The sequence below is a fragment of the Beta vulgaris genome, chromosome 8 (assembly GCF_026745355.1).
Source record: "Beta vulgaris subsp. vulgaris cultivar EL10 chromosome 8, EL10.2, whole genome shotgun sequence".
Taxonomy (NCBI): domain Eukaryota; kingdom Viridiplantae; phylum Streptophyta; class Magnoliopsida; order Caryophyllales; family Amaranthaceae; genus Beta; species Beta vulgaris.
The window spans coordinates 41,833,640-41,905,728 of NC_079209.1; the positions used below are offsets into that span (position 1 = coordinate 41,833,640).

Below are 72,089 nucleotides of genomic sequence, written 5' to 3' on the forward strand. Positions count from 1 at the left end.
CCGCATGAAAATCATGAATTACAGACACCGCTAACTTGTAGACACCCATGCGATATGTAGGAAGGGCTTGGATAACAGCTTTGATCAACACTTCTTTCTCAACTCTTGAAAGAAGTTTTTCTTTCCAGCCTCTCAAGTTCTTCCACATTCTATCAATCAGACTTCTGAAAATCACTTTCTTGGATCTCCCACTTACAGTTGGAATGTCAAGGTACTTCTGATGTTTATCCACCTATCGCATATGTAGAACTTCAATCAACTCTTCCTTCCGCTCACAGCTCACCCCTCTACTAAAAGATACCTCCGACTTTTCACAGTTAATTTTTTGTCCGGATGCTTCTTCATATTTGTTGAGAATATCGACTATTATTAAGCATTCTTGTCGGATAACTCTAGTAAAGAGTAGTCTGTCATCTGCAAAAAGAAGGTGAGAGATCTCCGAACCATTTCGACTGGCTTTGGCTCCATGAAGAGCCCCTTACCAACTTTTCGCTGTCTCATTTGAGAGAACGCATCAGCCACCAGAATAAATAAAAAAGGGAGAAAGAGGGTCTCCTTGTCTCAAACCATGTGTAGGTGATACTGAACCACACTCTTCCATTAATAATGAAAGAATAATGGACCATCGTTACACATCTCATAACCAAGTTCACCCAGCGACCATCAAATCCCATTGTCAGAAGGAGTTTCCTAAGAAAACCCTATTCCAATCTATCGTAAACCTTGCTCATGTCTAGTTTCATAGCCATTAGACCCTTTCTACTTTTACTTCTCTGCTTCATTGGATTAAAAAAGTCCTGGCCTATCAGAGAATTGTCTGTAATCATACGACCCGGAATAAAAGTACTCTGATTCTCCCTAACAACAGAAGAGAGAACTGTTTTGAGCCTCATCAAAAGAGCTTTAGAAGCAATTTTATATAAACCATTATAGAGACTATATGCCTAAATTCAGACACTACAGTAGGAGATTTCACTTTAGGAATTAGTGCAATATTACTACAATTAATTTCGTCTGTAAAATAAATCCCATATAAAATATTATTAAGAAAATGAAAAGCCTCATCACCAATAATATGCCAAAATTTCTGATAGAAACTAGCGTGCATAACATCTGGACTCGGGCTTTGTAAGGTTAAAGAGATTTAGGTGTGGACATGTTGTAACATTGCTTCGAACTACTCACTGGTTGGATTGTTATAAGTGAAAATACTTTTGAAATAAGACTCCATTTCACTTTCAATAACATCATCTTCCTCCTGCCATACTCCATTCGAATCACAAATACCTTTGATATAATTGTGTTGTTTCCAGGACGAAGCTTTATGGTGAAAGTACTTGGTATTCTTGTCACCGTCTCTAACTTTCGGTACTCGCGTTCTTGAATACCAGTAAGCCTCTTGCTAGCATTTAACTCATCCAGTTGTTTTCTAGCGTAGCACACCTCACATAATTACTAGGGGAAATCAGCTCCATCTGAGTTTCGTGTAAATTTTCCTCCACTTTGCTGATTTTCTTTGACAAATTACCAAACCCATGCTTACTCCAAACAGTTGATTCGCGAGCCACCAACTCCAACTTAGTCTGAATAGGCTCATTAACTGCCTCCTCCCACACTTTTTTTATCACTCCCTCACACTGTTCGTCTAGTAGCCAACTGGTTTCGAAACGAAACCTCGTTTTTTTGCCTTCGATGGTGTCTACTGTCCAGCATACTTTTGAGAATAATCACATAATGGTCCGATTTATATCGAACCGAATGTTTAGTAAAAGCTTGCGGAAAAAGTTGGATCCATGATTGAGTTACTAAATTAAATAACAATCTAGTCTCTCTCTAGTCCTTATTTTCAGACTATTCCCGCGCTCCCAAGTATACCATTGACTCACCACTCCAAGCTCACCCAAGTCGCAATCATCGATCACCTCCCGAAAGCCCACCATAGCTCTTCTCTCCCTGTCACTTCCTCCCTCTTTCTCATCATAACTAAGTATTTCGTTGAAATCACCTCCAGTCACCAACGGGACATCCACCTCACTACAAAGAGATCGAAGAAGAGACCAAGTGTGGTGTTTATTTGCTTCTTCAGGCCACCCATAAATACCCACAAAGCACCAAACTACATTACCCCTACTCATACGTCACCACACACATGATTCTGAGAATGAATGCAGTGTAAAGGAAACCAATTCACTCTTCCAGTAAATGCACAAGCCACCAGAACGCCTAATGCTTGACACGCCTATTGCACTAGAGAAACCGATTCTATCCTTCACTTTACGAGCCACATTTTTCTTGCACATCGTCTCCGACAAAAAAATTATGTCGGGGGCATAAGAAGAGTTCCATCTTCTTAATTGATGAATTTTCCAAGGGTTGCCCAAGCCCCCAACAATTTCAATTGAGGATATTCATGGCTCCGGGCGGGATTGGGGACATCCAACCCCCACCTCGATAGTTGACATACCACTGTCAGGAATTATAGATAAGTCAACCTTTGCCTTTTTAGAATTCATGCCCTCACCATCAACTTCATCATTCAGAATCATAGGTAATTTCCTTTTATCTCCCAAAAATTGCTCATGTTTATGAGTTATACCTGAATCGATAGGAATATGCTTGGCTTGGTCCTTATTAGTGAATCGAGCCATATTCTTTGTCTTTCGAACCTTCTTGGCAGTACCTCCATCTCCAACTGAAAAAGCAAAAGGAAGTGCAGCACTCCCTACATCAGTGGTGACTACATTAACAACGTCTTGAGTGACATTATCCAGTGTCTTGACTGAAGGCGGAACAACAAGCTCTTTCTCTCGCATCGTAGGTAAGGGCATTTTCGGTTCGGTGTGTCACAGGTTACCATGGCAGAACTCTCCTTTTTTTTCCCTGCCTTGAACTATCAAAATCAAGCTTACGCGCACCACAAAGGAAGGCTTTCGTTTCTTCCTCAATCTTTTGTCGGCCCCTCCTTGGTGACGCCCTAAGCCAAGACCCCCACTATTTTTCAACCTCCCTTTCATCACCAAGATGCATCAAACAATCCCATTCTATATGTCCCATAATACCACAAGAATAACAGAACGTAGGCAACCGTAGTTCGTATTTATTTTCGATCAACACCATTTCACCGTTCTTCATAGAGATTTTTTGAATTCTACGAAGAGGCTGCGTAACATCTATGAGAATACGAACATGGGCGATCTATCCCACGCAAACCCATCAGATTTGATTTCCAAAAACCTTCCCCATACTACCTCCAATCAATCGGATATGCCTATCCGATTATCTACTCCCCATAGGCAGGTTATATAATCGAACCCAAAAAGGGTAAAGTTTTTAGGGTAATATTCGAAGGTTGGACGTCATCTTCAAACTCGTTTAAGCATTACAAAATTCTGTTCAAACGTCCATGGACGTCCAGCCAAGACCTTGGCTTTATCCCTCAGGCTCGCACACTGAACACCAAATGATCCGTTCTCTATTGATCGGAAGAGAGCATCATGAGATAAGGACCAAATCTCATTCAGGGTGCGCTTCATAGCCTCGAAGTTGTAAGATCTCATAGTAAGAACTTTCCCAATCAAAACAAAGTCGAGATATTGTTGCTTTCGTCATTACTAACGTCATCTAAAATAATTAGTTGGTCCTCCGCAACAGTTTTGAGATTCAAAACCTTAATTGCAATATCCTTAGCCATAGGGGTCGACTTCAATCCCAAGAAGGATTAAAGTCTCGAACAATCGAGTGAAAGAAGTGGAATCACCAGGACAAAATTAAACTCAAACACTAGCAGCAGCAAAGAGAGAGACCAAAATTGTTGAGTAATACTTAAAAGTTGGGATTGAAAATGACGGAACGTCCATGGTTGGGAATGATCCCGCTAATTTTTCGTAAAATATAGCCAAAATTGTCAACAACTACCTAATAAATATCACTTTTCATAAACAACTACCTAATATAAAACTTTTTTAATTCAACTACCTAATATAGCTATTCCGTCAACATAACACTACCAAAACCGTTAACTTTGAATTTTCCGTCAACTTTTCAAAATCCCCAATTACATGAACACTAATTTCAATCATTTCAAGAAACCCCATTTTGATGAACCTTAATTTCATCAATTTTTCCACAAATTCCAATTTATAAACCCAAATTTCATTAATTCCCCAAAACCCCAATTTTTAAACACTTTAAATCAAGGAATCATAAGGCCCACCTAAAAAAATGCCCAAAACCCCCAAAAATCTGGGATTACTTTGAAAGATTAGTTAAACTTTCACTGCATGGAGGAACTCAAATATGTATTTTCATCCATGAATTTTGGTGGAGCATTTCTACTTAAGGAAAATTAATGAAATCCCCAATTACTTAACAAATAATGGTTTAGAAATTGGGGTTTTTGGGAAATCAATGAAATATGGGTTTATAAATTGGGATTTGCGGGAAAATTGATGAAATTAAGATTTATTAAAATGGGATTTGAAATGGTTAAAGTTAGGGTTCATGTAATTGGGGATTTTCGAAAAGTTAACGGAAAATTCAAAAGTTAACGGTTTTGGTAGTGTTATGTTGACGGAATAGTTGTATTAGGTAGTTGAATTAAAAAAGTTTTATATTAGGTAGTTGTTTATGAAAAGTGATATATATTAGGTAGTTGTTGACAATTTTAGCTAAAATATAACTTATTTTGTTTTTTTGTTCACCTCACCCGAAATGAAACCAATTAAATACTAACACGTTATATTTGTTCTCCCGAACGAATTTCTTTCTCGATCTCCACTCCACCGATAATAATGCGAACGTGATAAGAATAGGCATAGCCAACTTTCTTCTCTCACTCTCGAGCTTCTGCTCACGTCCTCCCATGGCGGACTTGCTACACAGCAACATTCCATCTTCTTCCAACTTCTCCCGCTTCTCTACTTTCTCCTTCTCTCTCAACCTCTCTCCTCATCCGAATTTCTCCTTCATTCGCTTCGCTCCTCTCAGGCGCAGATTTTCACAATCCTCAGTGCTCGCTAAATTCTCCTCTGATTCCTCACAATTTGACATAGTTTCCAGAACTGGTAGGGTTAAGTTTCACTTTACGAATCACTTCGCCGAAGATTTCTAAATTTTGATGCTTTTTTTTTTTCTCTGTTTTTGCTGTGCAGAGCATTCTGATGGTACCGTCAGCTTCAAATTCGGAGATGCAGGTGAAATTTCTGGAAGTGTGGACAATTTAGTTGCTGAAAATGAAGCAGAATTGGAGAGAGAAAGTAGCAATTTAGATTCTGTTGATGATGAAGAAATTAGTGATTTAATTTCAACATTTGAAGTTGATAATTCGATTGATTTGGACGCGGCAAAGGATGAAAAGAAGATAGTAGATGACACGGTTGCAATCTGTGATTCAAGTGTTGATCTCATGATTGTGAAGAATGAAGAATTGTGTGAAGCTTCTGAGGTGATTAGTAATGATGATAAGCTTGCATATGGCATTGATGAGTCGTCGAATTTCAGTGTGACGAATTCGACAGTTGAAGGTTCGGTTATGGTAGTGTCTTCGGAGGATGAAATTGAGAAGGTTAGTGAAGTGAGTGAAGCTTCTGAGGAGATGAGTGACGGTGCTAAGCTTGAACATGGTGGTGATGCTTCGTCTAATATTGATGAGACGAGTGCGGATATCGAAGCTTTAGATGAGGTGGTGTCTTTGGAGGATGATATTGAGAAGGCTAATGAAGTGAGCGAAGCTCCTGAAGATATGAGTGATGGTGATGAGCTTGTACTTGGTGGTGATGTGTCGTCTGATGTTCGTGAGACAAGTTCGGATATCGAAGCTTTTGATATGGTAGTGTCTTCGGAGAACGAGGTTTTTGAGAAGGTTAATGAAGCGAGCAAAGCTTTTGAAGAGATGAGTATTGCTGATGAGCTTGAACATGGTGGTGATGCATCGTCTAATATCGGCGAGACAAGTTCGGATGTCGAAGCTTTAGGTAGGGTAGTGTCTTTGGAGGATGAGATGGAAAAGGTTAATGAAGTGAGCGAAGCTCCTGAACAGACGAGTGATGCTGATGAGCTTGAACATGATCTTGATGCATCGTCTAGTATTGATGAGACAAGCTCGGATATTGGAGCTTCAGATAGGGTAGTGTCTTTGGAGGATGAAATGGAGAAGGCTAATGAAGTAATGCAAGTATCTATAAAGATGATTGATGGTGATAAGCTTGAATGTGGTGGTGATGAGTCCCTGGATATCGGTGAGACGAGTTTGGATGTTGAAGCTTCAAATCTGGTAGTGTCTTTGGAGGATGAGAAGGAGGATGAGATAGTGGAGGATGAGATTGAGGAGGATATGGTAGTGGCTTTGGAGGATGAGACTGAGAAGGCTAGTGTCTTTGTGATGAGTCCTTCAGTATTGGTGGATGAAGATGACGATTCGGTAGAACTGATGTCTCAAGAATTAGAAAAAGAACCAATTCTGGATGAGGAAACGAGTTCTAGTTCGCTAGATGACGGGGTAGCCTTGGGATCATCTTTAGGCTTTAACGAGGTTAGTGTTAATTTACACTTTTCAATAAGTCATTTCATTACTTAACCTTCTCTTACATTTAATATTTTGTTAGCTTGTTATATTTCTAAGCTTGCTAAATACCAACGTGATAATGCTTGTGTTGCTTATTGCTTGATATATATTTACATAGTGTTGGTGAAGATAATTGCACATGCAATTCCAATTTAAATGTTAATTATTTTCAGATATTTGAGAGTTACCTAAAGGATCCTCCCAAAATTCTGTTTGTCCTCACCTAATAGGTGAAAACAAATTATCTCCTAAAACTATGTGCAATGATATGTTTTCAAACTAATTTGGGATGGAGGAATTATATATTAGCCTCTGATTGCACAGGTATGGAAATTAGTATTTAAGTAAAATTTTACTTTGTAAATGTATAACATACCTTATTAATTAATGTTTCGAACTATATAAAATTGTGACATTTTTTTTTTATTGATATGACGAATAAGAACTCTTATGCCAACCCTAACATAGTCCTTTTTGTTTTTGTTTGAAAAACACTTATTTAGGAATGGACGAAGTATATATTAAGTTAACAAAGCAGTTATAATACATTCTAGGGAAATTTGACACTGTGGGACCTAACTATGGGCTATTGTCTTTTATAGGTCCCAACTATTGATTATTCTCATAAGACCTAAGTATGAGCTGTTATAATTTTAATAGCACCTAATTTACTTATAATTCTTTGCATAGGAATGGACTGTTGTGATTTTAATTTGCTCAGTTTGGCCCTATCAGAATCAAAACAACCCATACTTAGGTTCTACAGAGAATAATCATTAGTTGATACCTATAAAAGACAATGGCTCATAGTTGGGACCCCTAATGTCAATTTTTCTATAAAGTTACATGGGATTGTTTTGAAATTTCAAGCATTTGAAGCATCGGGATGCATTTAGGTGCTCGAATTGGTGTTTTGGAAGGTTGTGGTTTTCCCTACCTTTCCATTATATTAGGAAAATTTTCCTGCACAGACATTATTTGCTTCTTAGCTATGCAACATTTAATAGTCCACCTCTGAATCATGATCAAGAGGAAAACTGCTATAAGGAATGTTTCCCTTTAAGATGTGGCACATGAAGGCACCCAAAGACTATTAAGTGAACCAACATGGTCAGCAGGTCAACTTGCCTTATTGGTGACTTGGGAGGCAAAATTTGCCTTTCCTTGCATCACCCAGAATGATGCAATAAGTAACTTATTCATAGAGCAAGCATGATTATACTCTTCTGTGACATTATTGGTGACTTAGGAGGCAAACTTGCCTTTCCTTTCATTTTGTTGGAACAAAGAAAGTAGCTTAAGCCATATCTTATTTTTTTCCTTAAACATTTGGTTGCCAGAAGGTATATGCATTAATTGAGATGCGAATATCCTTTTGCCTTTCCTTGCATCACCCACAATGATGCAATAAGTAACTTTTCATAGGACGAGCATGATTATACTCTTCTGTGACATTATTGGTGACTTAGGAGGCAAACTTGCCTTTCCTTTCATTTTGTTGGAACAAAGAAAGTAGCTTAAGCCATATCTTATTTTTTTCCTTAAACATTTGGTTGCCAGAAGGTATATGCATTAAATGAGATGCGAATATCCTTTTGCCTTTCCTTGCATCACCCACAATGATGCAATAAGTAACTTTTCATAGGACGAGCATGATTATACTCTTCTCTGACATTATTGGTTACTTGGGAGGAAAACTTGCCTTTCCTTCCATTTTGTTGGAACAAAGAAAAGAGCTTAAGCTATATCTTATTTTTTCTTAAACATTTGGTTGCCAGAAGGTATATGCATTAATTGAGATACAATTGCAGAGGGGGGGGGGGGGAGTTTCTTGTTCATACAGTTATCTTGTATGCCAATATATCCTCAGTCAGTGTGTTATAATTTTCCAGTTGTAAGAAAAAACTCACTTTAGAAGACAATAGAGATTAGAGACACTCTAACCTGTATATAAGAGACTTGAGAACCAGTCAGGAAGATATGAAGAAGTTGCATCCTCAGTTTATTAAAAAGATTAATGTTAGCAACATGCACCTCCCTAAAATGGAGTTACTAATTGGTGAAGGAGATAATACTTCAGATTGAAGGTTTGAGGAAAAGAGTGGCTTCCCTCTTAATGTTGGGAGCTTTCGTTTTTCTTTGATGATTGAAGATATTACCAAGAACTTGATGGAGTTGTTTGTAAGATGCTTGTGTTTGTACAAGATTTACAGAAGGAGATTTCCCTGATCCAGATGGGTACTTTGTGGAGAATGACATGATGGACTTTCTTTTGGAGAAGCTCTTAAGTTGAACTGTGTTTTATAGAGATAGCGTAACTCAATACTCGAGGATGTTATAGGGTTATAAAATAATCACATATTTGAAGCAGTTAAAAAAATTTCTTCTGGCCTTCCTTGAGATGTGTAAGTGAGAGTCTTGGAAACTGTATGAAAAGATTTGGTTTTGAACAAGGAAAGATTTCACCTTTCCAGTTTCTGTTTTGTGAATAACACTCAATGATTGTGAGAATCAATCTTGATTTTGGGGATCACACTACCTCATCTGTACAAAACCTACAGCAGCTGTACACAAAGCTAGAAGACAAAATAAAGAAAAACAAGCTGTCAATACAACAGCAAAAACAAAAGAAAAACTTATGTGCAGACATGTGTATAGTGTATACTAAGCTATAGTGTGCACTAGCTAAGTTTAGCAAATACAACTAGCAGCAATAACTTGTTAACTTGTATGCAAGGTTACTCATAATCTTCACACTGTATTTGTATATATTCTTATTTTGGTGGATTTATGTCATGGTAGCTCATCCTTGCTCTAATAATGGTTTATCATTGTGTCAACTGTCAAGCTTGTGTATTTTGAGAAGTGGCTCTAATGTTTTTTTTATGTTGCGGATTCTGCTTCTACTAATGAGACATATCCTTACCCTCCTTGCCCATAAAAAGGCCCTGTCAGTCAAAGGGGAAAAAAAAGAAATTCTATCATAGAATGGGATATTCTTTCTGTATCTGTCTGTTTCAAGGCTGAATATTGAGGAATATTGTCTTTGTGTTGATAGATTCTCTCCTTCAAGACCTGTTGTGTTCATTGTTGTATAATTAGAAGCTATTTTCCCTTTATTTTCACTATTTTTAGTGCTGCCTTTTCAAGACATAAAGAAGAGGAAAGAAGAAGCTGGTGGTGATTTAAAAAGACTTGTAAGGTGAAAGAATTATCTCTTTCTTGAGCTCCAATAGAGACTACATATGTAGCCTTTGTATCTGTTTCTGAGTGCTACTGCACCTTCAACAAGCTGCAAGAAGTTTGAGGACTTCTGGGAAAAAGTTAGTGTATCTACAGTCTTGCATTAGGTGCAGTGGAAACAAGACAACTGGTGCTTATTTGCACCCGTACATCCAATTGTCTTAGGAGTGATTGCAGCTGTAGTTGACTTGAAATGATCAGAAATGCTGTGCAGGACTTCATTCTATTTTAGGGGTTCGGAGTTGAAAAGTATCTTCTGCAGAAGCCTTCAAGGCTTTATATGCAACAATGTTCTATTATGAAGTCAAGCAACGGTGTCTCTTGAGTATATCACCTGCGTTCTTGGAGTCTTGAATCCAATTTGTCGAATTTCTCACATATTCTGGCTGCGTATTATGACTTCAACATGTCTTATTTTTTTGAGAGGCCTATGTCAAAATGAAGTAGTAGGGAGGGTTGGAATTTTGAATGATCCTCCTACAGTCCATTGATAGTGGTGTTTTGCTGTCTTGACTTAGTGTTTGTCAGAGCAGCCCATGTAGCCTAACTGGTAGTGTTCGTCAGAGTAGCCTGTTCAGCTAGGATATTCCTTCGTTTAATCTCCTTTTTGTACGTTAGTGTCCACTAATGTTGTTGGTTATTGCTTAATCAACTAGAAAATTTCTACACTACAAGATATTGGACATAAAACAAAGAGAAGAATCGTTTTTCTTTTCCTATTTAGTTATGCTGATTAAAGAGCATGCTTGAGGTTTTGTCAAATTCACTTAGGAACACAGAGTATGACACTTGGGATGGACAAATGGATAGAAGACCTCCATATGATTCAATTTTAAATATGGGTTTCATGAAACAGGGCAGAGGGGGGGGGGGCGAGAATGGTTCTGTATTATGTGATAGAATTCTCACATGATATTTTGACCTTATTGAGAGTGAAAAACTGATATGTAATCTCTGGTGAAGGACTTTTAAGGGTTAAAATCATCATAGCTTCGAAGCCATAAAATAGGTTTTTAATAATAAATTTGAACTTTTAGTTGAGTTGCTCTCACATGTTACAAGATTAATAAAGACCAAGTGTTCTCGAGTTTGAATGCTGGGAGTATTTAGTATTTTAGCACTACCTGCCCATCATATGTGGGAATGTATAGAGAATAAAAATCGTAATTGGGCCAAATCATCATCATAAGCTTTAAGTTGAATTGGTTATCACCCATATATTTATTGATTGCTTTAGCTATTCAGGTTACTCGTCTCTCTATGTTTTTACTACTTTGAAGGCAAAAGATTATCTTCTTTTTTATCTATACATTGTTCATCGCTACTTTGAAGGCATAGAGCTTTCAACTTCTTTTTTATGTTTCAATTTAATTTTACAGATTAAATGTTAGAATATTCATTATTTCCCGCACTCGAGTGCCTTAAGCCTTATCTTCTTCATATGAGTTTTCTGCAGCCAACCTTATACAAGACCAGATTTTCCTTACGTATATGGTATACCTTTAAAATGGATCAGAGATGGTTTCATAGAAGGGCCCCTTTATATTTTTTCCCTCTCTTCTTCCTGAAAAAAATCATCAAATGTTTTCTTCGAGAAGCTAAGACTGATGTATAGATGGGTTCTGAACCTAAGTACTATTAGATAGTTGGCTCTCAAAATATGTAAGCTAGTAGCTAAAGTTCATTTCCAATGTTTTATTTCAGGTTGTTGATGCTATTTTCCCTGCCACTAGGCAGTTTGATGATCCCCTTACTAGTGATATTTTAGAAGAAACTGTTCCAGAAGCTCTGGGGATACTTCTGGTAGAAACTAATCAGGCTAGGTCCGTTTCTTCATCCAGCTTCCTGTATATATCTAGTTTAGTGGCCTGACTATTTTTTATTTTTTTTTGTCTGACTTGCATAGTTGCATGTCAATTGCTTTTCTTGGGTAATTGTCCTAATGCTTGTAGCTTAAATCTTAATAGTAATTTTCTTGTAGTCTATTTAGCTCTGCACTCTGCTTAATACTCCTGAAACTCTCATTTCTTGTTTTCAAAATTAAACTTCCAGTTACCACCACAATGAACAAGTTTTGTATCTCTCTCTCTTCTCTTTTACCCCTTCCCACAAGCTTATTCTTGATTTGCAAAGAGTTGTCATAGATTTAGGAAGCAATTGTACTTGTTTTCCTTTCTCCCTTGACATGGAATGAGGGTTTCGGTAGTAGGAGGCTCTTTTATATGCTTTGAAAAAACTACATTTTAATATAAATTCTAGCTGGTTTAGGTGAGTAATACACTTAACATGAATGGAAACAACAGCACTATTCTGTCAAAGATGTTTCGTGTTTCCGTACATTTCTATGTGTATAAATCACTTCCATTTGCATCATTTTTTTAAATCTTAGTACATGATTATTCTTGTGCTCTAATTCCCTACCTCATTCCTCCTCCCCAAAACATTCAGTGTGGATGTGGACATGTCAACTCGTGAACTTTCTGTGTCATCAGCTGCTGCTGCTTCATTGCTGTCCTCAGAGGTATGGTCAGACCTACATAAGCTTTCTTATGGTGCTCATTGCTGTTGAGTATCAGGGAACTGTCTGAATAGGCATTCCTTTTCCCTCGGAATTGGAAACTATTTGGGAGTGTCTTCATGATTCTCCCTTGATATCTTTGTAATCTACACACTTTCCTTTTTTGACCGTTCCTTTTTGTTTGACACACTCTTTACTTACAATATTCAAACATGGCCTACACTTTTTGTCCAATCCAAGCCCCATGTGGTGTTCTTTAAGTTATTCTTAGTATTTCTTATCTCTCATACTTTTACTCTCTTTTTGTCATACTTTTCTTTTTTTTTAAAAATTTTTTTTAGTGAAAAAAGGTATATTTTTCTCTTCCTCTCTCATACTCTTTACTTTTTCCTTGGTTACGGTGCAAACCGCAGTATGTTGATTAATTGAAACGAAGCTAGTATTATTTTGTGGAAAGGATTTTATTACCTTTTATGACTTCTCCTTTTGGAAGATGATTTATACATGTATAATTATGTTGGATATCACACAATTAACATTTCTTTTTCTCCAAATTACACTTCCTATTTTCTGTTTTAGTTGCAACATGGGGGGTGGGCACAATAATTTAGGCGAGGAGAGAGAGGGAGAGAGAGAGAGATACAATGGAGACCCATGTGATGAGTAAACAGATAAAGAGAAAGAATATCCAAAAGTAGCAATGTTGCAACTAAATTGGAACACCCATAAATAAGAAGTATTGCAACTAAAAGAGAATGGAGGAAGTATATCTTTACTAAGGGTCTTCTGAATTCTGGAATGACCTTGCTTTCAGCATCCACCAGTTAGATTTGACACTGTATGTTCTGTATCCAGATAATAAACTAGTGTCCTGTTCTAATTGAATAAAAAATAATCGATATGTAAATCTACTTTAGGGAAATGATGTAGCCTCACGAATGCATTGTCCAGAAGGTTGATACTTACTAGGGGATCCAAGAATGATGCTTTTTGCTGTAAATTGCGGATGAGGCAGTATATAGGCTATGTGTGCCTGTCAAATCTTTAGTTAGCCATAGTTTAGGCCAATGTCCTTATTCTTGGCTGCTGTCTGCATGCTTTTTTAATTAGCTTCTCCACAGTGTTCATTCGATGATGGGAAAGGTTATGTATTGAGATGTTGTAGTAGTTAAATGATATAAGTTGGTCAGAATCTGCTCTCAGATTCATAATTTTGTGAGGAAAGTATGAATTTTGGAGGGGTAGTGATATTTAACATAGCAAATGTGAGGTAATTTCTCAAGGCGTGATGGGTGAAAACAGTCCTTTTCAATTACTTGCTTTCTTCAGAGGATATTAGCTGGCACTTGGCAGAATGACACTTTTTTTTTCTCAAAGGGACTCGAGTGTACCTTATGGAGAATTATTGCATGTTGGGGCCCTTCATGGGTGCAAATATAGCAATACTACCTTGAACTTGGAAATACATGCAAATTGCAATGTTTGGGTACTATTCAAGGTTTTCTTTAAAGAATTGATTCTTATTTTCTTGTTGAATGCTTTCTATCTGTGTCTTGTTGTCTTCTTGTGAAGCAATGGAAGTTCTTTTCTTGTTGTTGATAAGGAAGAGGGGGAGCCAATGGCAGAAATGGGCCTCTTTTTCTAGCTTAAGACATAATATTATGTTTGCTTTAGGTGACTGAGGCAGGCCATTCGAGCATTGCAAGATTAGATGATATGGCAGACACTTGTGATATTTTGGATGGAGCTCTGCCTGGTGCTGAAGTATCAGGAATAACTTCAGCAGAAACCAAATTTGATAGGTACTCTGCTGCTCTAATTTTCCTTGATTTAAATGCAGTGGCCTTATGAATGCTCATTATCTTTTCTATCTTTGTGGGTATTTGCTATCTCGCTATTGCGTGGTTTTTATACATGTTGTTCATGATTAATATCTTTCCTTAACATGTGGTTAATACCTCTTAATCCTGGTTATGTTTTCAGTTCCTTTTCATTTTCCCATTTGTTCAGACCATGGCACAAAGAAAGGGTTCATCTCTTTCTTTATCTTTGTTTGTTGCCCAATTTTGATAGAGCTTTAGTTTTTTAAAAAAACCTTTATACTCTATCAAAACTTTACATGTTGCTTATCTACTTAACGCAGCTCCTGTAGTCTACATAATCAATTTTGAGATTGAATACTGTTGAGTGTTGATAGTGTACTTTTCTGTTGGTGAGACAGTAAAAACTAAACAGAATCAGCAAAATATCCATGTTGAAAATAAAGAAGAGAAACCCCTATTACCCTATCAATGAGTTCTACAAGGTGTTCAACTGTCCAGACCCAATGTCCCTGTCCCCTGCCTGTTAATCATCTCTTGTTACTATGGTTGACAGTTTGTGATGAATCGACATCACTAGGACAGATTAGAGAAGAAGATTAAGAAGTAAAATGGACTTGATTGATAGTTTTCTGGAAAAAACAGTAAAACAAGATGATAATTACAAGCTTTCGAGAGGCTTGTTCTCTCCCATTGAACTCTTAAAAGTTCACCCAAAATACTACTCAATATTCAACATGCCTTCTCTCTCCATATTCTATTCTATTTATAGAGATACTTCCTCTCTAACTCCCTAACTTATTATTCAAGCTACAATTAAAACTAACTAATTATCAAATACCAAAAGTGTCCCTCTCCCTAGGCTAGTCTATTACATTACCGGCCGCCCAAACATTCACCTTGTCCTCAAGGTGGATAGTAATTTGCACTCAATTCCCGGGCTAGGTAATAGTCGTTACCATCATCTTCAGAATACGGTTTGCATTGTAGTTTAATCTCCTCTTTGTCGAGACTGGGCTTTAGCAGCTTCAGTGGCTTGCCCATGGCAGAAACATCCAACAGCTTATCAAGTGAAAGGGTCTGGTTATGAGTGTTTTGGGTAGAATTTGGAGTGGAATGAGGAATGTAAGAGTTGCAAAAAATCGAAAAGGAATTAGGGGTGAAGGCTGTGACGGTGTTAGCACACAATTGGGTGGGAACAATAATGGCTAGGTTGGAAAAGTTGGGTTTTAAGACTTGGGGTAACACACCAGGATAAGGGTCACAAAGCCCAGAGGCTGGCCTATTCCCATTTAAATCACAAGTGGAAAACTGGGTGGGCTTAGTAAAGATGGGTAAGTTTAAAGTGGACCTTACCTCACTTATAATAATTGAGTCCCTTTTGCTTCTTCTTAGTCCCACGTGACAGATGACTCCTTTTTGGATCTCATAATTGTTAGTTGGGTAGGTAGGAATGGACTGAAAGATGATAAACCTAGGTTGCCCAACTATATGCCTTTTCTTATTAGTAGGAAAATTGGGCTCAGAAGGATGAGGCCCAATTTTTTTCATGAACTTATCAAACCTTGGAGTGACCTGTAAACCCATCGCACTTTGCTTGCCATCACACTTTGGGAGTGAGCCCTTGACCTCCTTTAATGAGCCCGCACTAGACTTAGTAGGGTCCAAAGGGGTGAGCTGTGATTTGAATGTTTCTCTATCTTCTATTTTCCCCCAGGCACGTGTTTTCACCTTCTTCCCCAAGGTAAAAGAGAGTTTGAAGGAATTGGGTTGTCTACCATGGCAGCCACCTTCTTTCATCTTCCACCAACCTCCTTTGCCATTCCATCCCTCCACGAAGAAACCAGCACCACCAGTAAAAAATTCTCCTGAAACACCACCTCTAACTCTGCCACATTTATCATCGGAACTGCTGCAAGCACCGCCCATGATGTCGCCGGCTAAACCTCCTAAACCACCAGATCTGGACCTTATAGACGCTCCGTCTTCCCTTCCTCCTCTCCTTTTACTTCCTCTTCTATCGTAGTCAGTGAAACCATCAGTTCCCCCACCCGATCTACCACCATCAAAACTTCCACCACCACTAATACCGGGACCACCACCAGATCCAGCGCCCCCAGCACCTCCTCTCTCAAATAATCCTCCCTTTAGATTAAGGTCACTGGCCAATCTGATGGAGGCTTCGTTGGTGGCAGATTGGGCAGTAAAACTACCTTGTCCTCCGCCGGTGAATCCTCCGCCGAAATCTCCCTTTGCGAAATTCCTTCCTCTACTAAGGTCACCGTTACCTACAATATGTCTTCGTCCACCACCACTGGATACTCCATTTTTGTCATTGCAATCTTTTCCACCAAGACTACCAAAACCTGTCTTCTTCGGATCTGGTGTCTCACACACCGGTGACTACTTCCTTCTCTCAAGCTTAGGTGAGGATGATGTTAATTGATAATTTTTAATTACTTCTTCACCTGAAGGTTGAAAATCAGTGGCTGCTGACTTAACCTGGTGGCTGATTTCAGTTTCTTCCTCCGCCTTGAGCTCTTCTCGGAGCAAAGCTATCTCCCGTCTGAGTGGAGCCAACGCCTCGCTGACAATTACTTTAATGTCCTCGCACAACTTTTCGTAATCTCCTGCATTTTCGCTTCAAACTGTTGTGAAAACAGTTTGTTGTTCACCACCACCACAACTTCACGTTCAACAGTAGCTTGGCCACCGAGGACCGTACCGCTCTGATACCATTTGTGATGAATCGACATCACTAGGACAGATTAGAGAAGAAGATTAAGAAGTAAAATGGACTTGATTGATAGTTTTCTGGAAAAAACAGTAAAACAAGATGATAATTACAAGCTTTCGAGAGGCTTGTTCTCTCCCATTGAACTCTTAAAAATTCACCCAAAATACTACTCAATATTCAACATGCCTTCTCTCTCCATATTCTATTCTATTTATAGAGATACTTTTCTCACTCACTAACTACATATTCTAACATCCTTCTCCTCTCTCCATTAAAACTAACTAATTATCAAATACCAAAAGTGTCCCTCTCCCTAGGCTAGTCTATTACACAGTTGCCGGAGCGATGGGACTTGATAGCCAACAGATTTCGTACCTCCTTGCCCTCCAATTCTTACTTTCTTTCTCATTTCTCCACTCCCCTTTTATGTCTTAGCAAACCTTTGGGGGTTAGTCCTATTGGGGATGAGGGGTGGAGCCGGGGGTGGCACTTATTGTCATAAGTAAGGTGGGGTCTTGGTATTAGGCCCCTATGTACCATACATAAACTCTCAAGGAAAGTGATTGTGGAAGAATTTGTCAAACTAAATATCGTGCAGACATATGATTTCCATTTGATGAGGGTTGTATATCTTCAAGTCCATTGTTGGTTTCAAGGAATATAATTGTTCAAGGGTTTAGTTTGGCACATATTTGGTGCGGAATCAATTTTAATAGACTAAGTTACCAGATCTGTAAATATGTGTTTTTTTAATCTTTGGTAATATAGTTTTGAATTTTCTCTCTCTTTTCAGGGGACTGTTAATTTTTCTTAGACAGGCTAGCAGCCTACAATCGAAAAAAGTGTTGGCTCGAAATGACTATTAGAAGAACTGAATTTACTTTGAAATCTTTCAAACATTTATTGGGACATTATGTCATTGGATATTGAACCTTCTTTCTTTTGAGGAAATTGATCTCTATGCAAATGATTAGGTGATTTGCTGTGTGATTAGAGAGGTACCTTTTTGTCAAGTATCTTAGTAACTAAACTGGGAGATTTTTTTTTTTTTTTTTGAGTTCTTTAACTAGGATATCTGGATAATAACGGGTCCTAATGATGCATTTTTGGCATGGACGTCATGAAAGAGAAGAATGATTATAATAAGAAAGAAAAATCATTTTCGCAAGCTGCTGTAAATTATGTCAAGAAGAATTTTTTTGTTGATCTATCCTTTTCTTTTTATCTTTGACACTTTCCTAGTTGTTTGTGAAAAGTTGGATACAACCTCATTCTGCCAAATATGTTCTTGAGCCATGGAAAAGAAGGATAATGAAGGGTTGAATTACCAAAGTGTGCAGGACAGTTTAGTTGACATTTTGATAGTTGAAATGAAAAGATATATTTTTACTGGAGGTTGCTTGAATCCAGAGTTCCGAGGATGGAGTCAAGTGCTGGGTTTTTAGTGGCAATAATCTCTTGCTCGTGGAGATATATTTTTTGATGCTAAAACAAGGACATGACATTTTGGCTTTAGTTGTCCTTTTGTACATGGGATAAATCCCCTTCCTGTCTTTCTCAATAATTTCTTTATTGGTTTTCTGTTTTCCCCCCAAAAATGTATCCCTAGTGGAGCTTTTTGGTGTTATATGAAATGTAATGGGCTAAAGTGAACTATCTTAAATTATATAAGAAATAAGATAAAGAGCCTTAACTCACATTGTACATTTTGCAGTTTATGGGGAAAAATTATGAATCTGAAAGATAAAGTGGATGCAATAGACATCTTATCTGAGTATGGCATTAGTATGTAGGCACGTCTCATATTTGGTCAATCATCCATAAAAGCTTCTACTTAGCTGCAAAAATCTTCTTTTATTGTATTCCGAGTTTCCGACACCCTTTTTTTTTGTCAATAGCATTTTCTTAAAAAGCCTCTGGTTAGTTGTCGCGACCTACTTGTTTTTATCTGGCGAGGAACTATTTGCCATTAGATACTTTTTACGCAACTATAAGTAATATACTTCTAGATGGTCTTTTGAACCGAAGAAAGGTTTTTGCTATTTGTTCATTGAATATGTAAAAGATACATATATGATAATTGATCATAGATTATGGATTATAGGTGGTTGTATGCTTGATTTTCCTAGCTATCTTCTTACATACTTCTTTCTTGTTCCCCGCCCCCCCCTTTCCGAACAAAAAATCAACAGTTTGAACACTGAAGATGTGTCATTGGATGCTGCATCATTGTCACTCTCTTCTGAGGTATGGCATTACTACGAGCTACCTATATGTGTTCATTTATTCTGTACATTCGGACTGCAGTAACTCATAGGGATCCTATAGTTTGTTTGAGATGTCATAAACAAACTTTCTTTCCCTAGTTATTACTGGGCTGATCCACTGGGTATATATTTTTCATCTGTTGTGGACTTGTGGACAAGTAATCCTCTTTAGTGAATCATTTGAAAGAAAGAAAATAAATTAGTGCCAAGTTCACTTTATATCAATTGAGCAAAATTCTTTCCTACATGTACACTATCACATATTTGTCCTGTAACTGCAGCAAAGTACCAGACGGATATGCTAATTGTACCCTATTGTTAGTTAGTGTAATTAAAATAAACAAAAAGTTAGGTTACCAATAAAATAGAGTCCCTTTAGTTGGATTGACATCATCATTTGACAACAAATCATTGAATCTCAAAGAAAGTACTGAACCGTTATGTTAGACTAGCCTTATATGCACGCTATGCGTGCAAAATCTTTAGTTAAATTAAATTAATTGCGTGATTACATCTAGTATTAATTTGTAGAAGAATTATTTACAAAGTTTTCCTAAAGAAAAACATATTCATAGTGCAACAATGTAATAACAAAGAGAGTAAGTGAAAATCTATTATATTATGTTTCAATTGTGTAATTTGCTTTCGTGGTGCCTGCTTAACCACGTACACTCCTTTGCCCAGTCGCATGCCACACATAACTAACAGTATAAGAATGATCTGGATTGAACTCTCGCATCAGTGGAGGTAAGATCCAAGAAAAGGCTTTGTATCCAAGTTTTGAGAATATTTTTTCCATCACCCGAGTGCGTCCATTTGGTTGCATTAGCGCAAACAATTGTACATTTAGTTTTTCTGTTAAATATGAATTTCAAAATTAGAGGAGTATTTAAATGCAATGCGGGCTAGTTTGTAATAGATGGAGAACATGTTCAAGATTAATTTTATGTCCGTAGTTCGGCTGCTTGGGCATCTCAAAATGCGTTGTGCAAGGTCATGAACTCATGAAAGATATCAGTTTATCATATTCACTAAATCGTGGTTATTTGATAATAGAGATTATATAAGATTGAGAACTATACCTTGGAATGGTTACAAAATTCATAAGATTGCAAGACTCACATTTAAGAACTCCTTAAAAAATGTCAAACTTTTTGAGACAATGATGGTATATATGATATTATCAACATGCTCAAGACGACATGAATTGGTAATAACTAAGTTATTTATTCATGTATAGGTTGATTCATGTAGAGTTTCAAAACATGAATAGTAAGGGTTTAATTATTCACTTTTTTTACGGCATGAAAGGTAGCTAATTGGATATGAGGAGCATTACATGAATAAATTGGTATTTTAAATGCTCATCGGATCCGATTAGCTACCTTTCATGCCCTGAGGATATTGAATAAATTAAACTCTTACTCTTCATTTTTTAAAAACTTTATATGAATCAAATTATACATGAATTAATAACTTTGATTCATTTTGCGGGTACAATATCCGAGTTATTGTCAATGCATGTCGTCTTGAGCATGTTGACAATATCATATATGAAGCATGTTATTGTTGTCTCAAAAAGGTTACATTATTCAAGGAGCCCCTAAATGTGAGTCTTACAATTATATGAATGTTGTAACCATCCCAATGTATAGTTCTCAATCTCATATAATCTCTATTATCAAACAACCAAGATTTAATGAATATGATAAACTGATATCTTATCTTATTAACCGATTATTGGTTTGACTTACAATATGTGAGAGAAGTGGTACTTTAAAAGTCACAAGACTTCATGATTTGCAGCACATTTTTGGATGCGCTACGGACATAAAATTAATACTTCAACATGTTTTCTATCTATTACAAACTATCCCACATTGCATTTAAATACTCTTTTAATTTCGAAGCCCATATTTAATAGAAAAAATAAATGTACAACTGTTTGCGTACTCGAGTCTGGAAAAAATATTCTCAAAACTTGGATACAAAACCTTTTCTTGGATCTTACCTCCACCGATGCAAGAGTTCAATCTAGATCATTCTTATTCTGCTAGCTATGTACTGCATGTCGAGTGGCAGAGGAGTGCATGTGGTTAAGCAAGCACCATGAAGGCAAATTATGCAATTGGAACATAATATATTAGATTTTCATTTAATCTTTTTGTTGTTACATAGTTGCACTATGAATATGTTTTTCTTTAGGAAAACTTTGTAAATATTTTCTATAAATTAATATTAGATATAATCACGCAAATAATTTAATTTTAATAACGATTTCGCATGCATAGCGTGCATATAAGGCTAGTTGTGTTAAATAGGCAGAGTGTAACCATCTATTCTAACTAGTAATAGCTCATAGATACTAATTAATTCATGGGAAAATTTTCTATTAATTATTAATTGTATGTCCGTTGCAACTAAGATGGACTAATAATAGTTTAAAACGGTGTTGTTACGTAGCTATCGGAAATACACATGCCAAGTTAATGCATGGGTACAGGGTACAACCAAGACACATTTAAAGTTCAAGGGTACTACTTAGGAAGTTTTAAAATCTAGGGTACGACATAGAATTCCTAAAAAACATGTGGGTACCCAATAGAAAAACCCAATTAAATTCTAGTGTATGTTTATTAGTACCATATCCATGTGACTCTATGAAGCTTGCAAGTTAAACTCTCTGCTATGTTACATAAGGGCCATCATGCAACGGATCCATGTGACTCTATCAAGCATGGAATCAAAACTCCTCTTTTACATTACTAATGGTCATCATGCAACTGACTTTGAACTTGTTATTCTGCAAATTGCTGTTACATATTGCCACGACATATATCACGTCCTTAATGATGTTGAAAAATGTCAAAAAGCAAATTACATACTAAGCATTAAATAAGTTGTCTATAACAGATTGATTATAATGCAAAATGGTTAAGAGAAAATTGCACATACTCACAAAAGTTTTAGTGTAGATCATCAAACATTTGTGTTTTTTTACGGAGCTACTTTCTTTTCACGCATCCTCAAAACCAAAATTGATACGAGTAGTAGCAAGTAAAACTGCATAAGCAAATCTATATTCGAATATTGAAACAGATGAAAAAGGTACCAAAATTTTAGTTATTAAGCACATTCTTTTGCCAACATAATTGACCTTGTAATAAGGCAGTGAAGGTTGTGTAGTGGACGACATTGAACTAAAGATGGATGAGCTACATAGAACTGATTAACACTTGATTTGGAGTATCTCTCTCATCCACCGCATCATCCATATCAAAGATTGATAAGCATCAGTACATTTGTTTTTATATATAAATATTTACTGTGTACTAGTGTGTATGTGTGTTACTTTATGTACAAACCTGATCATATAATTGTTTCAAATCACATTTAGGAAACCAGGGAAGAAATTCAATTGCTTATTGAATAATATTGGACGCATTGACCTACCTAAATTGTTGATTGTTATCTTGACACATTAGCTAGATTAGAAAAAAGAAAAACAAAGACACGTACAATGACAAATAATAGTTTGATATAGAATGTTGTGAATGCCTTTGTATGGAATATAACTATATAGGGGAGCTTACCCTTGGTTTTTTTTTTTTTTGAAGATCTCTTTTGCGACAATAGTTATACATGAATTGATCACTAATAGAATTTATCACTGGTAAAGCTATGTGTTTTGACTTCACCAGCCTAGCAGGATACATACTGAACTTCTTCTGCTGTATGTTCTACTTTTTGTGAACAAGATCCCTGTACAGTTGTTGTTCACTTCTTTTGAAGAGTCAAAAATCTAAAAGACAATTGTTTTAGGAGAGTGTTGTTTTTGGTTTTTCTCTAAAATATCCTTGGATATGTTCATTTAGGTAAATGGTGCTTTCCCTCCTATGGTCTCACACTCAGTTGAGGATCAATATTGTAGTGATACTTCACTTGAAGCTGGTCTTGACAGGTGAACTTATGCACTCATTTCCCTTGAAACTCCTTGAATCAATATACCACCTTTACAAATTATCCACAAATTATAGCATGTTTCTGATTTTATGTTGATTCATTCATTGTTTGGGGGAGTGTAATTGGTGTTGTCTTGTGTAGTATTTTAAAATTTACCTTCTATGTTTGCCTAACACCTTTGCGTATAGTACACTCCACAATTTCTCTTTAACTTTGTCTTTAGCCAGGCTTGTTCACATGCAGCTGTTAAAAAGAATAAAGCTCTTTTATCAATTTTGTGTGTGTATGTCCTAATCTTGGTTTACAATGAATTTATAGTTTAATTTTGAATTTCAGTTGTATATAAGAACCATAAGGAAATCTCGTTGTTCTGTTTGATAAAACCTTTTTTTGCCCCTCTTTCGTGGGAAAACTATTTTAGGATTATGTATTATCTTAGATTACTAATAGAAATAGATGTGTATATCATTTCAGAATTCTATGAGGGATATGTCTATCTAATGAATATTGTCTGCCTTTACTCCTCTCGGTATATTATAGATGATACTCCTATATTACTCAGAAAAGTAATCTACATATGGTTGCATGCTCGTCGATTCCTGATTATTTTGTGTGCTTGCATCCCATAAAAATTTAAACAGCATGCCGATCTCGATCGTTGCAAATTTTTTGACACCAGCTGCTGGATCCTCGCAGGATCCCTCAGAGGTATGTTTAAACTTACAACCTTTACTTTGGGAGGTGGGGATGGGGAAAGGGGTAGGGGGATAACTAGTGATGGGACTTACTTTAAGCCAGCCGTTAGATATCGCTTTTCTCTTTTGTAAATTTTTGCAGATTTTGATCACTATGCAAGTCAATTTCATCCGACTGGCTTATATTTGTAGCTCTTCCTGTTTGAGGGAGAACAGTTTTTGTTAATGAGAAACATTTAAAAGTAAATTAGATGAGGATGAGGAGTTCTCTAATAAGTAGTTGGAAAAAGCTGGAGTTTGATCTGAATTTATGTTATTGAAGATAAACTTGGAAGATCCCCTGTGATTAGAATAGATTTATAGTATAATACGGAATAACTAATAAAGACTGCTATGTCGTGGAAAGATTCATGACCCTTACTTTAGATTATCTTAACATTACTCTTGAAAGAAAAATATCCACCGAGTGGCCAAATACTCAGATTTCTGGGAAATTTTACCCTCTTGTTTCCTCTAAGCAACCATAGGTGACTTGGGATTGCATTAGTATGAAGTTATGAACACACACATGACACATTGCATTTCCAGAATCTTGAACAATCTGTTTCATGGTAAAGCTTTAAATTTTTTATGCAAAGAAAGGACTATCCGAGCCTCACAAGTATTAAAGCACAAACCATTCACTTAAGAGGGATATGCATACCATTTAAAATAATTGTGTAGTTTCTCTAGATAAGTTTTCTGCCCAAATGTATTCTCCTTCATTCCAAATCACTTTGGAAATAGGAAAAGATAGAGGACGTGGCATTTTTCACAACTCTTTATCAAGGGAAAAACAGAAAATAAAGTAAAAGATTATCTTCAAGTTTCAACTATAGGAGAATCCACAGTGGACAAGTCCTTAACAAAGGCAGCAAAGTATGCTCTGTCATTAGGGGATCCTTCTAAAGTGAAATCACCAAGAAAGAACACCATTTTCTGTAACCAGGATTTTTGATATGGAGGAATCATATGGATTAAAGAGGTAAAAAAAAAGAGACATCAGAAGAGTTGTTCTCCATTCAATGATTTGTGTAGACAGTAAAAATCAATCTTTTCCCTCTTCCTGACTTTATATCTGACCTAGGAGAAACACAAAACAAATATGTGGGATAAAGATCATAAAATATAGAATTGGAGGCAGAAATTTCTGCTAGAGCATCCAAACTTCCACGTCCACACTCCACAGTTGCTATTTAAACTAGCCTACCTTTTACCCAAAGTCTTAAGTCCGCACTGGCTATATAAACGTGTTTACCTTTTAACGCCAATCACTTGGTTCGGGTCTTTTCTACTTGCATGCTTTCAGATGTCCTTTATCAGTTTCCCTTTCCTTCTCCTTCTGCAACTTGAACATCCTTGGATAGATATTTTAGGTGACTTCATAATGGATCTTGTTGAAAGACATTTTCTATCACCATATGGAGCTAATGGTGAATTAGAAAGACCATAAAACTAGAAGGCATGATGTCATTTACACAGACCGAGGCTATGCTAGGTCATATAATTTTTTTTCTTATGTTCAAGTATTTGTTAAAGTATCCATTACAAAGATCGACTTTGGAATACTTCTATCCAGGCAAATTAAGCATGTCCTTTAGTAAAGAAGTTTAAAAATCCATAATTCCTAACATCAAACTACTTCTTGAATGGTTTTCTTAAGTCGTCATTTACACACAACACGTAAACAATTTGGCTCTATCACTCTTGAAATGGTAGAATTGGGTTTTGAAATTCTTAACCCATTCCTAGATTAAGTATTCATGCAATAACCTAGTTGACTCCGGAATTTAGTTATTAGTTTGCGAATCAGATTCAGTACTCGCAGTTTTACAAAGAAAATGTAATTCAATCACACTCTAGCTTATACATGGGTAGGTGTTTGTTACTTTGTTATTTATAGAGAAGTAACATGTTTTGTTTCATACTAGGTTTAGGAAACTCGATCATACAAGCAATCCGTCCCACATTAATCAATATACTTTGACTTGTACATAGTTTTAGGAGTTTTATTTGACTTCTTATTTATTGTTGGTAGTTGATAGCGGGAAATTTTTTTATTGAAGTTGGTGGATTGTGGATCCTCAACTTTTTAAAAGATGAGTGTGAGTGTTTCTTTATAATTTTTTGTGCCCCTCATGAAACGAGAGAAATAAGGTACTCTTGTTAAATTAGGTTCAATTTCAGTCACCTTTCTCATTCATCGACAAAATATATTTATACAAGTTAAGTAGAGAGTCATACCTAATCACAGATTAGGAATAACAATCCTATTCCTAATACATATCATCTATAGAGTCCTAACATCCTCCCTCAAGTTGGAACATGCAAACTGCTAACGCCCAACTTGTACAACAAAAATTCAAATTGAGTCCTACGAAGTGCTTTAGTAAAAATGTCTACCAACTGAAACTTAGTAGGAACATATGACGGACTCACTATCAGCCTCAATATGTTTAGTACGTTCATGAAAGATTGGATTGCTGACAATATATAACGCATATTGACAATCACAATATAATTTCATCTCATCCGTGCAGGATGCTGAACTCTAAGATCACCTAATAATTGCTTTAAGCCACTTTAATCCACACACAATAGGAGCGAAGAACGATATTCTGACAATGTAGGCTGCTTCTTAGTTTTCTAGAGAATATCCAAACAATACAAACCACCCACTCAAGGATCTACGAGTAATAGGACAACTGGCTTATTAGAATCACACCACCCTTCGCCTCAGAACGAAATAATATGCCCGGACAACGGAGGCTGCGTAAACTGTGACAAAATGTAAACAGAATATGCGAGACACCACCCTTCGCCTCAGAACGAAATAATATGCCCGGACAACGGAGGCTGCATAAACTATGACAAAATGTAAACAGAATATGCGAGATCAGGCCTAGTAACAGCAGTGTCTATCAATCTGCGATACTTTTCTACATCATCAATTAAAGGACCATCAGCCAAAGCGAGCTGATGATGCTGTTCCATGGGAAATTCGGCAAGCTTGGCACCAAGTAAGCCGGTCTCAGATATAATATCTAAGGCATACTTTCGTTGACTCCTATGTTACCTGGACTCGGCTAGGAGTGTCGAGTTTGGGTACGGATCCGAGTGTCGGGTACGGCACTTCCAAAAAATCAAGACACAGGGACTTTGTCCGGATTTTGGACACGGGTACGAGTATGGCAAAATTAATATTCTATAATATAAAATTCAATAATTAATCCGGTAATTCAGATTTTATAATTGTCTATTTGTAATATACTAATAAAATTAAGGTATATGTTTAAAAACAAAAAGAAAAACAACCTAGCCATAGGCTAAGAAGAACAAGAATGATTTTAAAAAAAACAGAACACAAGAAGGAAAAGAGAGAAAGAAAAAAAAAAGAAAAAAGAAAAAAAAAAGAAGATATGTCACATGAAAACAGAACAGAAGGAGAAAAAGAAAAGGAAAAGAAAAAAAGAAAAGAAAAAGAGTCACGTGGACTCATAAAGAAAAAGGAAAAGAAAAACAAAGAGAAGTTGAGGCGAGAAGTTCGAAGAGAGAGAAGAAGAGAAAAGTGAAGAAAGGCTACAACAGTAAACATACCGGCGAGTTCGAAGCTCCGGCGGCGAGTTCGAAGCTCCGGCAGCGAGTTTGAAGCTCCGGTCGTCGAGTCAAGGTGAGTTATCGCCTTTTCCTTTCCTCCTCTTCTTCTTTTCTTCTCTTCTCCTCTTCGAACTCTAGGGTTTGAGAATCTAGGGTTTAGAGCCGCCGTGTCCGAGTGAACTTTGCCGGATCCGACACGTATTTCGTACCGGTGTCGGTGTCGTGTCGTACCGACACCGGTATATGGCAAAATTTGCCGAGTCCGGGTAACAGAGGTTGACTCATAAATATTCCCTCAGGACCCCTAACAATCTCCAATTCTAAGATATAATATCTAAGGCATACTTTCGTTGACTCATAAATATTCCCTCATGACCCCTAACAATCTCCAATTCTAGAAAATATTTTAAAGCACCCAAATCCTTCATTTTAATACATTTTCCAAGATAAGCTTTGAAATACAGCAAAGCTTATAATCATATCATCAACATATATAAGAACATTCGTCAAAGTGAACAAGGAATAGTCAGAATAAGACAACTTAAACTCAATAGGCTTTCAAAGCAGAGGCCAACTTGGCAAACCAACACCTAGGTGCCTCCAGACCATACATCAATTGTTTCATCAAGTACACCATATTAGTATTCCCCTCCTAAAAACCACGAGGACTTGTCATATACTCCCTTCGTCCCAGAATACTCTTGACACTTATCAAGGCACGTAGTTTTAGATGATAAGTTGTTTGGTTATCAATTGTTATTTTATTGAAAAGTAGATGTGATAGGAGTTAGTAGTTAGTAAAAGTAGTATTATTTTATTTTAAGGAGAGAGAATGTGGGTCATGGTCAGAGTTGGTATGTAATAAGAGCGGTATTATTTTATTTGGAGGAGAGAGAGTGTGAGCCAATAGTTAAAAGATACAATGATCTAAAATAATAGTGGGTTATATCTCAAAATATAAGTGTAAAGAGTATTCTGGGACAGATAAAAAAGGAAAGAGTATTCTAGGACAGAGGGAGTATAATTCTTCCTCCATATCACCATGTAAAAGTACATTATGCACATTCATCTGATGAATATCCTATTTTTTTCACAGCTACAATAGCCAGGATAGTATGAACCGTTAGTCATTTTTGCTACAGGGCCAAAAGTTCTATTATAATAAAAATTTTCCACCTGATGGTGACCAAATATAACCAATATGGCCTTCAATTTCTGCTACTTTCCGTGCTCGTTATATTTTTCTCTATACACCCACTCACCCCCTACGGCCTTCTTGTCGGGTGGAAGAGGTTGTAACTCCCAAGTATCCTGATCCTCCAAAGCTTTTATCTCTGCACCCATGGCCTTACGTCACCCTTTATGCTTTATAGCTTCTTTAAAAGACTACGGAGGGTTCCCTGCAGTTATAGCTGCTAGATATCTACGATGTTTGTCAGAAAACTTTTCACAACTAACATAGTGTGTAATAGGGTAGGGAGTACGCAAGCAGATGGACTTTTCTTTTTCACTATAGTATGAGTCACATAATCTTGCAATTTCTTATTCGGGATTTTCATATGTCTGTCCCGACCCATGTCTGCAACACCATCCTCTAAACTCCCTCTGTGGCCATCAACGCCCTCTTCACGAGGCGACCTACCATCTGGGGCCACGCGAGGTGCCATAACACGAGGCTCCTCAGCCTCAGCAACTAACTCACAAGACTTCCGAGCCTCGTCAATCCTCTCGGTCACTCCTCTCTCTGCGCCAAGACCCCCTTTAATGCCTGGAGAACTGCAACAAATGGCATAGGCATCTCCTCATCACAATATTCATCCACGTACCCCGACATTGGATTCTCTCAAAGGTTCAGACACATCAAAAGGAAATTTGTGTTCAATGAACTTTACATTACAGGAAACAAAATTTTTCTTGGTTTCTAAGTCATATAATTTCCATCCTTTCTAAGTGTAAGAATATCCTACAAAAACACATCTAAGACTCCTACTAGCAAATTTATCACCTCCATGATTTAAATTATAAGCATACCACAAGCAACCGAAAATTTTGATATCTGTCATCGTAGGGGGCTTGCCAAACAAACACTTAAGGGGTAAAATCAAGCACTAGAGTACGGGTTCGATTTATTAAAAGACAGGTCGCCTTAACACAACCCCCCCAAAACTTCAAAGGTAGATTAGCCTGAAATCGAAATGCACGTGCGACATTTAATATATGTTGATGTTTGCGTTCACCCCTCCCATTTTGTTGTGGGGTTTTAACATATGAAGTTTCAAAGATTATCCCTTGTTTCACAAAATAGGGGCGTAGAAAATTAAACTCTGTGCTATTATCACTCCTAACACGTTTGATTCTTTGATTAAATTGTCTTTCCACCAATGCCACAAAAATGCAGAAACATGATTTCAACTTCCAGTTTATTATATAATAAATAAGTCCAAACAGTTCGGGAAAAATGATCAACTATTGTTGAAAATTATGAAGCACCACATGAAGACTTATCACTCCTAGCTCTACTATCACTCCTATTAGCTCTACTATCACTTGAAAAACTAATTCTAGGTTGATGGGCACGAAAATAGACATCACACCCATCCTTATTGCCTCTAATAATAGAGGGACCCATACAAGGTAAATGTCGCAAAACTTTATCCGAAGGATGACCCAAATGCTTATGCCATATATCCATCGATGCCATGCCATCAACAACCATTATATTTACCTTTGGAACTCCTCGAGAAAAGAAAATTCCATCTTTTCGTTCACCCGCTCCAATCAACGTTCTCGTTCTGCGATGCTGGAAGACACATAATGTTTTACTGAATTGGACAATACAATTTGCAGAATCCAATAATTGGGGAACATAAATCAAGTTACAATCAAGATTAGGCATAAATAGAACATTAGTAATTTTCAAGTTTTTAGGAAGAATCACATCTCCCTCATGTGTAGCATCTGTAGTACTTCCATCGAGCAATCCGACTTGACAACCATTAATTCTTCGGGGCTCACACAAGTGAGAGAACGTGCCGATGACATGATGAGTGGCACCGATATCCAAAATCCATAAGAATTCACCGGTGATCCTATTTGTAGGTTGACGGAGATTCAATAAATTTAACAAAGTTTGCCATTGTTTTGGTGTAATCCCCACAAGACCCGCGACATCAGCGGTTGGCCACATCTCGACCCGTTGGAGGGGCAAAGACCCATGGCTTTTTTTATTGTACAAAAATTCAAGAAAGCAAAAGTATTTGGCTTCCTAATTGGGTTGGACGCTATTACGTCCTTCTTGAAACTTTAGCACTTTCTCTCTCCTCTTTAATCTCCTTTAAGAGCAACTCCAATGGTGAACATTAGGGACTTGCTAGCAAATAAATAAAAAGTTAAGCAATTAGCCCAACCATTGGAATGAGTAGCTAGAATTTCATTTGCTAGCCAATGTAGCTTAACTAAGCCAAGTGGCTTGAGCTAAAATTGTGGGCCCATGTGGGAATTTTGGTGAACAATTTCTATACTCTTCTTTGAAAAAAAAACTATCTTACTTCAAGTGGGACCTACTCATATTGGCTAACCATTGGGGGAGTTTTGGCTTAAAGTGGAATTAGTTAGAAAAATCTATGTGGCACTCTAAGCCAATTTTCATTTTGCTCTACCATTGGAGTTGCTCTAACTTCTTCATCTTTGCTTTTTATTCTTTTTCCTTTTAATTCGAATACTCTGTGCTACTACCTTCATCATCTCCTTCAACTCCACGTTGTATCTTTCCAAATCAACGGTCGCAAAGTTATCTGCACGCAATTCTTCTTGATCGAGCGGCATGGATTCTGCAGTTGTTCAATTTATGTTGATTAATGCGAACTGTGCGCTCGCGATTGGATCTGAATTTGCAATGAATTTTGTGATCATTTGTCGGTCAATCATCACCATGTGGGGTTTGGAAATCAATTTCGCTGGGTTGAAGATTTGTGGTGAAAAAATTTTGGGGTTTAGAAGTCGGTTTGTTGGGTTCAGATTTTCGAATTTTGGGTTTTTTTTCTTCTGATTTTCGAAAAAACTTTATAGGTTTTAGGTTCTTATTCTTTGGATCTTGACACCATGTTAAATTAGGTTCAATTTCAGTTACCTTTCTCATTCATCGACAGAATATATTTATACAAGTTAAGTAGAGAGTCCTACTTCATCACACATCAGAAATAACAATCCTATTCTTAATACATATCATTTATGGAGTCCTAACAACTCTGGTTCATTTTTTTTTAAGTTTGGTGAAGTGTGATATGGTTTGACCCATTCTTTGTTCTGCAAATTGCAATCTGATTTAATCTTTTTTTCTGGTCTAGTTTTATTTCTAAGGTATGTTATGAACTTTACTAGAATTATTTAAGACTAATATAATTGATATTATGGTTTTTTCACCAAGTATCCCGAGTTTTCAGAAAATTCACCAGGTACCCTCACACTTTTCAAAATTCAACAAGTACCCTCAATTTTAGGGTAATTCATCAAAATGGCCTTAATGACTAACGACGATTAACTCCGTTAGTCATTAACCATTTAACCCTAATTAACCTACCTAAACTCTAACCCTAACCCTAATGTCCTAACTCCTAACCCACCACCACCATCACCCAACCCACACCACCTCCCGCCACCTCATCCCTGTAGCCGCCACACACTCCCCTGCAGCCCCCACCCCAACCCACGCACTCCCCTGCTAGCACGCTACTAAGCCCACGCACCCCCTGCCCGCACCGCCACCAACCCCAGGCACCCCTACGGCAGCACCGCCAAGTCGCCAACAACCCCACGCACTCCCTTGCTAGCACCGCCACTAACCCCATGCCCCCTGCCAGCACCGCCACCAACCTCACATACCCCCCTACCAGCACCGCCACCAACCTCACATACCCCCCTACCAGCAACAGCAGCACAGGGGGAAAACAGCAGCACAGGGGCTGCAGCCTGCCGGGGTTGGGGGCTGCTCGTGGGGGAGGGGTAGGGCTGGAGGGGTGGGTGGGGTGGGTGGGGGGAAATGGTGGTGGTTGTGTGGTTAGGGTTAGGGGGTTAGGAGGTTAGGGATATTAGAGGGGTTAATTAGGGTTAGAAGGATAAATTAGGGTGAATTTTGAAAAGTGCGACGGTATCTAGTGAATTTTCTGAAACTCGGGGCTACTTGGTGAAAAAACCGTTGATATTATTATTATTACAGAACTAGTGAGTTATTATATCTTTGTCCTTAGAAAGGACTAATTCGTATTTGTTGTCTACAACTCTTAAGGACATCTCTCCTCTAATAAATATAATTGTTGCTTAAGACCAAAGAATTGCACGGGACAATAGAAAAGAAAGGCTGCCTCTCCATTTATTTTTGCTTCTAATTAAACTTGATGTGTTTCTCCTTCAGGTTGATGACGCAACACTTGGCATTCCTCTATCTGATGGTGACCTTAGTGGTATTTATGTAGCAGCTGCTCCCGTTACATCAGGGATGACTTCAGCAGAAAGTATTCTTGACAGGTGGACTCTCCCACCTTTTTTCGCAGACATTTATAGTGTTTGCGTGAATTAGAGCAACCTCACAAATTTGCCTCAGAGTCCTGTTTCATGTAGTTCTCTGTTATGATGTTCTGTGGATAGATGTTGTCCCGGTATGTTTTGGTTTATTAAATACGAGGTCCTATGTGCCTGCCTGGACTCAATTCCTCCTAACTCTTGTTCTTGGGCTCTTAATACAGCCACTTTGTTCATATTAAAGCATGCATGGAAGATGTTTTGATGGGAAATGCTGTACGACAAAGATTTTTCTCTTTGATCATTAAAAATAGACTAAAGGTTTTTGATTTGAAAGAGTGGAAGGGGGGAGTGGGAGGTAATACTTCTTGATCAAATTATTAAAGAGGTTTTGTTGGACAGTACTGTCTAGTGTCTTTCACCTCATCGTTGTTTACAATAAACTATACAACATTCCTTCGTTCTTTACTATAGAGTTTAAGCTGTTGGCTAGAATAGATAATCTATTGGGTCATGGTTTCTACATATGGCTTATAACTTATCTGTGCATGTGGCATCAACTTGCTTATGCTATAAACATCATCTAATGATGCTTTTTTTTTTTTTTGCTCCCATCACTGGAAAATTTCAGTCTGAAAGAAGTGGAAACCTCAGCTCCTGCATTTTTTATTTCATCGGCTGCTGCATCAATGGCAGATTCTCTTGAGGTATGGATAATATCATTTGGTTATCTTCTTTAAACCGTTGGAGATCTAAGAGATGGCATCAGGGGATTGACACCAAATTTATTTTTCTTAATTTCAATTCATGTGAAAGATTGACTTGTTCAATTATTCTGTGATTCATATTCTACCTAAGCCAATATAAATTTTTCGTTTCACATCAACAAGTGACCAGGGGTTTCTCTGTAATGAAACGAATATCATGCGAGTATCATTATAGACATAACTTAGATAAGCTTGAAAATGCTGCCACAGAAAACACACAACTCTATCCCAGAAAGCCTCCCAATTGAAAACTCAGCCCAGAAAATCTGATTACTCCTTTTGAACTGCAATACTTATGGGACAGTTCAGGACGTTGTCAGTTATCAACCTTTCCTTCGTTATGGTTCCGAAAGTTTAACTATTGTACTGCAATTCTCCATGAGAGACTCAGCATAGTCATCTGATTCCTTTAATGTAATTTATCTTATTCTACAGAATTAGCATGAAATATTGGCACCCAGACTTCTCATTACCAACATACAAGTTTTGTATACTAGCAGATGAACACTTATTGAGCCTTTGTATTTGCAAATTATAATTAGAGTCTGATTAAACACACTTTCCACATAAACACCTTATTCCTAGGATCATTCGGTTTCCTACATTAATGAAGAGTGGAGAAGAAATAGCGAAGGCATGGTTATTAGTTGTTATTAAAGCTGCCGTGAGAGGAACCTCCAGAGAATCCTCTAACTAAACTATCTATTTCAGAGATTCGGAAAGAAAACCACTATCCAACACTCCCTGCAACTCTGTCAGACTCTATGAGCTCCTCTTCCACCACCATTCACAAGACATGTTTTGTTCAAATAGAAAATCCATGAAAACAATGATATTAGATCTAGGTGTCATCTTGGCGCCCATTGTACAAGTTCTTTAGCTTACTGCGGCCGCGATATAAGGCCACACACCATATGCTTTGTCACAAAAGTGGTTCATTAAACTGTTATAACGGACGTGAGAGAGAAACAAATTATGAATGCAAAAAACGATAAAAACAGACAACAGATATATGTGGTTCACCAATTTGGCTACATCCACGGCAGAGAGAGGGAGAATATTTTATTATGTGAGGAAAACCAGATTACAGAAAGAAAATAGGCTAATTCGTAGTCTAAAACCCTAAGATATAAATAACCTATTTATACCCACAACAGAAAACGCGTTTCCGCATTACCCCCGACTCGCCCGATCCGCGCCCGCGGCCAACGCTCCCCATTTTCACAAACGTTCTGTCCGCCCGCGAGGTCGAGCCTGCGCCCGCGGGATTTCGGGCTGCTGTGCATAACGACGAACTCCTTAGCCCGCGGGATCGAGCCTGCGCCCGCGGGTTTTCGAGCTGCACTCTCACAACTTTTCTCTTGTGCATTTAAACGAGCATCTTCTAAGCACAACAATTCAAGGCATCTTTTACACAAACGGTATCGTAAGATTGCATCTGAGATTTGAAAATAACGAAATCCGCATACCTTCGTCTCCAAAAATCATGGATCCAAGGCAATATGCTATTTAAAGAGGTGATTAAGATTAAAGCTTGCAACTTTCTCTCACGTTAGGTTTCGGGTTCTCAAAATATCTAAAACCCAAAATTTTATAAAATTTAGGATAATTTCATAATTAGCCAATTCATTTAGTGTGGTGTCGGTTTGTGGGTTAGAAGATAACAATCATATATGTTGTGTCGGTTACAGATGTTGTCATGTCTGAGATTGTCATCTCTAGTTAAGATGAGGGAAAGAAATAAAAAATGCATGTACCCTGAAATAAACTTTCTTGTTTTGCCCGCAAAACCTTACCCTGTATATGATAAAATAAAGAGCCTTTCTAAGAAGTAAAATAAAAAATGATTTCTAAGGACAGGAATGATTGCAACAACGTTATGTGCACTCATCTAAAAATCCACAATTGTGCAACAATTTTATGTGGGCATGGGTGGCATACATCTCTGGGCATGCTCTTGCCTATTGGCACAAGTAGTCATACCTTTCTAAGTTGAGTCCAATATTTCTTCCTTTGCTGTCTTTGACATTCATGTCCTATTTCAAATAATTCTCAAACTCAAGAGGCAGCTAGTCTTTTGAGTTTGAGATTCACCCCAACCCAAGAAAAAGGGATAGAGACAAAGCTTGCAGTTGATAGGATCTTTGCCGACTTAGGCTATGTTCAGTTCACCTTATTTTTACTTATTTCAGATCAAATTAGTTTAGATCACATCAATAAGTTCAAATTATTCTTATTTTGAAAAACTTATTATTATTGTTGTTATTATCATGATTATTATGATTACTAATGCTATTGTAGTTATTATTATTATTATTATTATTATTATTATTATTATTATTATTATTATTATTATTGTTATTATTATTATTGTCATTATTATTATTATTATTATTATTATTATTATTATTATTATTATTATTATTATTATCATCATCATCATTATTATCATCATCATCATCATCATCATCATCATCATTATTACAGTATACGATTACTATTACTATTAATATTATTATTTACTAGTACATTTGTTCAAAAGGATTATTAATATTGTCGTTGTACTCCCTCTATTTTTTTTTATCTTTCTCACTTGAAATCTTGGCACTATTCATACTTAGAGAGAATCTTCTCAATGTTTTTCAATTTATAAGAAAAAATATAGTCATGTGCGGTCTTGTTTGATTCGTTTCAATTAGTACATTATTAATATTCAATCGTTATAATTTATACTAATATATAATGAAAGATATTTAAGTTCAAAAATGTGCATTGGAAGACGTGCACAGAAAAGTGAGAATGATAAAAAAAAACAGAGGGAGTACTTATTAATTATTTATATTGGTAATTATTATAAATGTCGTTGCTATTATTATAAATGTCATTGATATCACTATTTTGAAGTTATTTGTGTTCAAGAAGAATAATGTTCTTTTGGCATTTGTACGTATTCTTTTTTATATTTGTTCTAATTAACAATTTTGATATGCGATGTTCTTTTTGATGTTGTACATGTAATGAACATGACAATATTATATGATTTTTTTAATACAATTTTGGCAGAATAATATAAAGTACTTCATCCGTCTCATAAAAGATGCAACATTGTTGTTAAAACGGATTCCTAGGCAAAATTGCCTAAGCATGTTTAAGTAGTATAAAGTGAAGTAGATTAATTGTAGTGGTCCCCATGTGAAGAGGAGGGAAAAAAAATTGTTGGAGATCACATATAAAGTGAAGTAGATTAGTGTACTTAAAACAAGTTAGTAAGGGTAAAATAGTAAAAGTATAAGGCAAAAGTTACTAAATAAGGAAAAAAAACATTGTTGCATCTATTTTGAAACACCCAAAAATGTACAATGTGACATCTATTATGAAAAGGAGGAAAATATATGTTACTAGTTTATATAAAACATGAGTAGCATGGGATAATCTAATAGTGTTGGCATCATGTTCAAAATTTTCCGAACAAGGAATTTTTGTTCATCTTTAAACAAAAAGTATTTTAATATATGTTCTTTTCATTACTACCTAAATTCTTATTATAAACGGACTTTAGACATGAACAATATGTTCTCTTTACCATGAACAATATTTTTTTTTTACCTAAAATATGTATTCTTTTATTTTTAATTCTATTTTCATATACTAGTGTGTTATTTTTCAAAAAAAAAAAGAAACTAATTATGCTATTATTATATTATATTATTATTTATATTATTTATATCTTTATTATATTATTATTATATTATATTATATTATTATTTATATTATTTATGTTTTTATTATATTATTTATTTATTATTATTATTATCATTATTATTATTATTATTATTATTATTAAAAGTTGTGCATAGTAATATAATGATAGTAATAGTAATATTAGTAACGAAATAAAACGTAATAATATATTTTTATAAAAGATAAGTTCAGACAGATCATATCATATCAGAAAAATTATGTTCAGATTAGATCAGATAAGCTTAGATCAGTAAAAGTAAGGTGAACTAAACATAGCTTTATTCTCTCTCTTCGGCATCTTATGTGTTTGACCCCTTCGAGGTCAACCACTTCCTTTTTCTCCCCAATACTATTCTTTACTATTTCTGCCAAAATGTTGGGGTGCGAGACAACTCTCTCTAAGGAACTCAGCAAAATAGCCCCGTAACATGGGGAGAAGGGGTGCCCCCTCACAGAGGGGGTCGAAGTGACCACGCCCGGGTGACTGTTTACCTATTGGCAGTAAGAATCACACCTGACATATGCCTCTGCCCTACAAAAGCACTCCTGTGAAATAGTGAGCAACAGCACACTAGATTAGACAAGATTCTTATAATTACTGAGTTGAAAATGCTAGAATTTGAAGGACTCTGGAATCTGGATCCTTAGTTATGTTCTCTTTATGTTTATGATGTACTGAAAAAAAATTATTTTGAAACTTTGTGTTACGTGTCAAAACTACCTTGAATCCTTGATATGCTTTCTCTAATTCTCTCTGATAATCTTATAATATAAATTTTGAAACTGAGTTTTGAATGTTAAAATAGGGTAATAAAATCCTGTGGTATTTGTATTCCTCTCTCAATTTTGAACTCATTAAGGGAAGACTCGTTCAATTTAGTGGAATGGAAAGGGAATGGAATCAAATAAGGAAAGTAATGGTAATATTAATTGTTACTTTTATGAATTGTTTGGTTCAACCAAGTGTTCGATCACTTATTGGAAACTTTTCTTTATTGTTGTTTGGCTAATTCAAGCTATGGAATCACAAAATATATTATCTAACAACTATCTGTAACATAGTATATGAGTTTGTAGATAAACACTGTCTGTAACACAGTAAATTGTGTTATCACTTTTTAAAGAAAATGTGAACCTGCAATAATTTATTGAATTAAAACGAGCGCTAAGAAAAGTACAAAAAGAGATCGTGTTGTTACTATAAAAACATTTTCACAAAGAGTATCCTGCTAGTCATCTATTAAGGGGAAAGTTAGACAATGCTATAACCTAAGATAACCAGGGGGAGTCAAACCATCAACAGTCCAAGATTCCTATGTGGCTAGTGGATGCATAGCATCATCTGGATATTTTTCACAAATATTCTATAGTCTAAAATTAGAAAAAAGAGAGAGACAATAGTGGAGAGAGACTATCCTCGGGAAAAAAAAGAGAGAAAAAGAGGAAATTGTGCGCAGGTAGAGAGATCGAAGAGGAGATAGAGTGAGGAATGAGGTGATGTGGGACTCCATCAGACCGAGCAAGAAAGCTTTTTCAGGGGATGAGGATTGAGGAGGGTAATGGGAACTATTACCTCTGTCTTAGGAGGAGTATCAATTTGGTGTTGGTTAACATCAATTAATGGAAAGGATTTACCTACTCTTCAAACCAAGTTAGCTATAACGGATACCCTCAACCGTTTCCGCTTCACACCCTTAAATTTTGCCAACCAAACATGTACAAACTCTTTATATGTCTATATGAATTACTCCGACTGAGTCAAACAGAAATCCTGTGTGACTCATCTGTTAAAATAAGGCAATGCTGATGCATCTACTAGAAACTTGTTAAGTTCGCTGCTTCTAAGTGAAAACATATTGTTTGGGGGAGTTATTATTTCCTTTTCTTTTGGTTGCGACATCCAGCTAACTGCATTTGCATAATAGAGAACTAGGAAACAGATTTTCAAATCTTTCGTGTACATTCAATTCAGTAACTATAGTCAAGCATAACAGTGTATGGATTGAAATGTTAAACTCAGTCACAGCAGGAATCTTGTGTGGCTAGTATGTTAAGATAAGGCAATACTGATTCGTCTACAAGAAAATGGTCAAGTTCTTTGGTTCTAAGTGAATATTTGTACTTTGGGGAATTCACTAATTCCTCTAGTTTGTTTCTAGTAGGACATGCAACTGCATTCTCATTATACAGATTTAAGAAACAGATCTTCAAGCCTTTAGTCTATGTTCAGTTCAGTAATTCAAACAATAATAATTGCCAGGCTTTGACAGGTGGAAAGGATGCCTATTTTGTTTTAGAGAACTGGTTTGGCGTGGCAGATGGAGTTGGTCAATGGTCACTTGCAGGTGACTATTCTAAATCCCACTAGTTATAGTACCATTACCATATCATTTTCTGGTTTGCCCATAATTGTTATTGGTTAATATTATATGAAAATATTATATTACTACATTGCTTCTTATGATACTTTGATTTTAGCGAGGTCAGGGGTGGTCAGACTTGTACCACCTTCTAACGAATTGTTAGGCTACACTTGATGCCGATGTGTTAGTGATAAACTTTATTGGGCCTGACACAACCCACGCCGGGGGAGAGTTTGACCACATACAAGGTTGGCAGGGTTTCATCCTAAAACCAATTGGTGATAGGTGGAGTAACCCACCAATCTATATGTTAGTCATTCTCTCTCTCCTTTAATGTGGGACAAGTACTATTTCCTAATTCAAATGTGGGTTATACTCTTAACACTCCAACTCACATGTGAGCCACTTTTAATCTTGCAATCTTGGATAGGTCACAACATCCTCTGGACTTCTAACATGAGGTCAACTGGACCCCTTCGTGGGGCCATCATAATTCTGTTGGGCTTACTTGGCCCGAAACAGATCTTCAACACCTTCTATTTTGCATTCATAATGGGTCAGAATTGTCCGCCTTGATACCATGATAAACTTCATTGGGCCTAACACAAGCCCACACCGGGGGAGAGTTTGACCACATACAAGGTTGGCAGGGTGCCATCCTAAAATCAATAGGTGATAGGTGCCCACCAATCTATATGTTAGTCATTCTCTCTCTCATTCTTTAATGTGGGACAAGTATTTCCTAATTCATATGTGGATTATACTCTTAACAGTTAGTTAGGCTAAAAATATGTGACAGAGGGTACGCTGTGAGACATTTAATTTAGCCTTCTGAGTTCTTACTAATTGCGTACTTCAATATTTGATTGCGAGGAGGGTTTTCATTGATGAATATAATCATCATTATCCAACATGCTTTATTGTGGTCCTGGATTTCTGCTTATACGACATTTAATCTTTTGATTTTGATTTGTACCATTATATACTACTAAAGCATGTCATCTTTTATGTTTTCTGATTGGGGTTCCTTCGTGTGTTTCTCTATTATGATGAGAGTTTATTACTTACTTCCCTAGCTCTGGATTGATTTTTCTGTGGTTGTAATTTATTTACTTGTCTGAAATGCATAATATTCTAATTATTTCTATTTTCTAATGAAGATTTTGCTTCTGTTACCAGGGGTTAATATGGGATTGTATGCTCATGAACTCATGCAAAACTGTGAAAAGCTACTCAAGAGCACGAGTGCTAAAGTGACAAACGTTAAAGAGCTTCTCCAGCAAAGTGCTGCAATGACACAATCTATTGGTTCGGCTAGGGTTTTGGTTGCTCATGTTTCTAGTCAGGTATCTCTTTATGGGCTCGTTTATTGCTTTTGACCCTACAATATCAAGAGGCTTGTCATGTTCCTCTCTTACAGGTTCGATCTTTCTTTGCACGTGAACAGTAAGTATGCTCTTAGCAAGGGTCCCTAATATGTATGGACCACAAATTTACTGAATCTATCTGGTGGTGTTGTCCTAGAAAACTGAATCTATTTGGTGGTGTTGTCCTAGATTTTTGAATAGAAAAGGATAGATATTCTTTTGTACTTCTTGTAGGTCAGATAAACTGTACCAACTTTTCGAACCCAATTTCTTTTTTCCACCATCCAACCTAGAAACCCACTATTTCAATCTGACCACCGGTCACCATCCAAAACATACCCCTCCTAATATCTCAACTTACCCTTGTAACTCTTACATACACACCCACCCCTCCACCCGATACCTGTCCACAACCCACGAACATTCTCAAGAATAATCAGCCACTGAAGAACATACAATTGTTCACTATGAAGAATGGCAATAAAAGAGGAAGCATGGCCTATTTGTTGATGGTGATGCGAAATGGGACGTTGACCCTCGTTGCCGATGCCAAGAAGAGGAACCTTGAGGAAAAAGGCAGATAAATTAAGAGGAAAGTTGAATCAGGAAGATGGTATATAGACATGGGTAGAGAAGGGGATTATAAGAAAGTAAAAAGTTATTTTTAGCTTTCACAGTCTCCTTTGACCGTCTTTTGTTATTTCTACATAAGGAATAATATAACCGTGCGAGATCTTGTTAGATTCATCTCAATATATTTTCAACATTATCAACTTTCAATTATTTCTACGTTGATGGGATTAAAGATAGTACATTGGCAAGCTTGCCTAGATACATACGTCAGATATTTTAAAATAAAGAAAGTATCTGTGACCAATTTTTATTTTAGCTTTAGGTTATTATATAAGTAAGTTATTATTTGTTATATAGATACATCAAAAGGAAAAGTAAAGTTATATATTCGGGGTTATACTCCGTTATCTCCTCTCGTTTTTATGAATCTTTAGTTCAGTTCAAAATTTGTAAATTCAACTCCCACACTCCCGGGTCTGCAATCTAATGTTGAACAGTATCAGTTAGTTATATGGATTATTCCAAGAAGTGTTAGCAGACATGTGAAGATTTTAATTGCAAGTCAGCATTCATATCTAGAAGCTAAGAGAATTTTGCTCTTATACTTATGCTTTCCTAACTGAGCGAAGTTGGTTAATTAACTTCGTTATTTTTATAAGGTCCTTCATGTGGCCAACATTGGGGACTCGGGGTTTGTCATAATCAGGAATGGGACCATCTTCATGAAATCTTCTCCCATGGTTCACGAATTCAGCTTTCCTTATGCAATTGGCTTGGGTGATGATTCAGTTGATGATGTTGAGGTACGCTTTGGTAGAAGGCTATTGTTAGCTACTCGGGATTCATGCACTTTAGTTCCATATAAACTAATGAGAAACTCATACAGCTATGTGGTCTTCTTGACTATTCCATTGAACATTGGACGTGATGAGAAAAACTGTTTGTTCTTATCTATGTTACAGGAATACCATATTGAACTAGAAGATGGTGATGTGATCGTAACAGCAACTGATGGCCTTTTTGATAATCTGTATGAAAAGGAAATTGCTTCCATAGTTTCCAAAGCTGTGGAAGCTGGAATGTATGTACAGGTGTGTACCTCAAGTGCTGTTAGCCTGTTTCAATTGTTTTTTTCAACTGATCATCAGAAAAAAAAAATTATATAAAAATATCATAAGCAAGACTCTTCTAAGTGACTTGTAAATAGACTACAAAACTTTTTTTCTTGAAACATTTCATGAAGGTAATGTTGACATCATTGTTTTAGGAAGGTAATTTAAAAGCACACTTCAAGGAAAATTATGGGCATGAGTGTTTTTCCTTCATCATTTGTCCGATACTGCTAATATAAACTTTGCTTCTCTTATTTGAAAGGATGCTTTTGGTTGATCTTGTCCTAGTTTTTTCTCCTTGTCAAAAACAAGGACAAAAAGAAAAGTTCACCGCTGTAGCAATTACATTCCACTTTTCTGCTAGATGATGACTTTGAATATGTTTCATGTTTTAATTACGCACATATTGTGAGAACACACTCTCTCTACCCCCCCCCCCTCCCCCTGAAATCCTCGGTCACAAAAAGGAAAAAGGGAAAAAGTGGAGAACCCAAATCTTGGTCGGAAATTCATATATTCGAGCATTTGCACATTTTATTCACCTGGAGATCAGCTCTCACCCCCTCAATTCATCAATCTGGCAGCTCTTCTGGCTTCTTTCTGTCCTGATAGCTGATTTTGCCCCTCAGTGATCAAATTTTAGTGTTTACACTCTTTTGTTTGCAGGAACTAGCTGAACTCTTGGTTTCGAAAGCGCAAGAAGTGGGAAAGTCGGAATCTGCAAGAAGTCCCTTTGCTGATGCAGCACAGGCAGCTGGACATCCTGGATACAGTGGCGGCAAGTTTGACCATGTGACTGTTATTGTGTCGCTTGTGCAAAAAAGATAAAAGTTTCCTTTCGGCCCCGCTTATCTTAAACTATTAGAAGTGTTGATCCGCAGAATTGCCCAGGAAGAAGGAAAAGAAAGGGGAAGCAGTGATATTGTATCTAAGCTCCCCACCCCCAACTTCCCTGTGTGTGCGCTTCAATAGTTAACACTTTGGATATCTATAATGCAAAGCATGTTTATATCTTTATATAGATAGTTTCACAGTACTGATAAATCTATACAAATATATTAAAAGGCGTGTGTGATAATGTATACACGCCATGTGGCACCCTTGTTAGTCCAATGTGTACATAAGTCATGTCAATTAACAAAAGTAAAATTAGCTTGCAACAAGTTTTGAATTCGTGACCTCTTGCTATAATAGATGACACAATTACCATATCAACCAACTTTTAATCATGTTTTAGATATTTACATTATTATATTTGTACCTTTTAAATGTTGAATTTTCCTTAATATATTTTAATGGAAATGGAAAAAATGTCTATCAAGTTTAGAAAACAGTATCAACCCGGAGCAACGCCCGAGCCTAGATACTAGTTTTCCCATTATATAGTGTACGTTCATTATATGGCGTGAAAATTTCTCATCAAGGACCTATTTCACTTCATAAAGGGATTATAACCTCAACTCCTTTTAACTCTGTCAAAGCAACAGTAGACATAGTATCAACTATTGATCTTTTTTTTTTTTTTTTTTGGCAGAGACAATAATGGAGCTATTCTTGCAGAGAGGAAATAGAGGTGAAGCTGTTGTTTTGTTCTATAGCAAATTGTTTGGTACATAGAGCTCATTTTGGTGCGATTTGTAAATGCCCAACATATAGTTGAGATGAAGATTCGAACCCTCGGCAATGCCTGAAATTCGGGGTGGTACTCCACTGATCTACCACTTCTCCCTCAATAAGTTGGTTTAAATGTTCTATATGAATCACTAGGCACTAAATTGAGAGACATAATGCCTGAAATTCGGGATGGTACTCCACTGATCTACCACTTCTCCCTCAATAAGTTGGTTTAATTGTTCTATATGAATCAATAGGCACTAAATTGAGAGACATAATTAACTATTTACAAAATTCAACTGTAACGAATACCTATAAAGAAGAGTAAGTATGTCGTGTTGGAACATATAATGCAAAGATGCTTAGAAATCTAAAATCACTCTTCTTAGTTTTTATAGTCCATGTTCTCTAAGCAAGCATAAGTCTATAGAAAATAAAGATGCACGTGAACAATAAAAATCATTTAATCTTGCACAATTAATTTTCATCAATTAATTACCAATTTGAGTACTAAATGAGATAACAATTAGTGATAGGATAAGTGAAAAATCATATTTATTATTGAAAGTGAAATATATAATTGCAAATTATTGTTACAAAAAGGAGATGAACATTGGACTTCCAGCAAAAGACGACAAGTTACCATTGCAACAAACAAGCTTGACTACTATAGCATGCACTTTTGTAGCATGCAAATCTTCTGCAATCCCTTCTAAATTTACAGAGAACATTCATCATATTCTTCACCCCAACCATCAATCAAATTCCTTGCATGTATACTCTAACACCCTACTTAGGGGGTGTTTGGTTCACTAGTTTTAGGTATGAGGTATGGGTTTGGAATGAACAAAACCCATACCTAGTGTTTGTTTAACTTATTTCTAAATTTTAAACCCATACCTCAAACCCATAAGGTATGGGGTTTAGAAACCCATGGGGGGAGGTGGGTATGGCTCATACCTTACCTCTAGGTATCAAATAAAAGAAGATTTTTCATTCCTAAATGAAACCAAACACAAGGTATTAAGTATCAAGTTCCAAACCCATACCACTTTGGTTTCATTCCTGATTCCAAACCCATACCATTATATGAACCAAACGCCCCCTTAACTAGAGTCCTAGCTTCCCTTTTTTTACCACCTGACCTTCATGCATCGGGCGAGAAGCAACAATGGAAGCTGAAAGCTCTCTTCTTCTTCAGTATTTATTCTACTCTCCACTGTAAGTCTTAACTATCTAACTCCCTTCTTTTCTTCTATTCTCCGCTTTTCTCTAAAAAGTTGCTTTAACGTGCATTTACTTTCCTAAACCACCATGCAAAGCCAGAATAATAACTCCAACTTTAGAATGGGTATATTAATTCCCTCCCCTCCAATTTTTAATCCTTTTACCAATATTCGTTGGAACTCCTCCGTTTTAGGAGTGTTCTTTGGCCCAAATCCTCCACCAATCCACTTAGTTCAAGTCATAGTCAACTCACAGTGGGAGAAAAGAGACGCAATTAATGTTCAAAAAACAGGAAATTACTACGTCTTTGAATGCTTCAATCATAGAGATGTAGATGGTCTCATCTCTCAGCACACAACAATCATCGAAGGTCGTGTCATAACCCTTCGTAGAGCTCACTGGACAATTGTTCCTCAACACCTCAGCTTTGACTCTACAAGAATATGGATAAGAATTTCTGGTCTCCCTTTAGGGTTTCTTGATAAAGATTGGGCCAGTCTGTATCCTTAAACACCTAGGTTACATTGACCAAATAGATTTACCAAGTCACACCCTTGCTAACAACCCAGGAATCCGTGCACTTTTGTTTATAAAATTGTCAAAGCCCTTTATTCCCGGCTGCTAGTTACCCTTATATGATGATTAAGTTGTGTGGGTCTACTTTCGTTATGAACGCTAGTGGAAAAAACCTTATCCGTCACTTAGTAGTAGATGCGATTTATACGAAATCGCATCAAAAAAATCAATTAAAAAAATGGAAAGGAAAGCTGGGTGGAAAACCTGATACGGTCCTTTAGTGAACCCGCTGCCGTTTTCTTTAATCTGATGCGATTTGGAGACGACATCAGATTTTACCCTTACTAAATCCTAAAAGAACTCGCGTCCCAGATTGAGGCCCAATTCTCATGGCCCATTTCTCCCTAACCCCAACCCAACCCCTCCCTTATAACCCCAGTCCAGTCCCTCTCTTATAACCCTAACCCTAAAAATTAAAATTATCTCCTCTGTCCCTACTGGACGACGCCCCTTTTCTCTTTCCTCCTTACTCCCTTCTCCCTTCTCCTTCCACAACGAACCACCACCACGACAACATTTGCGTCCACCACGAACCACATCTTCGTCACTTCACCACCATCGCTTCATGAACCACCATCGCCACCGCATCACTACCTTCGCACGACGAGACGAAAACGAAGACGAAGATGATGAATGTAATTTCGCATGTAATTTAGGATTTAGATTTGTTATTTTGTTTGATTTTGTTTATTTTTTTCGATTTTTCAGTTTTACTTTATATTGTTCAACATTTTTAATTATTTAATTATGGTTTAGTATAGTTTATAGTTTTGCTCAATATTTTTCAATTATCAGATTTTTTTTTATTTTTCAGTTTTAAGTATAGTTTAGTTATTTAATTTTCATTTTAATTTCGTTGCCAATTGATGTCGTTATTATGTATACATTCGTATAATATTTCGTTTTCAATTTTTCGTCTTTAATCAGTTTATATAAAATTTTCTATTCTTTAATTTATTTTCTCTGAATTTTTCATAATTTAGTTTGCGAAATTTTTGTAATTTAGTTTGTATAATCAGTTTGTAATGCTTGAGTTTTGATTTTGGTTCATCTTGCTTATGGGTGTGGCTTGTGGGTGTTATAAATTTGTTGCAGTTTTGTTTCGCTGCTGCTGTTGTAACTTTTTTTTTGTTTCAAAAACCACACAATCTGATGCGGCCTATCTGATGCAGACTAAAACCGAATCTTAATTCCAATTTTGACTATTTTAGATGGGATTTTTTCCACTAGTGCATGTAACACCCCGATAAATTCTCTCTTTTTAGAAAATACTTTTATAATATACAAGTAGAGAATTACCCAAGTATTATCGCCTGTGTGATAACGTATCGGCTTATTCAGAATTTTGCAGCGGAAAACAATTAACTAAACTTTAACTTTATTATAACTCAATAAGTAAATAAACAAGTGTTTAGGACTTAAACAAACCAACTTAAACAACTCAACAAACTTAAATAAAATATGTTCTTAACAATGCAGAAAATAAACTATACTAGTTACACATTCTCTCCACTCCAGATTTCCAATGATGCACATCTGCGAACATGTAATGTCAATGTTATACTGAATCTGCTCACCATAAAGGATCATCAGAGGATCAATAAGGCAAAACCATGATCACACACACAAACAAAGCACGTAATCAGCAAAGTTGAGTACTACATACTAAAACATAAACATTCCTAACATGATACTACTAAGTGAAACTATTGGGTCAGACCGTCTGACCCAATGTGTTTGGTCGGACGGGCTGAGCCCAAAATATTCACAGAAGAAATTAGAGAATCCGAAATTCCTTCAATGTCAGTTCTCCCAAGTCCCAACAATCAGCTTCATCCCAAAGTCCTTCAATGTCCACAAAACTATTGAAACCCACAAAAACCATCCTAACCTCTCCTCGCTTCCTTTGCGCCATTATACTTTTTCTTGTTTTTTGGGCATGGAATTAACAGCAGTAACTAAAGGTGGTGAAGGGTAAGAATTATTAGTTGGAGTAGTGGTACAGTAACAGGCTTGACATGATTTTGCACAAAGTAAATAATATCATTGTATAGTTTCCTCATGTGCGCAAGCTCCGACATTAGCATTGTATTGTACGAGCATTTAGAAGAGGCAGGTGAAGATGATAAGGGAGATGATAAGTCAAAAGTCTACATTCTGCAATGCACATTTACATCGTCCCCCACAACAGCCCATATTTGCACAACAAGATATCAGATTTCATCTCTTATCTCCATCGAGGAAACTATATACTTTCATTTAGAGGTAAGTTACTTTCATTTAGAGGTAAGTTACTTTCATTTAGAGGTAAGTTACTTTCATTTGGAGGTAAGTTACTTTCATTTAGAGGTAAGTTACTTTCATTTGGAGGTAACTTACTTTCATTTAAAGGTAAGTTACTTTCATTTAGACCTAAGTTACTTTCATTTAGACATAAGTTACTTTCATTTAGACTAACTGAAAAAAATAAAGACTAACTGAAAAAAATTTAGGACTAACTAAAAAAAAATGAAGACTAACTGGAAAAAAAATGAAGACTAACTGAAAAAAAATGAACACTAACTGACAAAAATTAAGACTAACTGAAAAAAATTTGAAGACTACCTGGAAAAAAATTGAAACCAACTGAAAAAAAAAGAAGACTAACTGAAAAAAAATGAAGACTACCTGAAAAAAAATGAAGACTACCTGAAAAAAAATGAAGACTACCTGAAAAAAAATAAAGACCAACTGAAACCCAAGTGCGTCTAACTGAAGCACAAGTGCTTCTAACTGAAGTCGTCCGACGAGAATATTGTGTCGGACTCGTCCGACACAATACGAACTCTACTACTAATAACGTGCAGGGATAAATAATCATATGACATTCTGCAGGCAAGTTTTACTAAACTAAACTTTAAACATCTTTTTATTACTTTAAATGGAATAGTTATTGGACCCTGAGTTGTCCTACCAACCAGCCTTCATTACGAGGACGGAATACGTGAGCCACTACGTATTCCCGAATGACCTACGATATCGAGGAACCTTTGAAATAAAAGAGGAATGGGGATCAATCCATCCTAGAAAAAGCTATGGCACGCTCACCATAACCCCAACTCCCAATGTCCAACTCTAGACGTGCACCAGTCTAAAGTCTACAACTATTCTCGTCACACTTTACGTTAATTACCAATTATTACTTGTTATGACACACACATACAAGCAAAACGGAAATAATCAAATAATCACAAATGAACTTCTTTTATCTTAGGATTTAATAAGTGATCACAACTTACAATCCAAAATTACTTCCTTTAATCCAATCCATTTTATTTGTTGAACCTAGCCACCAATCCAACTTACCTTTATATAGGCATAACTCCAACTTACCAAATAATGCCCATAGTCCTCATGAGATAACAAAAATAATACTTGCCAGGAATACATGAACATCATGATTTGATTCTTTGTAACGTATATCAATTCCTCATGCGAATTAATAAATAAACTTATTTTTCATGCTTGTATCAAATATTCCATACAAACATACAATCCAGTACTCATAATAAATCTCAATTCACATGCTTGCACACAGGCATAAAACATGTAACAATCAAATACTGGAAATCATATATATATCAACATAATAATTTCCTATACATGATACTAAAATCTCTTAAAACATGATACTAATCACATAGCACGCAATTATGTACGTACCTCGTGTAAACTAGCTTGTAGGCCACTTTTAACTCTCTAAAAGCTCCCTACAAAATATTCTCCACCTAGAAAACAACATAGCCGAAATTAATAATCTTAAATAAAAATTACAGCAGCTTTAAATTATTTGAAATCCCCTCTAAATGCGTTTAAAAGTTGATTTTAATATCAAAACTTCAATTATTTTTAATTTCTAGCATAGTGCTACCATACTAGTAATTTAAAACTCCATAATTAAAACCTTTCTGAAATTACATCAACTTTAAAAATTAATAAACCTCCTTTAAACATATATAATATATTTAAAATCATATTCTAAATCAATTTCATAGTATCTAATAAGCTACTATGGTTTTTCTAGCAATTAAAACCCTAAAAATTCATGTTTTCATGATTAAAACTACTACCTCCGTTTCCTAAAGATCTTCCTTGTTACTATTACTACAGATACCAATGAGAATCAAGTTGTGTGGGGGTGTGGGGTGGGTAAAGTAGGAGAGAGAAATGGGTTAAAATAAATAAACAAATAAAAATGGGGTCAAAGTAGGAGAGAGAAAGGAAGTAAAATTGAATTGATAATGTAATGGTGGACCATATGATAGGGACATGAGAGTGTAAAAAGGGAAAAAAATTCAAAATAAGGAATAAAGTAAAAGAGGGAAGATCTTTTGGAAACGCACTTGAACGGAAAAAGGGAAGATCTTTAGGAAACGGGGGGAGTATAATCTAATCATAATAACAAATCTAAATTTTTTTCTTATAATATAAACTATATATAAATCAATATTACATATTAAAACAGTAATTAAAACTAATAATCATGATCAAGAACAAAAGAAAACATAAAAAATATAGTCTTTAATGGAAACTTGAGGAAGAAGAAAAGAAAACAACCAACAAAGAGGAGAAGGAAGGAAGGCGCCGGCAAGGAAGGGCGTAGCAGCAGCAGCCGACAATGGTATGGGTTGGTTTCGAACACTTGGTGACGTTTATTGTTGAAGAATAAACGTTACTTGAACAAGAAGAAAGTGTTTGAGAGGAAGAACGAAGGGAACGAACGAAGAGGAGAGAGAAAACCGAGAGGGAGAAAAAAAAAACGTGAATGGCGTGTGAAAGAGAGAGAAAAATAATTTGTGTGGGGAAAAGTAATTGGGTATTAGGATATTTATAAAAAGGCTTCTTTTTTGGGCTTAGGAAAAAGAGATAAGGTTTAATGAAATTTGATGATGAACAAGATAAATAGCTTGGGACTTTAATCATTAACATGACCCTATTTCCTCTTATCCTTTTAGGATTTTTAGGTTCCTCAATTCCATTTAGACTTCTTTTTCAATATAAATTAGTATTTAAAACTTTTATCAAAACATGCTTAATTAAAATATTCTCAACTTTATTAACTCATGAAAAATAATTTCATTTGACTTTTAAAATAGTCAACCTTTTTAAATAGTCAAATCATTTCAAAACTAATTTGGGTTTAAATATAAATATATAAATACTTAAATATATTTATAAAATCCTTTAAAATTATGGGAGATTGCAGTGCATGACCCTCTCCTCTCTCTCACACTCGGTCCTCCCAACTCAGACGAACGCCGCCCAAACCCTAAAACTCCTCTCATTAGCCCCTTCTCCTCTTCCCCCTCTCAGCAACTCGATCTCCTCTTACAAACCCTAAATCATCTATCATCATCAACAACATCCTCCCCACCAGATCGTCGGCACCATCTTCGTTTCTTCACTTTTCAATTCCTCATCAACAACCAACGTCGTTTCTTCATCAACCACCGTCGTTTCTCGATCACACCGCCACGAACCGTCATTTTTTGATCTCATCGCCACGAACACTAGTAGAATAAATGCTATTTACTGCGGTGATATTGTTGCGGTTTTACCTATACGCAGCAATATAACACGCAAAAAGAAAAGAAAAAATAGAAATTAACAATATTGCTGCGGTTCCCGCCCAAAACCGCAGCAATATTGTCTAACTGACACTTTTTAAAAATAATGTGGGGCCCTGAACAGCAAATATTGATGCGGTTTCCACGAAGGACCGCAGCAATATATTAAAAAAATATTTTTTTTAATATATTGTTGCGGTCCTATGTGACAACCGCAGCAATATTGCTGTCACTAAAAAAAAAAGACAGGGGCCTGCGAAATTATCCCTACCTGCGAAATATTTTTTTAATATATTCCCTCACTTTCCATCTCTCTCTCAGCGCCTCTCATCAGTTAGGGTTTTCCCCCAACACTTTATCCCTACCGTCACACGCCTCTTAACCTCTCTCTTCCTTTTCCTCATCCCACCAGAAATTCTCGTTCTTCATCTTCGTTCTCCTCCCTCATTCTCGTTCTTCAATCCTCCCTCACCAGAAGAAGGCTTCGTCGAGATTTCTGTCATCCTCGAGATTTCTTCTCGTTGGTAGAGATTTTCTCTTCCTCACCAGTTGAAGACCTTGCCCTCGGTGGCTTCGTCGAGATTTCTTCTCGTTGGTCCAGATTTCCTCTTCCTCACCAGTCGAAGAACTTGCGTTCGGTCGTCTTTCAGATCGACCCTTCGAAGCCCGCGCTCTTCGTTCCTCGCGAACCTTCGTCGTTCCTCTCGAAGCCGTCGTCGTTCAGATCTTGTTTTCATCAGGTATTTCTCTGATTTTGACATTCAATTTCTTGTTTTTTTTCGATATTTTGTCCTTTCTGCTCTGAGTTTTACGATTTTGATTTTTTTAGTTGTTTACGTTTATTTTTGCAAGATTTTGTTCGTCCTCTTTGTCGTTGTTCGTCCTCCTTCTCGCTGCTCGCCGGACGTTGAATCGTTGTTCGTTCTTGGCTATATTTCAGTTTCATTTTTCAGTTTATTATTTTTTGTTTTAGGGTTTTTTGTTTTAGGGTTTTTTGTTTTCAGTTTTTTTTTTTTTTTAATATTGTTCTTATTATATTTAGTAATTTAGATGTAACTGTTTTTTATTTTTGCTCTTTCATTTTATTTGTTTTTATTTTTTGTATTATTTATGTAATTACTTTTTTTTATTTATATATATTAATCTGATTTACATGTCATTTTATCTTCAGTTCGTTTATGAATTTGGTGGATAGTGGATGGATTTGTTGCCTAATTTTAATCTTTCAAATGTGATTGCAAAATGCAAAAAAAAAAAAAAAAAAAATTTTTTTTTTTGGTTACCAGGACCTATTGTTGCGGTTTTGGGCCAAAACCGCAGCAATAGTTTGACATATTGCTGCGGTTTTGGCCCAAAACCGCAGCAATACTCTCTGTTAAATCGATAATACATAATAATATTGTTGCGGTTTGGACTAAAAACCGCAGCAATATTTGTAGATATTGCTGCGGTTTAAAACCGCAGCAATATAATTATTACCTATTGCTGCGCCCTTAATTGCTGCGCGCCCAAAACCGCAGCAATAGGCCACTTTTTCACCACATCAAATAGCATTTATTCTACTAGTGGAACCGTCTTCGATCTCAACGCTCATTAGTCTATGTCGCTCATCAATGGCGGTCTCTCTCTCCACTCCGTCGCTCGTCGCTGTCAATAACAACCACTCCTCTCCTCTGTCAATTTTCGTCGTCGTCATCTCCTCTATCAGATATTGTCTCCACCATGTTTAACTTTCGATTTTCGTGTTTCGCTTTTGTTCCAGATCTAGGGTTGGGTTTTTTTTCGTTTTTAATTTTCATTTTCGTCCCACTTTCTTATTTTCGTTTATAATTTCAGAGTTTACCCTTCGATTGTTTTCGTTTTTGTTATTTAGAATTTCGTATTTTTAGTTAGTGTTTTGTTTTTTGTTTTTTCTGCATTTGTTTGCCTCATTTTTTTTCATTTTTTATTTCGTCACTTGTAAAGTTATATAAGTTTGGATCTATTGATTTAATTGTCTCTTCAATGGCCCTGTTCCGTTTTTTTTCTTCTTTTCTATTGTTTAATTTCTATTAATTTTGTTTGCTCTGTTAATGTGATTGGCTGCAATTGTATAAAATACGATTCTATCAATTCGTTTGTTATATAAATCATTTGTGTGATTGGCTGCAATTGTGTAAGAGAGGATTTCTAATTATCAAAATGTACTGTTTGCTGTAATTTAGAAAGAAAAATACAAAAAAATTTGGTTTTTGGGTAGTTAACCGCAGCGGTTTTGACCCAAAACCGCTGCGGTTAATTTGCTTATCGCTGCGGTTTTGGGTCAAAATCGCAGCGGTTAACTTGCTTACCGCTGCGGTTTTAATTTAAAACCGCACCAGTGAATGATTAGCTGATCCGATTTAGGACCGGATTAGTTAATATTTGGGAATTGTTGCGAGCCCAACCAATGCAGCCCGAAACCGCATCAGTAAGCCCAGTTTTGACCGCATCAGATGAGCTTTTTACCACTAGTGGAAGGTGTTTATAAATTCTGTAAAACTTGTGGATACGTGGGTCATTCCACCATTAGATGCTCTCTATGAAGCTTCACGTAGAATCCATTCCCACCTTTCTGAATTTGAAAAAAGGGGGGCTAAAGTTCTTTATGGCCCTCTCCACTCTCACTATTATACCAACCTTATAATAGGTTTACCTTACATATTCAAATATAGGAACTCTAAACTAAACCTCAAACTTAGAGATGAACCAAATAATATACCAGAATGCGTCGACAAGAATATTATAAGCCACCTGAAACCAACTTACCAGATTCTACATATTCTACTGATTATCAAACTAGGGATGATGATTTGGATTCAGATGATCTCTATATCAATTTACTTCCATCTCATGATAATTCAGAATGAAGCCAAGAAATTAACAATTCAGGTCATCTACCTCACAGCAACCCTTATGTATCTAGATCTCCAGGTACAAGATACATATTAGGGGATGATCCGTATGCTCAATTATATCGTCTAATAACCATGCTCAGTTTCCTAACCTTGGTGATATCTCAAGAGTTGAAGATACTCACACCCTCAATCTAAGATCTGATCCTTCCTACATTGTTTAAAATCCAACACCCTTCTAGAATCCTTCTCATGCAAATCCTTATTTTGAGACAGCACAGTCCTCTAAAGCTCCACAAGAAATTGTTCTAGAGTCAAACCCTAGTAAGCCTACCCTATTTCAAGTGCTTGGCATCTTAGACTGGACTAATGTCAGCACTCACTCACCAGTTCCTTCTCCCCTCGATACAAATCCTCTCATCCTCCCACTTCACTTTACTACAGGCCTCTTACAAGATGATATCACTTTACACTATCTCCCTACAACCCTTAGATTACACATCCCTCAAAATACGCCAACTATAATAAACACTACCTCCATAAATTGCAATTCCTTCTTTATTGAAGCAGGAACCAGACTTAGAAAACTCGTTCAGAACCCAACTCCAATAAGACTTCACCCTGCACCTTTTCATCACTCTCCCACCTCTCACTTTCAAAAGTTCTCACAATCACCTTCTAACAATACAGATGCTTTTCTCCTTAAAATGATCCTCCAAACACTCCAGTCTTAGCGCCCACCGACCACCTTCTTCACACTTACTCTACTTTGCCAAAAAAGACTTCCAACGCAACAGCTACACAGTTCTCTCTCATATGGACAAACACCACTCACAGGTGTTATCTACACTGATTGGTTCAGGAAAGAAAGAAGAATTCAGTTGCAAGAATGGAAAATAAGGGGTGATTTTAATCTTTGGCGTACGGATCAAGGAATGATGAAACTTTATTCTAAGGCAATCACAGATTTATAATTGGCTATTGACTTAGGTGTTGAACCAGGTGATGAATTCACCTCTCCAACATGGGAAAAAAGTGTGTGCAAGGAAATGATGGTGAATTCATTTCACCCAAGAAGCTCAAAACTTTTGATCCCCTAGCTACAACAACCATCTTGCACCTCCATGCTCAAGACTCTATCGATACTCAATTCTCACTAGCTCTAACTCTTAACACTCAGGATGAGTTGACTGTCCTTTCACAATCAACCATTAAGCCATGAAAATGATTGCTTGGAATTGTAGGGGACTTAATGAGCCAAACTCCCCTAAAATTCCTTATATTAACTGGCTTACTCGTACTCTTACCAATCAACCTATGTTTCTTTTCCTAAGTGAAACTAAGATGTATTATGTGGGCGTTTCTACTAAAATGTAGTTTTAACTCTCCTCCTACCTATACTTTTGGTTATAATTCAATAGGTACTAAAGGAGGTCTACTAGTTGTAGGTTGGACTAAATTTTGCAGTTTCTTGTACTTATGCTTGTCAAAACTTCATAGTTTAAGGTTGTACAGCCTTGTGGTATAATATCCCGTATTTAAGTAATACTAATTGACGGATTAATTATAAATTAAATCTCTTCAAACTAACAAAAACAAGAATTATAGATATTAAAATGTATAATAAGCTATTTCAAGTTCCCTTTATTTATCTAACTTGTGGACAATAGAACAAGTATATACTTAAGCAAAAATAGAAATTTCAAAAATGCCCCTATGAGTCTAGCACTCTAGCCCATCTTCTTCCTTCCTCCATTTTTTTTCTTCTCTGGCAAATTCTTTAAAAGTGTTCACACATGAAATCAAACACTTTAACTCTATACTACAACGCTCATGTCAGAAATCTTCTTCATTAGTCAATAAAGCTTGCTACAATATCTCACAAAATCTGAAAGAAGCCCCAAATTTTGAATTCTCAATCTTCCTCCATTAATGTATCTTGACCCAAGTTCATATTTTTCAAAGGATAAACTGACAACAGTAGGAGCATAGCTTCCAATAATTTCTATAAATACCAGTTGATAATTCCATCTAGCCACAAGCAAAAATCAGAACAAATAATTAGCAAATAGCCAAGAATTTTTATTTTCTCTCTCCTCCATTTTACCTTCTTCCTTCTTCTCTATTTTGGGCAAGCTGCCCAGCACCGCCACGACACCACCACCAACAACATCGTCATCCACCAAGCGCCCTGTGCACCACCACGACATCACTAACCACCACCTGCGTCAGCGTCGCCACCACGGCGGCAGCATCACCTAACCACGCACTCCCTTCCTTTCTCTCGCTACACCCACTCGCAGCACCTTTCTCTCTCCTCGACCCACCTGAACGAACCACCTCCGTCACTCCGACGAACCACCCTCAAGCTCACTGCTGCATTCTCCCTCTCTGGCGACACACAGCTGTTCCTCCTTTCCCCTGTTTTTTTTTTTTTTTTGCCGCAAGGTATATGGAAACCAGTGGCGTATCCAGGAATTACGGGATGGGGGTACGGAATTATCAGAGTGAATTTACGACTAAAATTCAAATCAAAATACAATGCCAATACTTGAGTTAAAAGACGACTTTTGTGATTTTCATCCACCTCTCTTTCAAAAAGATTGTAAACTTTTGTTTTTTCATCTTCCAAATATAGTATAAAGTAAACATATTATTAGATATCAATTCCAAAGTCCATTGTTTCAAATTACATTTCACAATACCTCTAATTTCAAATTCAACGAATTTCAATTCACAACCTCTATTTCAATTTCACAATTTCTAATCTCTAATTTCAATTCAAGTAACCTCAATTTCCATATTTCACACAATTGCACTTGAAATTTCATTTTTCATAATTTCTTATTTCAATTCAAAATATCAATGCACATCAAAATTCCATTCATCAGTTCACACCTAACATAGTTCTAATCATATCTCCAAATTCCATTCAAAAAAAATTGAAAAGTTCTATAAATTAACAGAAATATAAAAAAATACCTCAACCAGTAGGGTTCTGCTGTTCTGGGTTCTGGCGACTGGCGTTCTGCCGTTCTGGGTTAGTAGCGACCGGCCTTCGCAGGCGGCGGTCAGCAATATCCGGCGAGCGACACTCCAGCCGTAATCAGAAAAGAAAAAGGGATATAAACAGATCTTCATCCCTATTCCCTAGTCGACGGATCATCACGGCGCAAATACCTCAACAAATCCTTCAAATTATCAAACAATTAAATCAATGAATGACAAAAATCAGCTCCCACAAACAAATTAGGGTTTTTCGTAAAGCATATTTTTACCTAAGCAAAATTCTTCCTTGATGTAATCAATATTACCATATTCATCTTTATCAAAAGAACTGATACCGACACAGATCATCGATAATCCTTCAATGTCCATTGTTGATTTCAGAGAGGAAAAAGGATGAGGGAGAGGGAAAAATAACGTTATGAATGACAGAGAGCCCAGAGGAGAGAGAAAGAGAGGATACAGTGTAACTTCTTTTTTTTTACCCTTTTGCTTTTATTTTCTTCAAAAAAGTTTTGGGGAATGGGGGTACAGCTGTACCCACTGTATGTACCCCCTGTGAATCCGCCTCTGAATTGGAGACATACCTTCTGTTTCCTTTTTATTTCTCTTTCCTTTTTATCTTCTGTTTTGTATGAGTTATAGTATGTAGGCTTAATTAATAATTGAACTTGATTAGTGATTTTTGGGCCTAATGCACCTAAATCATATTTTCCTACTTATGATGTTTGGCCTCAGTAATACAACCTCTAACTTGATTGTTGTTGGAAGTATTACGTACAAATACAACTAGTTACTAGCATACTACTATGTTAAACATAAGTATAATATAATACAAGTATTATGACTTAGCATAATTAATGGGCAAGTTGAGTGAAATAAGTTTAGCAAATTTAATACTAAGTAGTCTTATCTTTTATCTTGTTAAGTCCATGTTATCGACCTTAATTAATTAAAATATACATATGATGAGTTTTAATTTTATTTAGAGAAAAGTTAAGTAATAAGATATTATTAAGTAATAAGAGGTTTATAAAGTTTAGTAAAAATATATACATAGTCCACATTAATTTGGTTAACGAGTCAACCTTATAACTATAATAATAACAAATGAGGAAGTTACAATATTAATCGTCTCGTTATCAATTATTGGTTAGATTAAGGAAAAAGGGATATTACAAGCCTCCCCCGACTATCAAAGTTACTAAGCAGGATTTGAGGTAACGTCTACTGCTAACACCCGCATTCCCTTTCTAAATATATGTTTTATGTTGATCTTTGTATAATGTTTATGTTAAATGTATGCTTTTATGGATTGCGGGATATGAAATACTTTTATAAAATGAATTTCATGACGTTACGTAATTTATGATGATTGCGAAAGATTAAAGAATATGATTTCATGATGATTGTGAAGTATAATGTATAAATAAAAAGAAATGGAACATGATAAACAAAAGTGAAAGATGGTTCTTGGCAGTACGATGTTATGTTGGTCGTGCACGTACCGTTCTATTCTATGGCGGAAACGCCACCTTCTGGTTAGGGCAATTGTCCCTGGTGGCACCGCACTATGCATGGCTTTATGCCACCTTCTGGTTAGGGACATTGTCCCTGGTGGCTATTGCCCTATGATTATGATGATGATGATGAGACGTCCCTATGTTATACTCGCCAAAGTTACCAATAAGATAATTATATGATGATTATGATATGAAGATAATAATGAATTTATGTTTACATAAAATGTTTATGAAATGTTTTTACTCTATTTCTCTCCTCCCTGTTTGCAACTAAAATGAATTGAAATGAATTTACGATGTTAGAGTAGTATGTTACTGGGCTTCGGCTCATGACGTTTTGCTTTTCTGTTTTAGGTAATGACGGGGATAACGGAATGGCGTAGCAGTGAGGAATAATTACAACTTAAATTATGCAGACTCTTATTATGTATTCTAAGCTTAAGAACATTAGGTTATGAACCTTAACTATGTTTCACCTAGTTATTTATGCATTTCTAAGTTAGTTATAAAGTTTCATAATCATAATGTTATGTCATTTAACGAACTTATGTTGCCTTGTATTTTCCAAAAGGAAATTACGGCAGTAACGCACCGATTAAGTTAAGTCTTCCGCTGCTAAGTAAGAGTTAATTAATGAATTAATGATGCTTAGAAGTTAAGGAGTTACATGTGGCCGTCGATGGAATGGAGTGTTTATGTATGGTGCTCCCCATGTCCAAGATAGGCAAAATGTCTAGACCTAACTTTCTTCCCACATTTCTTGTTTCGACTCTTACACCATTTTAGGTGATTTTAACCAGCTTGACTTTTGTGAAGATATGATAGAAGGTAACACAAGTATTCAAGGTTGGAATTCCTTCATGTCTTGGAGTTCAAACACAAACTTAATTGATATCGCTTTCACAGGACCTAGCTTCACCTGGTCTAACAAAAGGGATCCTCCTTTTACTATCATGGAAACATTAGGTATAGGTTATGCTTCTCAGTCCTGGTTCGATCACTTCCCAAATAGTGTTATTGTCAATCAACCTTTAATCTGTTCTGATCATGGAGCCATAGTCTTTGATAACCCTACTGCACATATTTTATCTACAAGACACTACCAACTAGAAAGTTGGAGATTACTATTGCCTCAAATTGTGAACATTATAAAGGAAGTATGGAAGTTGAATCTTAATGGAAACCCTAGTTTTATTCTTACCCAAAAGCTTATAAAAGTTCGCTCTCAAGTTCAAAAGTGGTCTTTGGATCATAAAAAACATCAGGGTATCAACTAGAAAGATATTGTTAAAAAACTGAACTCATAAAGAGATGTTTCAAACTTTCAACAAGTGTTCTACTATCTGCAAGAGGGAAACACTCTTTTTTTGGAAGCTTCATGAGCTTTCATCTATTGGAAACAACGAATGAAAGATGTTTGGTTACAAAAGATGACACTACATCAATAATTTGATATTCTAGAGTTAAAACAAGACAAAGAAACAACAGAATTTTGATGCTCCAACGTGAAGATGGTAGATGTGTTGATAAACCTGTAGATGTCATGAATGTTATGGTCAATTTCATGTCCGAAGTTTACTGCCCAAATACCACTCATCCAATTCACACACAAATCATGAATTCCTTGAATGAGCTCGATTTACCACATTTAACTTTGGAAGATCTCGACACTCTTAATCAAATCCCTTATGTAGAAGAAATTCATCAACAAATCTTTGAAATGAAACCAATACTTCTCCTGGCCCAGATGGGATTACAGTAGAATTCTATAAACTTCATTGGCATATAGTTGGAGCTTCAGTTGTGTAGGGAGTTCAAAATTTTTTATCCACATGGAAACTAATGAAGCAATGGAATCATAGTATTTTGGTTATGATCCCTAAGACCACTAATGCTCAATCCCCCTCACCGGTTCAGACCCATTGGACTATGCAATGTCATATGAAAATGAATTGCGAAGTTGGCCAGAAAAATGTACCCTTCATCCACCTCCTTATCTAGGAAAACACCTCCTGCAGATGAATCAATTGTACTCTTAATATGGGGTTGTTGACCATTGTAGAATGCTTGGGTGATGAACCACTTGTCAAAATTGAGGTATGGGCATTCTCTCTGTAGGTCCTTGAACCTATTCCATGCTTCCTTCAGCGTTTCATCGGGTTCTTGTTGAAAGGTAGCAAGTTTATATCTTATTTCTGGAGTCTTGGTAGGAGGATAATACTCTTTCAGGAATGCTTCAGAAATAGCACTCCATTCAGTTGATGTAACATCATTCAACCATTTTTGAGCTTTGTCTTTCAAAGAAAACTCAAATACCATGACCTTCAACTGATCAGGAGTAACCCTTTGATGCTTAATGGTACGACAGATTGTTGAAACTGTTGTAAATGATTTGTAGGGTCTTCCGTTGGATGCCTGCTAAACTGGTTTAGTTGGATCATATGAATGAGGGTAGGCTTGATCTCAAAGTTGGTCGCTTGTATGTCAGACATATTAGGGTATGTGGGAACATTGCCAGGGAAATGTACCCCATAAGATTTTTATGATTTAGGAGGCATGATCAATTATGATGCTTCTTCCGTGGATTTTCCTTGATTAGTAGACTGCTTCTTCTTCTTTTGTTTCTTCTTGAGTTGCCGGAGGGTTTTCTCAAGATCATAATCATTTGGAACTGGACTACCTGTTCTTTTAGACCTGGACACAAAAGAAACAAAGAAAAAATGTGTAGTGAGATTGCATCAATTGGAACTTGAATTTCTAATGAGACAGAAGAAATAGTACAAATAATCAATCAAAAAAGTTATAGAAACTAGCCGTGTCCCCGGCAACGACACAAAAAACTTGATGGGTTTTAAAATATATACCGCAAGTGCACGGTATCAGGTTAGCAGAAACTGGCAAATACGGGTCGATCCACATGAAGAGGAGTTTCATAGATTTATGCTCAATTATTCAACTACTTCAAGAGAGGAAGTTGATTGAATAATTAATAACTAAACTAGAACATAAAAGGATGTAAGTTTATCAAATAATTAAAAACCTAGGGCAATCGATCGGTTCACCATGCTTATACCAATTTAATCACTACAATATAGTTCAACAATACTTGACATAAGGTTCGAATAATTAGAGTATTTTGTTAATCCTATGGTCGGGCCTTAACAACTCTTAGATCAGCATATACTATTACGATCACTCAACATAATCAGACCTACATATTGTACCAAGCCTTCATTGAGTATGATCTTTCGATATTAAATCCTATTAGCTAAACATAACTCATGATATTGCGGAAGTACATGAATTAAACAAGCATAACAAATCTATAGGAATTACTCTAATTCAATCCAAATATCGAAGAACTTTAAACCATAATCAAATAGGTATAAACATGGCTTCCCTCACTAAGACGTGGAAAAAGACTACTCACTTATGATAATACTAAACTCAATAAACATAATGCAAGTAGAAGAATTCATCAAATAAAACACAGTATAGAGGAATACCGAATGATTGAAGAACAATGAAAACAAAATCAACGATCTTATAATCTTCAAAGCAGAGAATTAATACCAAAGTAGAGAGAGAAAACTAAGTGTTTAAACCTAAAGACGCGGAATAATCGATGCCCTAATCAAAATACTACAGACCTATTTATAGTTTGCTTACAAAATCGACTAAAAAAGGAAATAATTAATATTCCCGAAAAACCCTCGGTCGGCCGGCCAAACCGCCCGGTCGGGCGACGTTGTCTTGGATTTACGAGCACAAAAGGATCTAAGTTTATCAAATAATTAAAAACCTAAGGCAATCGATCGGTTCACCATGCTTATACCAATTTCATCACTACAATATAGTTCAACAATACTTGGATTGAGGTTCGAATAATTAAAGTATTTTGTTAATCCTAGGATCGGGCCTTAACAACTCTTAGATCAACATATGCTAGTACGACCGCTCAACATAATCAAACCTAACTATTGTACCAAGCCTCTATTGAGTATGATCTTTCGATTCTAACTCCTATTAGCTAAACATAACTCATGATATTGCGCAATCACATGAATTAAACAAACATCAAAAAATCAATAAGATTACTCTAATTCAATACAAATATCGAAGAACTTCAAACCACAATTAAATAGGTATAAACATGGCTTCCCTCACTAAGCCTTAGAAAAAGACTACTCACTTAAAATAATACTAAACTAAATAAATATAATGCAAGTAGAAGAATTCATCAAATAAAACAAAGTAAAGAGGAATACCGAATGATTGAAGAACAATGAAAACGAAATCAACAATCTTTATAATCTTCAAAGCAAAGAGTAATACCAAGTAGAGAGAGAAAACTAAGTGTTTAAACCTAAAGACGCAGAATAATCGATTCCCTAATCAAAATACTACAAACCTATTTAGAGTTTTTTTACAAAATCGACTAAAAAAGGCAAAAATTAATATTCCCGAAAAATCGCCCGGTCGGGCGACATCGTCTTGAACTTACGAGCAAAAGAACAATTCCGCCCGGTCAACCGGGCAAGGCTGCCCAGATGCGTGCGTAAGCAATTTTGGCTCTTTTTTCGCCGGGCGAACAAGTTTTGGTGCCTGCTAATAATGTAATGGTGGAGAGAGAAAGGGAGTAAAATTGAATTAATAATGTAATGGAGTAAAATTGAAAAGGAGTAAAATTGAATTAATAAAATTGAATTAATAATGTAATGGTGGACCATATGATAGGGACATGAGAGGGTAAAAAGGGGAAAACAAATTCCAAATAAGGAATAAAGTAAAAGAGGGAAGATCTTTTGGAAACGCACTTAAACGGAAAGAGGGAAGATCTTCAGGAAACGGATGGAGTATAATTAGTTGCAAAATTTGATTGCTTTAGTTTCTGTCACTTAAGTCTCTCACCATTCTTTTTGTTTTTTTTGTTTTTACTTTTCAAAGTTAAATTCTATGAACAATAGAAATTTTATTGAATTTATTTATGATTTCTAATATTATAATTTTTTAGTTGATTTTTGAATTAAGTACAGTACTTCATAAATTGTAAAGAAAGTGGACACTTTGATTTCAAGTTAATTTTCTCATAGGTTGTAGTTTGTAAGTGAATTTTAAAGTTTTTGTAAAGTTTTCTCTTTTAGTGATTTGCATAACATAAAATATGCAATTTTATGATTTTAGTTGACTTCTGAGTGATTGTTATAATTATATTTTTGATATTTTTGTTTGAAGCCTCCTTTGATTTGTAAGTGGATTTGTAATTTAGAATGGGAAAAGGGTAACATAGTCTCTTCATTCGGGGACACCATAGTTCCCCCCTTTCCTTATATAATAGAGATATGTTGTACTTTAATTCTTGAATGATATTTTACATAAACCTTTTTACCTTGATAATTAATCGCTATTATATAATAGAAAAAGATAGGTCCAGATATATGTTAAAGTTCCAGAAAATGGAGAGTAAATAATTTTTTTTCCTTATCTAACTTCTAATTATGATTTCACTACAAATACACCTCTATTTTTTCTTATCATGACCCACCATTAATTGTGAATGGTTCTTGAGAATAGTGATTTTTAAGTAAATTTTTGTAAATATTTTTGTATGTATTGACGTTCTAGGTTATTAGTTTTAGTTTGTATGTTAATTTTAAGTTTTAATAAAGTTTTCTGATTATTTGAGTGATTTGCGTGGTTTTTATAATGTGATTTTATCAATTACTCCCTCCGTTTCCTAAAGATCTTCCCACTTACTGTTCCTACAGATACCAAGGAAAATCAAGTTGTGTGGGGCATGGTGTGAGTAAAGTAGGAGAGAGAAAGGGGTTAAGATAAATAAACAAATATAAAGGGGTTAAAGTAGGAGAGAGAAAGGGACTAAAATTGAATTAATAATGTAATGGTGGACCATATGATAGTGACATGAGAGGATAAATAGGAAAATTTATTTTGCCAAATAAGGAATAAAGCAAAAGAGGTAAGATCTTTTGGAAACACCCTTAAACGGAAAGAGGGAAGATCTTTAGGAAACGGAGGGAGTATATGAGTGATTTGTAAAGTTTCTTCTTTTAAGTGAATTGTGAGTGAGTGTTGTAAATTAGTTTTCGGTAGATTTCTTTGAGTGTCGATTTTGATTTTGACATTGCTTTTGTAATTTAGAAAGGGAAGGGGGCAAAATAGGCATTTCAAAAGAGGACACCGCTGCTCTCCCCTTTCCTTATATAATAGAGATAATCTAATTTCTTTACTTTTACTTAATTACGATCCTTAAACCAGATTCACAACTTAAATCAGATTAATAACTTAAACTAATTATACAACTTAATTAGTTATTACTTTACTCAAATTACAAATTAATTACTTACAACTCAAATCAATTATACAAACAGAATATATAATATTAAACTAATATAATATTATGTTATAAATATAAGGTTTTATACCACTGACTTTCGCCGGCAACCGAACTCTGGCGACCAACTTCCGGCAACGACGCACACCACCACACTTGCGCACCACTTCCGCGCGCACAACCAGGTTCGTCGCACAAATCGCTCGCACCACTAGCCTCGCGCAACCAGATTTGTCGCACAAACGAATTCGCACGACAACCTTGTCGCACCAACCGAATTCGCACAAGCCTCGGAACGCTGCTCGCACCACCACCTCGCTGGTTCGCACAACAACCCATACACCACATTCGCACCATCCCTCTCGCAACTCGCACAACCTTCGCACCACGCTTCGCACCCTCGAACACACCACACACGAACTCGACTTCCTTGTTTGTACAGCCTCAAACTCCCTCGCTCACACCTTCGAATCGTCGGACAATCTCCAGCAACGCACACAGTCCGCCTCTTTGTCGCTCGCACAACGTACCCTCAAACTTCCTCGTTCGCACCTTCGACCAGCCCTCATCGCTCGTCATAGTAGCGACTGCTCGAGTTTCGCACACCCACGCACAGAGGACGGTGAAGAAGAAAGAGAGAGAAGGAAGAATTAGAGGGAGCGAATGAGAGAGAAACGGTCGAGAGAAAGAGAGATTGAGAGCGAGAAGAGAGAGAATGGAAGTGATGGCTGAGAAGGAGAGAGAACTTAGGGTTTCTGATGTTTTTGCTGATTTTTTTATTCTATTTCTCTCTATTTATAGTGTGGCATAATTAGGTCTAGTAGGATTTGGTTTGATCTTTTATAATTCCAAAATTAATTAAACCGAACTATATTATTATTATTCTATTATTATATTTTTGTAAATAATACTAAAATACCTTTTAATTATATTCTTTATATTTTCTTAATTATAAAGAATGAACTCCAAAAATACGGAGTATTACAATTGGACTTAGAATGAAGTAGACTTGGACTGGGCTTGACATAGACAAGGTTTCACACATAGATGCAAATGGGCCTAGATTTTGACATGGGCTAGACTTATATTGGCCTAAGATTGACTCTAATGCCAATGAATGTATGGACTCAAATTAGACGAACCTAATATGAATGCAAAATGGACTCTAATGCATATGGGCCTAAAATGAATGCAAGTGAATTGGACTAATTGGATTGATATGTATTGGATTGAAGGTGTTTAGACTGGGCTTATAATTTTCGAAATTCATTTTTGAAAGGAACCCCTTGTTTTATCTTTTGTTAAGAAAAGATGATGGATTAATTTTGAAAATATAGTTTTTTATTGAAATGTTGTGGTATGATGATGATTGGTAAATATTTCCGAAAAAGGTAGTATAGAAGAAGGTGTAGGATTGATTTTGAAAAATGTAAGTTTTTGAAAATTGATGAATATGGTAAGGTAAGATTGACAAAGATAGCAGGGATGAAACGGGAAGAGGTAGACATGCATGACACTCTTAACCCTACCATGACCACTTTTCTAGATGCACTTTTTAGGACAAACTCGACCTTGCATGAAAGGACTATTTTTTTTCTTTAATTAGGTGAGACTTTTAAATGACCATATATTTTCCGCAAATGCAGACAGTTTAACATAGGACTAAACGTAGGATAGTCCATTACGACGACTAAATTAGCGAAAAGAGTGTGGCGCACATACTGCGTGCCGCACAACATTGTTGCACGCGGGAGTCAAAATCACAGTTTATGCCTTAATGGTATAATTCAGGTTGATTCAAGCCCAATCATTTAGGGTCGAGTCAAAGTCAAATCCATCTGATGGAAGTCGGTGCCGTATTGCTTCCGGTGAACTTTGGGTTGCTGTTTTCGAGTCTAATTTAGGTATCAGATCGATTCACTTTTACTAGGTGTAGTTTTTTTTTGGTGAGTAGAATTCCCTTGCAAGAAAAGGGGAAATTAGGGATCCTTCTTACAAGGGGTGAGAGTCGAACCCCTGTCATAGGGGTGAAAGGAGGGTCTTACAACCACTAGGCCAACCTTGATCCTCTTACCAGATCTAGTTATACCCAAAAGGTTTGCTTGACAACGTACAACTTTAAGCATTGATGTTTTAATTTTTTTTTATACGAGTAAACCTTATAAAAAGTTTGTATTATGAAATTATATAACGAGATCAATTAAACAAGATCTCATATGATTTTTTTTCGTTATGTATAAATAATTAAACAAAATCAAAATAAATTTTGTAGATAATATCAAAAATCAATACAATACAATTAAAACGATTAGAGGTTATAAACGAATAAATGGACAATAATCAATAAGTTATGAATTTGTACAGTGCCTATATCACAAACTAGTTAAAATTTAAACAAAGGGAGAGAGTAAAACAGACACGTTTCATCATTATTGCCAAATTGACTACCTTAGTGTAATAATTCCGCCAAATAGGTCACACTTGGAAACGTTAGAAAGCGAATCAAGCCATATGTATGCTTTTAGCCTTTACACACAAGAACGTCTCTAACTTGGATAAAAGAACTTGCCAAATTTTAAATAAATATTTGAATTTTTTCCTTGAATAATGCAAAAGTGGATTTTAATTCTCAAAATATGCCAAAAAAAAAATTCTCTGCGTACCGTCCACGTAAGACGGCACGCGAGAAATTGATTTTTTTTTTTTGTTTTTGCCCACGAAAACCGCTACTCACAGTATAAACCGCTACTCTGAGTAGTGGTTAACCTGGACAAAATGTTGCAAGCACATATCAAACTCTGGAGTTGGGGATTTCTTCAGTAAACCGCTACTTGAAATAGCAGTTTACACAACACACAAAAAAATTCAAGTAGTGGTTTTACTTCAGTTGAAAAAAAAAATTCTCGCATGCCGTCCTACGTGGACGATAAAAAATTCATAAATATTTTGATTCGAGTCCCAGGTGAGTAGGCATGACAAATGGGCGGGGCGGATGCGGATACCCCTAAATCCACATCCACCTCCACCTAAAATTTTCATACCCGCCACCTGCCCGCCAACCATGGCGGGTACAAGTTTCCATATCCACCTCCGCCCACGTGGGTATAAGGTTATATCCACACCCGCTCCACCACCCAAATGGATATCCATTACCCACTTTATACCCGCCCATCACCCAGGTGGATTTTCCACCCGCCCACCTGATTTATTTTTTATATATAACCTATTTTAGAAATTAATTATTAGAAATACCCATTTCAAAGAGAAAAAAAGTACACATTCTTTGTCATACATAAAGTGCAGTAGTTCAACCTCAAGAACAGTTGGAAATTATTCCAAATGACTTATTGGGCTTAGTATTCATATTTCTTAATTTTATTTTTACAATTTTTTAGATTATGAACATAATTCTTTATTTTATAAAGGGTAAATTAGTAAATATTATACGGGGCGGATGGATATGGGGAGGGGCGGGCGGATATCGGGCGGATGTGACCTCATATCCACCACCTACCCACTACCCATGGCGGATTTGACTTTTTGTATCCATACCCACCCATCACCCACCAAAGTCATATCCATACCCGCCCCAACTGGGGAGGATGCGGTGCAAAACCCGTTAAATTATACCCACCTACCATCCCTACAGGTGAGTGAGTGGTGACACAGAAAATGCCATTCCTTGGGTAGGTCCATTACTCGTTCATATTTCAATGAGAACTCACGAGTTCAATTTATCGCAATTATTCGAGCAGCCGCATGCTTAGCTGGGCCGTAAATGACGGCGTTAAACAAACTTTTCTGTTCAAAGAATAATTTTTAAAATTGTTACAAGTCTTGTAAGAAGAATTGGTAAAGTTTGGAATGGATCTCGCAATCATAACCATTAGGTTCTGATATTAAAGATTTAAGCATAATTAGAGGAACTTTTGAGATAGGAATTTTCATTATATTTTCAGTCGCAAAGGCTATTGTTGCACTATAGAGTATGAGATTCCAGTTCAATAAGGTAGGCAATGAGGTCATCATACACGGGCTTGGGTCTAACCTTAAAATTTTGTCCGACGGGTTTAATATACATAGTCCAAGCCCTCCATGACCCGCCCTAATAAACGAGCGGGCCTAACAGGCCTATTAATACCTTTATTTTTTTTCAAATAAGTCTAGCTAATTTCCTGTAATATATATAGATTAAAACATAATTTTGGATGAAATAGAAAAAAAAGTTGATAATCACAATGTAAGATAAAGAGAAAGTTAAAATTTTCGAAAAAAATATATTAGAGGACGACAAATTAGGTTGTAAAGGTAAAAATCAAGATAATTATGTGTTACCAAAGCTATATTAGTGCAAATAAACTATATATTCCAAAAGAGAAATCAACACTAAATTAGTAAGATTAAAATATTAAATTTCATAGAAAATAGATATTATGATAAACGGGTCAGGCGGGCTATTACACATACTTTCATTTTTAATAACGTATTGTCTATCTGATTAACCATAAAAGTATCCGCAAATTTGAGAATGTCGTATTTGAGAATGACATGAAGCTCGAATTTATGAAGAGAACTGATTTTTTTTTTGTTTGGAGATTGTGTTTGTAATTGTGTGTGTATTATGGAAATTTTTTTTTTTTTTTTTTGACGATATGGAAACATTATTTTGAGTTTGAATTTAGTTGTCCATGTAATGAAAATGTCGTGTATTTTTTTTTGTTATTGTTTGCGGTATTAATGTTTGATAAGTTATTCCCCTCAAAAAAAAAATGTTTGATAAGTTATTAATTATAAATCTTTCGATTGAATCTTTTTTATTGGCAATTTATGTGATTGACCTTTCATATGAGTTGATTGAGTTTAATAGATATTTGATATTTTTGGCAAGTTTATCATTGAATTGGTTTCGATTAACCGTTAGAATTTGTGTGTGAAAATTTGAAATTTAATATTTATGTTGTGGAGGGACAATTAAGTAAATTTCAAAAGGGACACTATTGCTCCCCTTGGCGTATATAATAGAGATAGATGAGTTTATTTGCACCAATTTTCCGTTTAAGTTTACATATATCATGCTAATAAAGATTATGCATTGTTTAACATGAAAGTTTTTTTTTTGCTCACTTTTAATGAATAGTAGTAATCTAAATACTAAAATTATTTTTGATAATGAATAGTAACATTTGGAGGAGTTTAGATTAAAAGAAAAAATGTTGAACGTTACAGTAAAATGATTGTTTGGTAAATAAAATTTTGATAATCTTTTGATAATCTTTTAATCAAGTCAAACAATCAAATACTAATCAATGATTTTATCAAATACTTCTATGATAAATCTCTATTATATAAGGGAAGGGGGAGTAATGGTGTCCTCTTTTGAAATGTCTATTTTGCCCCCCTTCCCTTTCTAAATTACAAATAAAAGAAATGACAAAATCAAAATCGATACTCAAAGAAAACTAACGAAAATTAATTTGCAACACTCACTCACAAATCACTTAAAAGAAGAAACTTTACAAATCACTCATACAATTGAGAAAATCACATTATAAAAATCACGCAAATCACTCAAATAATCAAGAAACTTTATTAAAACTTAAAACTAACATATAAACTAAAACTAATAACCTAGAACATCAATACATACAAAAACATTTACAAAAATTTGCTTACAAATCACTATTCTCAAGAACCATTCACAATTACATTTATACTCATAAAAGTTACCTATAAATACAAATCTGAGAAAAAAATGCTTACAAATCACTATTCTCAAGAATCATTCACAATTACATACTCACAAAAGTTACCTATAAACACAAATATGAGAAAAACATAAGATTTTGACGGCGATATCACACATTCATCCATCGGCAATTCGCAAACTTCCAAAAAGGTACATAATTTTTTTAACCTTCAAAATTATTTCACATTAGTAAAATAAACAATAGCAACTTAGTCGACTGTTATGTAGTTAAAAAAATGGAGATGATAGTAATGAGTTCAAAAGGGCTTTTATACAATCAGGCTTAAATTAATTCATTTTCATATAAAATAAATTTAGTTTTCTTAAAAAATGCCAATATTAAAATTTTTGCCTAAAACTTTTGCAAAAAAATCCATGTTCAGAAATAAATTTTGAAAAACAAAACAATATCAAACTTTTTGCGAATAACTTTTGCAAAAATCCATATTCAGGAAAAAAAAACTACATTAATTTGCGAAAAGTAACGATTTTTGTTTTTCTAAATAAAATTACAATATCAAATTGTGTATGAAAAATTTAAAATTTCATTTCAAATATAATTGAAGCTCAAAGTGTTAAAATTTAGAAAAGGACAAAATTTAAAATGATGAAATTTTAAATATCAATGTGTGAAAACAAATTTAGAAGTTAGACAAGGAAAAAAAACTGAAATGAGTTTATA

At 35.9% G+C, this 72,089-nt stretch overlaps 1 protein-coding gene and 1 non-coding gene across 3 annotated transcripts; both read left to right on the forward strand.

Moving 5' to 3' along the window:
- The first annotated feature begins 4,751 nt into the window (after window positions 1–4,751).
- Window positions 4,752–44,096, forward strand: LOC104883980 (probable protein phosphatase 2C 62). 2 transcript variants are annotated; one of them, XM_010668561.4, is made up of 15 exons: window positions 4,752–5,063; window positions 5,151–6,529; window positions 11,510–11,628; window positions 12,254–12,326; window positions 13,998–14,125; window positions 19,073–19,127; window positions 23,023–23,108; window positions 23,752–23,818; window positions 32,852–32,964; window positions 33,590–33,665; window positions 39,727–39,811; window positions 41,009–41,175; window positions 42,429–42,572; window positions 42,732–42,860; window positions 43,548–44,096. In XM_010668561.4, the coding sequence occupies exons 1-15, from the start codon at window positions 4,862–4,864 to the stop codon at window positions 43,707–43,709; spliced, it is 2,985 nt and encodes a 994-aa protein (XP_010666863.2). In that variant the 5' UTR covers window positions 4,752–4,861; the 3' UTR covers window positions 43,710–44,096. The 2 variants fall into 2 exon arrangements, with proteins under 2 accessions (XP_010666863.2, XP_010666864.2); XM_010668562.4 differs by lacking the exons at window positions 11,510–11,628; window positions 12,254–12,326.
- A 17,299-nt stretch (window positions 44,097–61,395) lies between these two features.
- LOC125493010 (small nucleolar RNA R71) lies at window positions 61,396–61,502 on the forward strand. Its single transcript, XR_007269392.1, has one exon. It is a non-coding gene; the product is annotated as a small nucleolar RNA R71 (small nucleolar RNA).
- The last annotated feature ends 10,587 nt before the right edge of the window (window positions 61,503–72,089 follow it).

Bases quoted from the DNA above. Each gene is read 5' to 3' on its own strand.
- LOC104883980 (XM_010668561.4), top strand. From the start codon at position 4,862: ATGGCGGACTTGCTACACAGCAACATTCCATCTTCTTCCAACTTCTCC. The intron at 23,819-32,851 runs GTATGTTTAAAC...TTTCTCCTTCAG, and splicing joins CCTCGCAGGATCCCTCAGAG to GTTGATGACGCAACACTTGG. The intron at 41,176-42,428 runs GTATCTCTTTAT...TATTTTTATAAG, and splicing joins TTGCTCATGTTTCTAGTCAG to GTCCTTCATGTGGCCAACAT.